Source organism: Xyrauchen texanus, chromosome 22, assembly GCF_025860055.1.
Source record: "Xyrauchen texanus isolate HMW12.3.18 chromosome 22, RBS_HiC_50CHRs, whole genome shotgun sequence".
Classification (NCBI taxonomy): Eukaryota; Metazoa; Chordata; class Actinopteri; order Cypriniformes; family Catostomidae; genus Xyrauchen; species Xyrauchen texanus.
This window is the reverse complement of record NC_068297.1, coordinates 13,028,078-13,090,791: the sequence shown is the minus strand read 5'-3', so window position 1 is coordinate 13,090,791 and position 62,714 is coordinate 13,028,078. Positions and strand designations below refer to the sequence as shown.

The 62,714-nt window shown below is 38.5% G+C and overlaps 1 protein-coding gene and 1 pseudogene across 1 annotated transcript; one reads left to right on the top strand and one right to left on the bottom strand.

The window, feature by feature from the left end:
* Nucleotides 1-23,222: 23,222 nt before the first annotated feature.
* On the bottom strand, nt 23,223-38,466 carry LOC127662854 (cytosolic phospholipase A2 zeta-like; annotated as a pseudogene).
* Nucleotides 38,467-48,017: 9,551 nt separating this feature from the next.
* Nucleotides 48,018-53,682, top strand: LOC127662881 (ventral anterior homeobox 1-like). Its single transcript, XM_052154269.1, has 3 exons — nt 48,018-48,313; nt 50,529-50,716; nt 53,135-53,682. Exons 1-3 carry the CDS (start codon nt 48,097-48,099, stop codon nt 53,675-53,677), a joined length of 948 nt encoding a protein of 315 aa, XP_052010229.1. The 5' UTR covers nt 48,018-48,096; the 3' UTR covers nt 53,678-53,682.
* Nucleotides 53,683-62,714: the final 9,032 nt, after the last annotated feature.

The following is a 62,714-nucleotide window of genomic DNA, read 5'->3' as shown; positions in this document are numbered from 1 at the left end:
CAGTGCAGGTGAAACTAATATTCCGGTGATTGGGAGCGAGTGTGAGAGCTAGAGGGGGCGGGGTGAACTTGGGGAATAGAGTTCGTTACACTATGATGCACTACAAAGATCATAATCTTACAAAAACAGTCTAGTAAATATTAACTTGGTGGTCTGTGTGATCGAAGTTATGCCATTGGAAAACAACCTTTGCAGAGAACATACTTAAAGCCATAGTTAGACGAAATGTTAAATTCTGTCAAAACAGCTGGTTAGACATTATGCTAAATTACTCATTTTGTGTTCCAAGCACAAAGCGACATGAGGCTACATATAAAATACAATTTACTTGTTAAATTAGGAAAATATAAAAATTAACATGGCAATAGCTGGGGTTCCAGCCACTTATTTTTATGCCCATTTTGGAATATTGCATACAAACTGCTAGATGGAAACACCAAGATATGAATAGAATCTCCAAAATGCACATAAAATAATTGAGGTGAATAAATGTTTTGTTCGATAAGAAGAAATGTACAGAAACTACGATAGAAACACAATTACCAAATAAACCTCTATTGAATTTATTAGGAATACAAGATGCGCATCCAAAAAAGTCATGTGCCTGAATAATTTGATCATAACTGGACTAACTATTGGACCAATCATCGAATCTGAAATGTTGTTCTGGTCATCGTGCAATAACGGTGTCTAAAAAAGCCTGCCGAGTTTGCAGGTCAAATAAGTTGTATGCAAACTTGAACTGGGCCAGCTTTTGAATCCTCTAGCCTAGAGCTTTTTGTAAAGGCTCAAAAATTAATTGACCTGTTAGGCTTTAATCTAATTCAGGTGATGACAAATAAAGAGCTTAGTAAATGCATTAACTCTCTGAGTCCCTGTGGATATTATATATACACTCATGAACCACAGACTCCTCCAAGGATCAAGCAGAGAATGAAACACTGCCTTTAAGCAAGGTAAGCCTAGAAACATATGTTTACTGCTTGCATGGTTTTTCAACGTAATTAAAGAAATGGACACTAAAAGGGAACTGTTGAAGACAAGACAAGATCCGGCAGAGCAGGAAATGGAACCACTCATGCACTTACCCGGAATGCAGAGCATTATCCCAACATCTCTGCAAAAGACCTGAAGGATGATTGAGCTGGCATGATAGTAATGGTGCATTGGTCAAATGTGCAGTATTATATGTGCATGTAATCTGTATTGGAGCCAGTAAAATGTTAAATGTTATTATATCAGAAATGTTTAAACGTGCAACAAAAAAAAAGCCAGAGGAGTCTTGGAATCATTGTCTGTGGTATGATGAAACTGAATTTGGACTAGAGGTTGGCTCTATGAAAAAGAGAAACAAAATGTGAAGAAAACTTGGTGTTAAAGGAATAGTTCACCCAAAAGTGAAAATTCTCTAATCAATTGCTTAGCCTTATGCCATCCCAGATGTGTATGACTTTCTTCATCTTCTGAACTCAAATGAAGATTTTTAGAAGAATTTCTCAGCTCTTTTTGTCCATACAATGCAAGTGAATGAGTGCCAAAATTTTGAAGTTCCAAAAATGACATAAATCAGCATTAAAGTAATCCAGTGGTTACATCAATGTCTTCCAAAGCAATATGATAGGTATGGGAGAGAAACAAATTACTATATAAATCCTGTATCTTCAATCTCCACTTTAACTTTCACTATCATATTCTTCTCGTGTTTTTGGTGATTCACTTTCTTCATGCATATCGCCCCCTATTGGGCAGAGAGAAGAATTTCAAGCAAAATAGGACTTGAATATTGATTTGTTTCTATTATATTTCTTCTGAAGACATGGATTAAAACACTGGAGTTTTAAGGATTATTTTTATGATGCCTTTATGTGCTTTTTATAGCGTCAACATTTTGAATTCTTCTAAAAATCATAATTTGTGTTCTGCATAAGAAAGAAAGTCAGACACAGCTGGTATGACATGAGGGTGGATGAACTATCACTTTAAGAATGGAGGATGACTGGTTATGCATTGAGTTGTATAGTAGCCTAAAGCAGAGGACATTGTTTTGGAGGAGGGAAGAATGGATGAATTCTCCATCAAGATATACTGGATCTACATGCTTTACAGTAAGTGAAAAATAAAACTGAAAATGGAATTTATAAAACTACAAAGAAATACAAACATACCTCAAAATTAACCTAATGAATACTCAAATGAAAGAGAATGAAAGTGTTGGTATGGCCCTCACAATCCCCAAAATTAGATATTCTTGAAATTTGGTGCGTAGCTCTTAAGTATGCAGTGGATGAAGGATGATAGTAATAAGATTTCTGATAGAGAAGCATTGAGCAATAAAAACAGTTCTGTAACAGAGTTTATGATTTCTGCTGTGCATCTGAGGCTTAAATTGTAACCCAGTCTCGTTTAAATATAAAATAATAATATTGCATGCATATATGCATGTACAAATATATCAGAGAAGGGGTGACAAAACTTAATTCAAATTCTGAAATGTGCTTTCCCCCTTTATTTAAAAATGTATGTGCATTAAATAAATAAATGTTACTTTGGTAAAACTATAAAGCCAGTGATTTTAAAGCTACAGTTCACTAATATGGCAAACCAAGACACAACATGCCCATTGTGATGTCAATGTCAGGAAATTACTGGTGAGAGGTTAAATGGTATGAGGACATGACGTAAGACAGATTTGAACCTGCAGCATCATATGAGCATGTGTGCTAATCAATATTCCATGGCTCCAATATGTGTGTATTTAATTGTGTGCAATTATTTTGGTATATGATTGCATGTCCTTTGTTTACTGTATCATTAGTTGTAGAGGCTGGATGTCTTCAAACAAATATAATTTATTATGTTAAGAAAGAAAATCTCCATTGCTATGTTCTTTAGTCCCAATGGGGAATTCAACAGCTAGATACACCAAAATGCAAAACCACCTAACGTTCACTATTCTTCACTACTGCTATTTGCTGCTATTTAAGTTTTGGGTTTACAGTCTCACATTTTTCTCACACAGTCTATTCCAGGATACATACCATCTGTTAGCTGTCAGATCTCACAGTGTTTTCTGCTAAACATCAAATGCCCATATTTGGGGGATATGATAAATAACAGTGACAGATGCAGTGAGGAGAGAAGCTGAAAAGTCACAGAAGTATGTATTCTAGAAAACAATGCTCCCTCTGACTTTGACTGTCAGTTCATGAGGTCCAGGGTAAGAATAAGACAACACACACACTCATTTGTCAAGGTTGTCCTCTTATACGCTCTCTGTGGTGGTGGGGGCATGGTTAAGTGCCGGTTTGTGAATGGAGAGCAAGCTCAGGAGATGAGAAAGGCAAGGATCATAACCTGGCAATGATTGCCTCTAATAGATGTTTGGCATTGCAGTAAGAGAGGAGACAGGCTTTTAAGAGTGAGCCAGATGCCAGTGAGGGAGAGAGAGCTGCACGGAGCACAGTGTTCAGAGTGTGATATGTGTGTTGTGCTGAAAAGCCTTATTTGAGGGTGTCCACTGAAAAGTGTGATTTATAGACTGTGAAAAGTGTGGGAAATTAAGCCCCTTTTGCATTGGATCTCGCCATCTCCTGCTTCCTCCTTGCCACAAAACTAAGAACTTTGTTACACTTGTGCTGAAATCTGGGAATTAAGGGAGGAAGAACACTGCCATGGATCCCTCACCTCTGGAGGACATGGTAAAGACACTAGCCAGCATCCACCAGACGCAACATCAGGCCCTCTTCGAGCTGTGCACTGCAAAGGAACTAGATGGTCCGGAGCTTGCTGCACCAGGAGGGAGCTGCTGCCGTGGTCTCGGACCCCGTGATCGCCCCGCCCCAGGTTCCAATAGTTAAGATGGGCCCCCTCGATGATCCGAAGGCCTTCTTGGAGCTCTTTGAGCGGATGGCAGGGCATGTGGATGACCGAGCACCCAGTGGGCAGGCTGATTGATTCCACTGCAGTCCTCAGAAGCCCAATTCGTCGTGCAGCAGTTACCAGCGGCATTGCTCCAAATGGACATTCAGCTGGCAGAGGACCACATGGCGGCATATTCAGGAGCCGACGAGTCCTGAGATCATTCTCTCTCTCTCTCTCTCTCGTTCCCTTGTCTCCCCTCGTCCTCCTGGTATCTGTCCTGTTCCTCCTCGCTGGAAATGGGGAGGAGCCCCTCCCATACTGGCTCCTTGACTGCGGGGATTGCACTACCTGCCGGTTTCCCCTGCCCCTCTCTGCTCTCACTCCCAGGGTGCACCTGTCAGTATTAAAGGGGGTACATACCAGGCCTTGGCGGATTCAGGATGCAGCCAAACCATTCATCAATGCCTGGTGCTAGTCACAAGGTGAAGATAAGGTGTGTGTATGGGGATATCCACGATTATCCTCTAGTAACCATGACAATTTAATTTCAGAGCAAAAGCATAGTGTCGAGGCTGCGGTTAGTTCGTGCCTCACAAATACGCACATTTTGGGCACAAATTGGTCAGCATTCTCCACTTTATTGAGGTAAATTTGTGAGGATGGGTCCTGTAACAGAGCTTCTTGGTATGGGGTTTGTGATGTACTGGCTTGTGATACGCGGAGCTGACGGACTTCTATGTAAGCTCCGTGTCAGGATGACTTAAGGGAGGGGGAATTCTCATCTTCCCCAGCCCTTAGAGGATTCCCTGCCTGAGATTTCCCTCTGGAGCTGACACGAGACGAGACTCTTAGGTACCCCTTCAACCAAATGAGAGTGATTGATGGTCACTGATTTCAGCCAGACATTGCATTTGCCTATCCATACTTTTCTATTATAAATGACCGGTGGTATCAAGTGACACAGGATGCTCAGACAAAGGAAGAGACAACCCATTTATTAGTTAGTGATACCGAAGAGCTGTCGGGAAATGTTATTCCGGACAGGTAATTATAAACCGATGGCAGGTTACTGAATAATCTGAATAAGCTTTCGTGGGGATTTCGTGGTGTTCGCAGATGGTGTGTGGCGTGCCGTGAATGTCAGCTAGTGAATCTGCCAGCCACACTAGAGCACCTTTGCACCCACTTCCTTTGATCGAGGTCCCTTTCAAAATAATTGGTAGGGACCTTGTCGGGCCATAAGAGCAGACATCATGCAAATCTTGCTTTGTGTTGGTTCTGGTGGACTACGCAATGCAATATCCGGAAGCAGTGCCTTTATGCAACATCTCAGCATGTAGTGTACTCTACGCGAGCTGTACAAATTATTGGGCATTAAATCGATTCGGACAAGCGTCTTCCACCTGCAAACGGATGGCTTGGTGATTTATAGACTGTGAAAAGTGTGGGAAATAAAGATCCTTTTGAATTGGATCTCGCCATCTCCCGCTTCCTCCTTGCCATGAAAACTAAAAACTTTGTTACACTCTTTTAGGATTATAATATATTTTAATTTTCAATTTTGTTTTTATTTATTAGTTATTTTCAATCTGTCCTTTCATTTTAGCTTATATTTACTAAGTTTGCTCTCTATGACGGTTTATGTTAGTTTAGTTTAAGTTTTTCACTATTTTGTCATTTCAGTATAGGTCTATTTAGTCTTAGTTTTAGAATTTTAGGGCTGCCAAACTTAATGTCTTACTGTAAGAACTCCAAGTTCGGAGATGGTAGGGAGGAGATAGAGTGCAATGATGCAGTCAAGTAAGGCTATTTATTTCTCTGCCTTCAACACTCTGCATACACTCTTCACAGAGCTTTTCTCAGTTCAATCAGATCAGAGTCACACAAACTTTGTCAACATAATCTTCTCTAAGACTTCAGCTTCACAGTATACTGTATATTAACTTCAATATAAACTCTTCAGCTTCACAATAGACATTTAATAAGACACGCCAGTCACTGGTCACTTGTGTCGCTCTCTCTCTCCCTCTATTTTCTGGGATAGTTCACCCAGAAATGTAAATTCTGGTAACACTTTACAATAGGTTCCATTTGTTAACATTAGTTAATAACATTAGTTAACATGAACTAAAAATAAACAAATAATGTATAGCCTTTATGAATCTGTGTTATGTTAATATTAACATATTGGCCTTCTAATATATTTTTAAAATCAGAAGTTGTGCTTGTTAACATTTAATTTATAAAATTAATTTTAATTAATCACTATGAATTAACATGAACTAACAATGAACAACTGTATTTTTATTAACTTCCATTAACTAAGATGAATAAGTAAAAAAAATATTGTTCTTTGTTTATTCATGATAACTAATGCATTATGTTACTAATTACTAATGTTATTACATGGCTCTATGGATCAATGTTGCTATCCAGCAGTCAGATATTGCTCTGTAACTATCACACATCCGGGGATTTAGACGTTTCAGACCGCTCATCCGAGTCTGCGAGCTGTCACTCCTGCTCCTCAGCTCTACAAGTAAACTAATAAAATAACTTAAACTAAAATCAGTGTTTCATATGCATTTATTTAGTTATTTGGCAAGTAGTCTTGTAATAATTTCAGTGCAAATCAATGTTTCATGTCCATTTATTTAGTTATTTGGCAAGTAGTCTTGTAATAGTCTGAATATTAAGGAGTTATGGTCATCTTCAAAAAATAAACACCAACAGAACTCTGACACAAACCAGAGGTTGATTCCAGCTGTTCAGTGATTTCTTTCTTCTGAAATTGCATAATTTCAACGCATATCAATATTTATGTCCATGTATTTATTTATTTGGTTAGTAGCCTTTTATAAGTTGGATAATGTACAGTTAGTTGGATATTATTGCAAAATAAACCCCTTCAGGGTGATACAAGACCCCTTCGCTTCATGTCAGGGCCCTGATCACCTTGTCAGGGTTTACTGCACAATAACAACTGGCTGACTGTACATTATCCCTTACTTGCAGACTGGGACCTTATTGTAACATCTCAGTCCATGGACCATGCATCCAGTAGCCAGAGGGCACCATCGCCTGAATACTACCCTGGTTCTGAACTACAACTCCCAGCATCCTTTGCTCCCGCCATCTTCCCCACACCTGTTTCCAGTTACCTCATCAGCTTCATGTGTATTTATACTCTGAGTCACCATTCACTTTCATTTTATGGAAAAAAAAGGAGCTGCATGAACCTTGCGGTCCTCAGAGGAAAGTTTGTAACAACATGAGGTTGAGTAAAAATGTCAAAATTGTCATTTTTGGGTAAACATTTCATTGTAAAATGCAGTATGTTGAATTCCTCAGGTGTGTTCAGTATTATCACTATCCAGTGGCATTTTCGTGTTTATTGAAGAGGGTTTGTAACAGTACTTCTGTTTCGGCTGCTTTTGAGTACTCTCCATGCTATCACTATAACAAGAAACAGCGGTTAGAGATCATGTCAACCAGCATGATTAGCCACACTACTCCCTCTCTCCCACAAACAGACACACGACCACGCTCCCATCACCACATACTTAGACTTAGGTCGGGGCAACATACAGTGCCTTGATCAGTGAGGATTTCTTTTGGAATCCCCACTTGGGAGATTATACTGAAGAGTGCCTACGCAACACTACATGCTGAAATGTTGCGCAAGGGCATTGCTTCCAGATGCCGCATTGCATAATCCACCAGAAATAATGCCAAGTGATGCTTTCGTGTGGTCCGTTCTAATGGCACGATGAGGTCCATACCAATTCTTTCGAAGGGGATCTCGATTAATGGTAGATGGCGCATTTGGGGTGGCTGGTGGATTCACCAACTGACATTCACGGCATGCTGCACACCACCTACGAATGTCCCTGTGAATGCTTGACCATGAAAACGGCCATTATTCATTTAAGTGTTCTTTCCTGTTCTAAATGGCCAGCCATTGGATTATGGTGAGCCACATGGAAAAGAGCTTCCTGACGACTCTTCGGGACTAAAAACTGCATTGTATTTTCTTTTGTTTGAGTATCCTGCGTCACTCGATACAACCTATCTTTGGGAATTGAAAAATACCGGTATGTGATCATGCGGTCAGGCTGGAGCTGTTGACCATCGATTACTCCCACTTGGTCAAATACATGTTTGAGCAAATCCCCTTCAGGGAACGCACTGAGGGTGGGGACTCCCTCTCTTGCATTATTTTGATGCGGAGCAGACATAGACAGCCCTGGCACCGCCTCCCCAGCCATAGTAATGCACATCACAAACCAAGGCATTGTTTCACAGGATCCATCCGCACATATTTCCCTTAACAAATTCTTTAAATCAGTCCAATTCGTTCCCAAAATTGGCGGGGGTGAGAATTAACCGCAGCCTCCACTCTATGTTTTTCCCGTGAATAATATCTCAGTGATAACCACTGTATATGTGTGGATATCCCCATGCACACAGCACCTTAACCCAACTATTTGTGCCCAATCCCCATCTTGTACCAAACGCTGGTCGATGGAGGTTTGAGAACATCCAGAATCCACCTAATCTTGATACTTATCCCCCTGGGTACTCCATGGAACCTGTGGAGCGTCGGGAATCCAGACCAGTGTACCCAACTCCATTACAGGGAAATGGTCCTGGAAATGACCTTGATCCCCGCATATTCAACAGACCATCCCAGGCCCCCCTCCTACACCTGTGGGAATGGACTCACCAAACTGGGAGGGATAGCGGAGAGAGGCAATTTTAGCAGGAGAGAGAGAGTGGTGAGAAGACACCCTAAGTAGGGAGGAACCCTGCTCAGGAATGCCCAGCCTCCTGGGGGCAGGAACGAGATGGGAAGAGGAGGGGGGAAGTGGGGTTTGGGGGTAGGATAGAGAGAGAGAAGAAGACAGAGAGAGAGAGAGATTCCAGATCACTGCATCCCAGAAACGCCATCAAGCACACCTCGGCTAGCCGGATCGCTTCTTCCAGCAATGCTGGATGGTGGCAATGGACCCACTCAGCCATCCCACAGGGCAGCTGTGTGATGAACTGTTTCAGTACCACATTTTCCATGATGTCCTAGGTGCCACAGAGTTCCCTCGCCAGCAACCATTTCCGGTAGATGTCCCAGAACTGCTGTACGAAGGTGAACAGGCGGCCGTATTTGTCCAGCTTAAGAAGTGCTGTCCGATCTGTTCAGGGGTCCGGCCAAACCGTTGCAGAAAGGCTCTCTTGAAGTCAGTGTAAACTAGGTTGGCTGCGGGGAGCTGTTGGGCCACAAGCTGCGCTTCCCTGTAGAGTAGTGGCAACAGACGGGCCATTCCCACACCTTGGCGGTCTTCTCGAAGAGATGTGCTTCAGGATCATTGGCTGGCCCCATTTTGACAAGGGTGACTGGTTGGACAGCTGGAGTGGGCTCTGGGGTAGCAGCAGCAATGCCCTTGGGTCTGATCAAGCTCCAGAACGCATGTCGATCCTCCGCTTGGGCCTGGAGCAGGAGTTGAAAATGCTGCTCCTGCTCCAGCTGCAGGATTTAATTTTTCTGCCTTTCACACTCTCTGTGTGTGTTCTTCACAGTGTGTTTCTTATTTTAAACAGCTCAGTGTAAAAAAGCACTCAGTCAGCATAAACTTCACAAAACTAAAAACATTAGAACACTCAAAATAAGACATGCCAGTCACTGCACACTCATGCCCCTTCCATTCTCAGCTATCTAGCATGCTTTGGCTGCTTTTGAGACCTCTCCCTGCTATCACTGTAACAAGAAACAGCTGTTAGAGATTATGTCAAACAGCTAGATGAGCCATACCACTCCCTCTCCCCCGCAAACAGACACATGACCACGTCCCATCACCACAGGTTTGTAAAGGTTTCCTATTTTATCATAGTTTCACTTTAGTTTTACTTTACATAGTTTGTAAATGTATCTTATTGTAATTTCAGTGTCCATTCCAATTATATCAGTTTTAATTAAGTTTTTGGTTAAAAATAACACCAATTCTCCCTACCGGAAAATCTTCACCCATTTCCATTCCCTTCCCAATCAGATTTGTTTTCCAACCCACTGCCTTTATTTTATTCAGCCCCCTAATCCTCCAACCCCACACTCAGAACCTCATTAGACTCTTCTTTTCCATTCTCTCCATCTCTGCTTCCTTCATTCTTGTGGTTCCAGCCTTAAAGCAGACATCATGTTATTCTCCCCGCAGACTCCAGTCATCATGAATGCTTCCCATCAGCTGCAGTTTTTCATTAAACCACAGGACCAGGAGGACAAATTCTCATCTCAAACCAAAATAACTTTTTCCTATCCACACAAACCTTGCGGAGAAGAGATGGGATGTGGAACAGACGATGACCCTGAGCAGGGTAAGGTATCCACATAACATCCCTATCATTTATTAATGGTCAAATTCGGTAATCATTCACTCGTGTTTTTCCAAACCCGTATGACATTCTTTCATCCGTAGAACACAAAAGGAGATGTTTCATAGAATTTTCAAATTAGTGCTAACATAGTTAACATAATGCTGATTGGGATTAATGTCTGCTTTGATCAGTTGGTTCTCAAGACAACGTGAGAGGGTGCCGGCCCAAACTCCAGGCATTCGCTGTTGACAGAGAGTGCCTGTAGGTCACCCACCCTCTTGATGGAAGTGAGCACCACCAGGAGGGCCATCTTCAGTGACAAAGTGCAGAGCTCTGCCTGCTCCAGGGGCTCAAAGGGGGCTCTCTGTAACAGAACTTGCTGCCCATCCACCCTGACTTTGCATAGTGTCTGTCCAATGAAGCTCACTGGAGGAAACACATACTTGCGGAGCCCCGCAGCCAGCTGTGCGCCAGGGCATCCCAGCTGAGGGGAGCCTCGGACAGGGAGTACCAAAGGGGGCAGTGAGAGAACTCTTGGGAGGCGAAGAGGTCTACCTGCACCTCCCCGAATCTCTCCCAAATCAGCTGGACTATGTTGGGGTGGAGTCTTCACTCCCTGCAGAGCGTTACCTGTCGTGAGAGCACATCCGCTGCATGGTTGAGGATGCCTGGAAAGTGAGTGGCTCGCAAATATATATATATATATATTATGTTATATATATATATATTATATTATATTATAATATATATAAGATATATAATATAATAAGATTAAATGATGTATGAATATTATCACTGAGTCATAAAGACAAGTACAGTTGAAGAAAAATATGTTTTTCTTTTTTTTAAATATGTATAAACCAACAAAACTGTAAGCACAAATAAAATAAAGGCGACAAATAATAATAAAAAAAAAAAAAAAAAAATATATATACATTTTTAAAAGATATATTTTTAACATATAAAGGATGTGGTTTGGGGCCATGATTCAAAGAAATCGCTCCCTGACTGACATGATTCTTCACGTCAAACTTAACTAGCTCATAACACATAAAACATTTTCTTTTGTTGCAACCTGTTGTCTAAAATCTTCAATGTCACAGGGATAAATGAAATGACACTCATCTAGCTGCTCTTATCTATGTTGCTCTTACACATAAGTTTAGAATGCCATGAGCACAAGCGTAGTGATACAAATAGTAAAGACATCAGCACTCACAGAATGTCTCACAAAACGTCTCTTGTCCAATCAGATTCAAGGACCAGAAATAAGTGTTGTATAAGTATAAAATATATAGAGCCATAATATGATTATTATAGGCTGGCCAAATTGAGAAAATGCTTTCCAGTTTTGTCTGCATATCTCAGCAAGTATTGACACTGACTTCTACCCCTGGAGTCGCAAGTTCAAATCCAGAGCATGCTAAGTGACTCCAGCCAAGTCTCCTAAACAACCAAATTGGCTCGGTTGCTAGGGAGGGTAGAGTCACATGGGGTAACCTCCTCGTGGTCACTATAATGTGTGGTTCTCTCTCTCAGTGGGCTGCGTGGTGAGTTTTTGTGTGCGGATTTACGGTCTCAGATGCAGAGGCAACTGAGATTTGTCCTCCGCCTCCTGGATTGAGGTGAGTCACTACACCACCACGAGAACTTAGTGCGCATTGGGAAATGGGCATTCCAAATTGGAGAGAAAAGGGGAGAAAATAAAAAAAGAAAGAAAGAAAGAAAGAACAGACGTGTGCTGTCTGATGCTGAGTCTTCCCATACCTTACACTGGTTCTGGTCCCAAGATAACTTTAGTGATGGCTTCAGCATGCCTCTGATAGTGTAGCACATGCTGACTTGAGGACCAAAGTGTGGTGTCTTCTGGTGTCAGGGAATTAGGTAAGGCATCTGGGTGTGTTTCTGCAAACAAAAAAGAAGTTCCACTTCATAATTCCCAGTTGAACTAAATTGACTTGATATGTTGTGTTATTAATTAGGCTAAACTTAAAATAGATAATAAAATACATTATTTGAAGTCAGAGTTCTCACTGTAGTTCCTGTGAAGATGGAAGCCTCTCAGAAAATTGTATATTGTACACTTGGTCAGAAAGTAGCTGAGCATTTTTGCCAAATCAGTCATGGGGCTGACTTGGAGCGTGTAAAATGTTGATGGTTTATCATCTGCGTCTACAGATAAGAAAGATTGAAAAATAGTGACAATAGTTTCATTAATTACACATTAATAGGACAAATTCTGAACCAAACTAAATATTTGTCATCACAAATTTATAATTGCTATTAATTTATTTATTTATGTATTGAGTCTGGTTTAGTTTTAACTGCATTGTCAGAGAGAGAGAAAAAAGTTTATCTATCCTGGTTAGGATGGACACCAGATGACCCATTACAAATAGGTTCGAGTTTGAGTTTTTCTTGTGGCAAATCATAGGACTGGCTTGTTCTGGATTATCTTTTCTTCTTTGGTTCGACTCTCTATTTTTCCTCCCAAAGCTAAAGGCAGAGATTGCTCAGGTGCTTTTACAATTACTTATAGTGATTGTATTCCTCTTACCTGTGTTGTTCACTTCTTCTCCAATCGTGTGGGCCCAGGATGGGATCACTCCAGTGACACAACTCCAAAGTTGAGTCAGACTCACAGAGAAGACACTGTTCCATTTTCCTCCAAAAAGAATACAAACTGTATATAATCCATAAAATTCATATTTAACTCTGTAGTAATATGTTAAAACATTTTTATTTTTTTATCACTATCCTTATATTTAGATTTATTAATTTGGAAGTTTATCAAAAATGGCTTACAGTTTTTTGAAGATCTACACCTATCAGGATGTGCATTCCCTTGGTGTCAGTGTTCAGCCACTAATGTTGATTGTGTTTTGTTGCCTTTGTGGCTGAGCTCTGACACTAATGTTTAGTGTCTTGTCTAGTATATGTGAGAGTGCATGGCTCGTTCTTTTGGCACTGTCATGCATTCACTTGTCTTGTTGGTTACTGGCACGAGTGCATTGCTCTTGTGTCATTCTTGCAGCATGCACTCCTGTCAATAGTTTTGTATTTGTCTCTCGCGACTTCGCGTTGCACTCACTTTGTGCTGCACGTTCGGGTCTCAATCTGTTGTAATGTTGTGCTGGGGTTCGGCCACAAATAAACAGGCACCAAGACCGAAGCGGCCCCCGAGGTCACGAGAGACAAACACAAATGTCCCATCTTGCTTGTTGTTTGGCATGGGCGCATGTTGCCTTTGTCTCATGTTGCCTTTGTCTCATGTTGCCTTTGTCTCATGTTGCCTTTGTCTCTGGTGATATGCATTTGTGTCATTCATGTGTTTTGTCTGTGAGAGCATGTGGCTTTTATTAGTTTCTGTATTGCCTTTGCCACGTGTCTCTCAGTCTTATGTCACACCCCGCCCCCTTGTCTACCCATTATTAGTTTAATGGTTTCACCTGTCCCTCATTATCCTATTTGATTTATCACCCTTTATTAGCGCCTCATGTTTGCTTTCCTGGGCTGGATTGTTTCATTCGTTGGTTGGTTTCCTTCCCTGTCGGTTCAGTTCTTCGTATATTATTTCAGTTGGTTTTGTTTGTGTTCTTTTCTCCCTCGAGAGAGTTTGGTTATGCTTGTTTTCTATTTTAAATAATAGCTCATTGATGCCATCTGAACTTGGGTCCTTCTTTCAAACACCCCATTCCATGTCAGAACTATCCAGCCACTACTGGACCCAGCAGAAGAACAATGTGTATCTCCCACCATGGTATTTTCCATCAATCAGAGCATGATCCAGCTCATCCAACTCCGTAACCTCTGTCAGAGAGGAACTAACGTGAGGGATTTTGCCTACGATTTTTTTTTTTTTTTTTTGTAATATTGTAGTGGGATTATGATGAGACTGATCTTAAGGAGGTATTTAACATCTGCCTCAATCAGTCTCTCAGTCAAAGAAAGACATTTTTGGGAATTTGTGTATCACCTTCTCAATTGTTAGGAGTCTGCACTCCCATCCCAGCAGGAGATTCCCAGGTGGGTAATACCATCTTCCCACCCACAACAAGCCCAATCCCCTGTCCTCCCCGTAAATGGAGATGGAGGAGGAGGAGGAGGAACGGGATAGCTGCAGGGTTAGAAACCAATGTAGTATTCACTCCCAACATTTTGTGCAGTTATGAAGGCACCATACTGGGTAAATCCAAACTCATACGGGGTAAACTCACACCATTCTAAATAAAAAAAGAAATCAAAGAAGTATATGTATTATGTTATACACTTTTTCTTAGTAGTAATGCTCTCAAAGAATTGATCTTTGCTGTTCTAACACCCTGGCTCCACCCTACATTACGTACATTTGTCAGACAGAAAGTGGCTGTAATTTTTGTAAACTTTATGTGAGGACCTTACATGTCCTTGACACTTTGCTTGTTTGCTGGCAGGTTTGCTACAAGGAAATGGGGATTATAACACAACTAAATGTAGTTTACACTAGGCTAAATGTATTATACACTGTCTCTGTTCTTGTAATTGTTGAGTCTATACTTTGGACTGCAAGAAGTCAGTATTTACCAGCCTATATGATACTTCATGTCTTGCTATTTTCATGATGAGAGCTGTGTAGATGGTAAGAGTGTTCTAGCCCTTTGATAGTGCCCTCTGCTGGTCAGATAATGAAACCATTTGGTAAACCATTTTTGTCTGAGGGAGGAATTCATTCATGAATTACTTCCAAATTAAGATGGAGATTATTGGTAACACTTTATTTTATGGATTAGAAATTAGTTAGTAATTAATTACTAATAACGACATGTAAGGGACTAGTTACAGACTTGTTTGCAATTATAAGGTATTTATTAGGCCTTTGTTAGTTGATGTCTTAGCCTTGCCTAACAGCCTCTTTACATATGTTTTTTTCCTAACAATTAAATTATTAGGTCAAACCAAAGATACCTATAGCTAGTAAGGCGCAAAATATATCCTTTATGTGTTCTCATTACAATGTGTGTCTCTATAGAAGGCAGAGACTTTTGATGCGTAGTGTAAATAGCAACAAAAAGCATCCTCTTTGCACTAAGGGCAAATAGTGTTAGATGCTGTTTTCACCCCTAATTAAATACTAGCATACAGTATAAGGGCATCACTGCAGCATGTTTATTGTGTTTATTTAGAGTCTCACAGACACCCTACACCAGGGGTCACCAAAGACCACATGAGTTGCCCCCGCAGGCCTGTTCTAAAAATAGCACAACTCAGCTGTGTATAAAATTTTATTTTATTCTGTTGCTATTCATTTTTTTTTTAATCACACTTGCATTTATATAGATTTAAAAAATGAAAATATCTTAAAAATTTGTTTCTTATACATGAAGTTTAGATAAGTTTAGGTGAACTCTGACGTACTCCAGTTCGGTCAGTATTGTGCGTGTGACAATACAGTGCTCGTGGAGAGTAGGCTAAGCTAGAGGGCGCAGCGAAGATTGGCGCTGAACGTAGTTTCTTACCCCAAAAACATGGCAGAAAAAAGAAAGAAAACGTATCACTTTCACAACGAATGGGAGTCGGGAGTTCTTTTTTACGACTGTGAAAGAAACCTGCGTGTCTTATATGCGGAGCGACTGTGGCAACGGCAAAGAGGCACAATGTGGAGAGACACTTTACTACGAATCACAAAAACTACTAACTACCCACCGGAAGCGCACTCACGGGCAGAAAAAGCCCTTGAGCTAAAGACAGCTTTGGGTAAGCAACAAGCTTTTTTCACAAGGCCGTGCAAAAAGTCACAAAAAGCAACCGAAGCCTCTTTTAGAGCTACGCATTTCCTGATCAAGAAGAAGAAGGCATTTTCAGATGGAGAAGTTGTCAAAGAAGCAATGATGATAATTGCTAACACTGTACTTAAAGACGAGAAATATGGAAGCGATATAATCGCCACTCTCTCCGACGTCCAACTGGGGGCATCTACGATGGCTAGACGAGTGTCTAGTGGTTCCCTTGTGCGCAGAGAAGAGCTGTCGTTCGTCAGTGTTTTGTGTGTGCGTATTGACCTTCTACCCAGGTTTTGAACCTAGGGAGGCACACCAGGCTGACTCGAAGACGCCCGCGATCATCTGCGAAGTCACTTCAGACGTAAATCTCGGGCCCCAGGACGACAATTGCGCTGATTAATGTTGATAGGGCATAGCAATCTATATGTTGTGACTTTATGTTCTTTTAGCCAATCAGGAGTGAAATAATAGAATGTACTCCTTGCAAATGGTATAATTGATGTAAGATTTTGTGTAATGTACGAGTTAGCTTTCGATCTCCTCGTGAGACTTTGCCTCTGGCTGTACCAATTTCACTGCAAACTATTCTTCAGTAAATTTTGATTCTTTAATTGAATTTCTCGACTCCTGGTTTTCTTTCTCCATATCTGGTCCGGGTCACAACTGTTATACCCCTAACAGTGTCAAACCAGTCTCTGAGTATTGAGGAGTCTGATGGCTTGGGGGAAGAAGCTGTTACACAGTCTGGCCGTGAGGGCCCGAATGCTTCGGTACCTCTTGCCAGACGGCAGGAGGGTAAAGAGTTTGTGTGAGGGGTGTGTGGGGTCGTCCACAATGCTGGTTGCTTTATGGATACAGTGTTTTTTGTAAATGTCTTTGATGGAGGGAAGAGAGACCCCAATGATCTTCTCAGCTGTCCTCACTATCCTCTGCAGGGCTTTGCGGTCCGAAACGGTGCAAGTCCCAAACCAGGCAGTGATGCAGCTGCTCAGGATGCTCTCAATAGTCCCTCTATAGAATGTAGTGAGGATGGTGGGTGGAAGATGTGCTTTCCTCAGCCTTTGAAGAAAGTAGAGATGCTGCTGGGCTTTCTTGGTGATAGAGCTGGTGTTGAGGGACCAGGTGAGGTTCTCCGCCAGGTGAACACCAAGGAATTTGGTGCTCTTGACGATCTCCACAGAGGAGCCGTCGATGTTCAGCGGAGTGTGTTCACCTTTGCTCTCCTAAAGTCAACAACCATCTCTTTTGTTTTGTCCACATTCAGAGACAGATTGTTGGCTCTACACCAGTTCGTCAGCCGCTGCACCTCCTCTCTGTATGCTGACTCGTCATTCTTGCTGATGAGACCCACCACGGTCGTGTCATCGGCGAACTTGATGATGTGGTTCGAGCTGTGCATTGCTGCACAGTCGTGAGTCAGCAGAGTGAACAGCAGTGGACTGAGCACACAGCCTTGGGGGGCCCCAGTGCTCAGTGTGGTGGTGGTGGAGATGCTGTTCCCGATCCGGACTGACTGAGGTCTCCCAGTCAGGAAGTCCAGGATCCAATTGCAGAGGGAGGTGTCCAGGCCCAGCAGGTTCAGCTTTCCAATCAGGTGCTGGGGAATGATTGTGTTGAATGCTGAGCTGAAATCTATGAACAGCATTCGAACGTATGAGTCCTTATTGTCTAGGTGGGTGAGGGCCAGATGGAGGGTTGTGGCGATGGCATCGTCCGTTGAACGGTTTGAACGATACGCAAACTGCAGTGGGTCTAGTGAGGGGGGCAGCTGGCTCTTTATGTGCCTCATGACGAGCCTCTCGAAGCACTTCATGATGATGGGTGTAAGTGCGACGGGACGGTAGTCGTTGAGGCAGGACACTGAAGACTTCTTTGGCATGGGGATGATGGTGGTGGCCTTGAAGCACGTTGGAACGACAACGCTGCTCAGAGAGATGTTGAAGATGTCGGTAAGAACATCTGCTAGCTGGTCAGCACATCCTCTGAGCACTCTGCCAGGAATGTTGTCTGGTCCAGCAGCCTTCCGTGGGTTGACTCTACATAGAGTTTTCCTCACATCTGCCGTGGTAAGACAGAGCACCTGGTCGTTGGAAGGAGGGGTGGTCTTCCTCGCCATCACGTCGTTCTGCACTCCAAACTCAGCGTAGAAGTCGTTCAGCGCATCTGGAAGGGAGGCATCTTTGTCACAGGCAACTGATGTTGTCCTGTAGTTGGTGATGGCCTGAATGCCCTGCCACATGCGCCGCGTGTCACCGCTGTCCTGGAAATGACTGTGGATTATCTGGGCGTGTGCGCGCTTTGCCTCTCTGATTGCCCGTGACAGTTGCTCTGAAGGCGGAGTCTCGGGACCTCAGCAGCGTGTGCACCTCCGCAGTCATCCACGGCTTCTGGTTGGAGCGTGTGGTGATGGTCTTGGAGAAAGTGACATCATCAATGCACTTGCTGGTGTAGCTGGTCACTGATGCTGTGTATTCCTCCAAGTTGGTAGAATCGCCATATGTTGCAGCCTCCCTGAACATGTGCCAGTCAGTACACTCAAAACAGTCCTGAAGAGCAGAGATGGCTCCTGCTGGCCAGGTTTTCACCTGCTTCTGAAGCGGTTTTGTGCGTCTGACGAGCGGTCTGTATGCTGGAATTAACATAACAGAGATGTGGTCTGAGTAGCCGAGGTGGGGGCGGGGCTCTGCCCGGTACGCGCTGAATATAAACCCAACAAATCACTCAGATCATTAGGATCACATCAGCTAGAAATACCAAGGGTTCACTCTAAGCAAGGAGAGTCTGCTTTTAGCTATTATGCCAGCCGCAGCTGGAACCAGCTTCCAGAAGATATCAGATGTGCTCCTACAGTAGTCACATTCAAATCCAGACTCAAAACACATCTGTTTAGCTGTGCATTTACTGAATGAGCACTGTGCCACTGTGTGTCTGACTGTTTGTACTGTATTTTATTTTATTTTATATTCTAAACTGTTTCAATTCTTCTTCTTTTTTTTATTATAATTTTTTTTATTTATTATTATTTTAATCTCTTCTTAAGCACTTTGAATTACCATTGTGTATGAAATGTTCTATATAAATAAACTTGCCTTGCCTTGCCTTGCCTTGCCTTGGTGTGCTTTGTCCACCACTGGATGAGTGTAAAACGCATTGATAAAGTTGGGACCAGGGCCGGCGCTACCTATAGGCGAACTAGGCAGTTGCCTAGGGCCTTGGCCTTGGAGGCGGGGCCTCCAAAACATACACATGCTTATCCACCAATCAAGAGCAGCAAAATACTATGCTGTTTGTCCATTGGATATAACAATTGTCATTCACCTGTAGTTAAACCAATTATTATCACCGTTTACATGCGAGTCACTCCCAACCTCTGAATTTATGAATGAAGAGATTGTAGATTAATAAAATCCAACTTTTCTGCAAATTTATCTGATGGCGCCGAAACGAACTCATCCTTCAGGGGCTGCTAAGCGTAAGGCTAAGCAGGCACGCAAAGAAAGTGCAGCTCGTGATTCAGGTATCATCTATTTGAGTGATTGTAATGTATTGTAAAAAATAAACTGATTCTAACGATCAGCGTCATTTTGAGATAGATCATTTGATGGTTATTTCCAGTTCAAAAGAGCGCGAGCACCGTTGATGGACTGAATTCGCTTCTGACACTTTGAATCCAAGCGTATGTAGCTACAATGCAGACTTTTGTTAGAAAAAAGAAATACGTTCTAAATGAACCGTCCGAAAGAGTCTGATTCGCGGAAATGAATCGGACTTCATTAGTATTTTGCGAGTCGTACAGAGTCTGACTCGCAAAATACTACAGAAAAAGTAAGTTTGTCAGTCAAAGAGCAAACGCACTATACTAAAGCATTGTTTATTATGTTTTAAAACAGTCTGTATATCTTCTAAAACGCAGATGTTTAGCCTACATTAACTGCTCTAGTCTATCATATTAGACTATAGACCATAATAGACTTCATTTTTTTTGTTTTCCAATCATAAATACTGTTGCAATATTTATTGAAAATAAGTATGCAATCTTAAGCATATGAATAATCACACAATTACAGTTGACGGAATTAACTTGTCTTTTCACTTCCACTAGCAGCTGATTTGTGTTTCATAAGGTATTTCTCTACAATACATACCTAATATGACTATATTTAGTCTATCAAAAACAAAACTGTTCATTATCCCAAATAGTGGGTTAGTGTGTTACCATAAATAAATTACTGAACAAATTACTGCAAAAAACTTCCTGACTGCTAAAAAAAAAAAAGATGACTTTTCAGATGATTTTTTTTGTTGTTTACCTTAATTAAAGTTACATTAATATGCACATTTAAGTAAAAATATAAAAATACTGATAACAGGTTTTGTATAAATAAAATGTTTAGGAATCATATTTGTTTTCAAGTCTTTTTTATTAAATGAAGTTTTATTAACAAAGTTCGGGAGGAGTACATTCAGATAATCAACGAGATAAGACGTATATATACTGCAGACTTACCTCTGTTCATTGACAGTTTATCAGCATCCCTCCACCACCCCCATCTCCTCACTTTGATTTGTAATAATCTCTTATTGGATGTAAACAACACAATCCAAAATACAATGCAATCCAATGTAATACTGTGTAAATCTGGCCAAAATTCAGAGCCTGGAGCCCTCCCCTGGACAGCATGCCAAATACGCATAATCTTTACTCTATTTAATTTGATGTAAGTGTGAACTCGTGAATTCTGAAAGGTGGAGGGGAGGAGGGCATGGCGGGGGGCCTCCAACATACATTTTGCCTAGGGCCTCCAAATGTCTAGAACCGGCCCTGGTTGGGACAGTAGAGTTTTTACAACTGTGTATGCCATATTAGGTGAATAGAGTTCCTGAGCATTTCATGGTGCATAAATTAGTGGAAAATGAACATGAAAAATAATTATTTATGAAGTAAACATATGAATCCATCACTATTTCTCTAAATGTCCTTTGATATTTTGACATGTGGACATAAATGAAGAAATTAATATTGCAGCAATTTCTAGCATGAAACAGTGGCTAAACATCGAAGCTGGAGTATAGTTTGTCACAAAATTAAGAATTGTATGGCTGATTACATGCAATAAACGTAAACAAAAAAATGTGGGTTTTTATGGGGACCGGAATGATGGTGGAGCATTTGAAGCAGCAGGGAACTTCACACTGCTCCACTGAACTATTGAAGTTCTGTGTGAAGATGGGGGCCAGTTGGTCAGTGCAGGCTTTCAGACAGGTGAAACACCATCTGGGGCGGGTCACCAGAGGGTGGAGGAGCTGCTACCATCTACCAGGGGGCGGGGAGCTCTCTGTCATCTGCCAGGAGGTGGAACAGCTGCTGACATCTGCTGGGAGGTGGATGAGCTCATTAACGTCCGCCAGGTGGTGAGGTCCAATGCCATTGTCTGGAAGACATCAAGCCGGAGGTTTCCTCCAGCCTGAATCGGGCAGTGGAGGAGTGTGACAAGGAGGAGGGCCTGGCCGGGCCTTGAAGGTTCATACCGGCTTCAGAATCAACTTAATCAGCCAGGAGAGGGACAAAGAGGAGCCAGGGATGCCAGTGGGAGAGAGAGAGAGAGACACACATGCCTGTGTGTGTGTCATTATGTTTCAGTTCAGCTTTGTATGCCAAATTAAAATTCTGTTGATTGTTCATTACAGTTCTTGATTCCTCCTTGGTAGGGAAGGCAGAATCTGCCACACAGACATAGCACAATCATGCCTAAAACATCTCTGTACTCTAAATTGGGTACACAAACCACTATTGATTTTGAGTACACTCTAAATTTCACAATACATAACTCTGATCATAGCTATAAAACCAGGGCTGTAACCGAAAGCTTCTAAAGTACTCCACAAATACAGGTGTTCAAGTCAGTCAAAAACCTTTTCCTGGTCTAATGAAAAAAGTATTAATACCCAATAGTTTAGAAACTTCCCAAAAAATCCCTAATTAGAGTTATACTATCAAAGAATGTACCTGTTTGCTATACAATGTCTGATCATAATGTATCACCTGTCCTATTTACTTAATCATGAATCTAGAGCATTGGACAGGACTTTGTGCTCAGGGCACAAAAGGGAAACAGGCCTCCAAATGGCAATGTTCTGAAGATCACCATTTTAAGGCAATAGACTGATGACTGCTCTTCTGCAGCTAAGTGGCAGAAATACTTTTTCGGGGCTATCTTTAAGCACTATGAGATCTTTTCATATAATGGGCCAGAATATTTTGTAAAATGATATGGGTAAACTATCAATCCTAGGGGATTTCCCATTATCTATACTCATCAAAGTTTTATGGAGTTCCTGTAACGACAGAGAGAGTTGCAGTTTAGCATTGATCTCTTCATCCACCTTTGGCAGACCATCATATAAACTATTAGCAGCCATTTTCTCTTCATCTGCTAGATCAGTTGTACATGGCTTTGAATAAAACTGTGCAGTGTGTTGCCTTATCTCAGCAGGATTAGTGAACTCCTACCCAGCATCCAAATGCAAGGAATGACCAATTCTGCTCTTAAAATTTTTTTCCCTCCAAGATAAAGAACAACTTGGATGGGGCATCCATTTTTGTAGCTTTCTGAAAACATGAGCAGACTGAAGCTCCCTGTGCCTTGACACCCAACAGGTCTGCCAATAGGGCCTTTTTGGATGCAAGAGTTTCAATATGCTCTTTTTCCTGTGGATGCTGACAAACTAGGCAAATTCACAATCTCAATCTCCAAGTCTTTTAATTAAAGTCAGTAGGATCAATAGTTCAATAGGCAATGGTGGCAGTGGTGGCTCAGCGGTTAAGGTTGCTCTGGGTTACTGATCAGGAGGTCAGGGGTTCAAGCCCCAACACCACCAAGACACCACTGTTGGGCCCTTGAGCAAGGCCCTTGAACCTATCTGCTCCAGGGGCACTGTATCATGGCTGACCCTGCACTCTGACCCCAGCTTAGCTTAGCTTAGCTGGGATATGTGAAAAATAAATAATTTCACCATATATATGCAGAAATGTATGTATAATGTGTGACAATTGATCAATTAAATTAAATTAAATTAATAGACAATTGACTAATAGTCAATAATCTTTTGACTAATAGTCAATTGTCAATAGGAACTTCTCGACCTTATAGCAATAACTTTTATATTGCAGAGGACAATGCTGTGATCTGAAAAACCTACAGGAGTAATTTTGCAATAATAAAAAAAAATATTAGATTCAATTTCAAATCTTTATTTACAGGTTCACTTTATTTACAGGTAAACTAAGCTGTGTTCTTATTAATACATAGTACACTTAGTACATGTTTTTAACTCAAACAATTTTCAGGGTTTTGCACATAAAATGCTTTTGTGTGTAGAAAAACATTTTCCACCACTGTTCCATTATACCAACTTCCATTACAAAAAAGTTTGTGTGTGTGTGTGTGTGTGTGTGTGTGTGTGTGTGTGTGTGTGTGTGTGTGTGTGTGTGTGTGTGTGTGTGTGTGTGTGTGTGTGTGTGTGTGCATATTATGGCCACGTGTAAGGTTCAATGACGTAACGGTAATTTTTTTTGTCCAGGTCTAATATATAAAAAGTACATAAATACAAAAAAAGCAAAACATTTACTTGAATACACCTCTTCTATGGTGAGCATATTTTTAGTGTCCGAGTTTGAAGTCATATTGATATTTTTTCTGGGGCTAAAAGTAAAAAATGTGGTGTCCAGAAACATTGTCTCATTAAAAGCTGAATTCTTGAAAAAAGAAATACTGGCCTGACTGCTGCAGAATAATAAAGCAGTGAAACAAACGTGTTTTAAAATATGATGAATTGTTTTTAACAGTTTTGTCCACCAAATCAAAGTCATGTGGTGTAACCAGCATGTAGGTAGTCATTTTGTTGCTTATGTTGACCATAAAAACCATAAAACAGAGAGGACACCTTGAGAAGTTTAAAAAAAAAAAAAACATCTGATATTAATTTTGACTTTTTATGAAAAGGGCACATTTTGTTCAGGTCATGAATGTATAATATATATATATATATTTTTTTAAATGTACCTAGAAAAATGTGTTTGAAAACTTTTTTGAAATTATTATTATTACTATATAGACGTTATTTATACACTCTAGTATTCAAGGTGCAACTGAATTATTGATGGTAAAAAAAATGGCAAAACAAACGATGTAACTAGATAACTCAAATAACAGACACAAGAAAACACATACACTAAGACAACCAACAAAATGAACACAGAAATGCAGAATAAAAATTGTAAATATTAGAGCACTCCTACCAGCCACAAATGGCACTCGCCAAGCTCCACCCGCTGCCAGCACTCAGAGAGAGAGAGAGAGTGAGCTTGTTGTGTCACACATGTGTGGTCAGCCTTATCTACAAGCTTCATGACCAGATGGTCTTTGGTGAGGTGTATGTTTGAAGAAGTAAAACTGTTAACTCGTGCTTGGTGAGATAGAGTTGTTAGACTTCTGCATCTTATTTCTGCTTGTGAAGACACCAAAGCTTGACCCTGGAGAGTTAGCTAATTATAGATGGGTCTCAAATCTCTTATTTATGTCTAAAATACTAAAAAGGTAGAATCCTCTCAACTGTGTTTACACTTTTACAGAAAAAACGAATTGTATCAGTGAAGAATTTCAGTCAGGATTTAGTCTTCATCATAGTAGAGAGAATGCACTTATCATCTGACCACTGCTACATTTCTCTTCTAGTGCTTCTAGATCTTAGTGCTGCCTTTGAGATACCATAGGACTTTGTTCTGAGTAATCCAGAGCAGCATTTGCCAAAGTCTTCTTGCTTCTATCTTTTGTCTTTTTTGTGATCCTAATTTTGGTGAACGCTCTGAGCTTGTCTTTTTCCAGCCTTCATCTCCTTTCTGTTGACTATCATTACCTTTAGCTTAGCCTTTCTCTGTTTCTGTTCAGCACTTTGTTCAGCATTTTTAAAATGATGTCTTTGTTGTTTTCGATGTTGTAGGAGGTGAGGTTGATCAGCTTCTGGAAGTCCTCTGGTGTGTAAGTGAGTTTATGAGTGATATATGGAGAGGTGTTACTGTTAAAGTCAACATCAACTGCTCCCTCCTTCAGCTCTTTCTCACCCTCTCTCCTCACTCCTATTGGACACACAAAAATACTTATTATTATTAAAGTAATGGTGTACATTTTAGTTTATTTAGGCTCAAGATACTGAAATTAAACTAATCACTAATTATTAAACAGAAATTCTAAGTAAAATGACATTACCCTAAAGGAAATATCAGTGCTTCCAAGGCCACACAAGAATAGTGTTACAATCTTAGGCTTAGGTTTAAGGCTTTAAGGCAATGAAATGCTGCATCAGAGTGCGTCTTGTTTTCTGTCGGCTGGGCACAATCAACGCATAGTTAGATGTGCAGTGTAAACGTGACTGTAATAGTTTGATGTGTGCTGGGAAGTCAAGACCAATCACAATTCAGTGTGATGTAGATAGCGGACCAGAGACAATTCATTATGCAAAAACAATGAATATATATATATATATATATATATACTGTATATTACCAGTGTTGGTTGTAATCTGATTCCAAAGAAATTAGTAACTGGAATCGTATTACCTTTAATTCAATAAAAGTGTAACATATAACATTTTTAAATTCTTGTAATCAGATTACAGTAACTGATTTTCAATTAAGCTAATTTTAAGGACATTACTTGGGATTGCATATTTCTATATGTATAATACATTTAAAATATGAATTATGATCAAATGTATGTCTGTTGGCATTTCTGTGACATCTGAAGGGCATGTGACAATGGGCAAAGAGGAAAAATAGACATAATTTTGAACTCATTGAGCACAAAAAAAAAAAAAAACGTTTTAGGAAATACCTTAAAAGTAAATAGTAATAAAGTAATTAGCTGATTACAATTTTAGAGAGTAATTTGTTATATATATATATATATATATATATATATATATATATATATATATATATATATATATATATATATATATAACAAATATATATATTGAGTCCTTTTTTTTTTAACTGTATATTACGATGATGTCATCATTGTCATAGCCAAAGTTACATTTTGAATTCTGAACATTTATCTTAATTTACACTTTTACTCTTAACCTTCTTCAAATTTAAAAAGTTAACACTAGCGGGAAAAAAGGTATAGCACACTTACTGTAAGACATAAATTATTAATTATCTATTTTAATAATTATTTAAATCTTTTATCTATAGTCTATGCATTAAGCGGTTCAGACTGAATTAACAACACAAGTTTAATACTTCAGGGGTTCAGAATAGAAATGCAGTTTTTTTTATTACAAACACCAATCAGGAATGTGGCAGATGAGTGTTTACAGCACTTACCAGGAGCTTTGAACTGTTTGAATGAAACATTCACCAAGGGAAAGTGAATAACTATGGGAGCCTCTGGATTATCTTTATCCTCAAACACATAAACTTCCTTTAGTGGCTCTGACTCCACCATTTTGAAGTCGATCTTCGGAAATGGAATCTTGCGATCAGTGCAGTATTCATGAGATTGCTTCAAGACCTATTGTATACATACACAAACATTGCAAAAATTTGAATTACGCACAGAAATCAATGTTCCATACTCATGCAATGTATTCACTCAACTAATATTTCAGGTATCCCTCACCTTAAACTGTTCATCCCAGGAAAAGTTTAGAGACAGAATAATGTCCACATGTCTTTGAGAGCGTACCACGGGAGGGAATCCTGAATTTGAAGCAAATCCAGAATCTACCAGGCTTAGCACAGGATCAGCTGGTGTCATGTTGTTAGGAAAGGTATCTGGGTGTTTTTCTGTAGACATAGAAGTCATTTTATTATGACAGACTGTGCAAACGCCGTCAGCATTTACAAGTGTTTTATTTCATGAATAACAGACATTGCCAAATAATATTTTCATTATTAAAGCGGACTAAGAAAATTGCTGCAACATCAGTTAATTGTACTTTCAAATGATTTGGGTTTATCACTTAGTTGAAATGATCTATAATGACTGATATTAGATGACTGCTATTTTATAACTCATTACTCATTAGTATGCATTGAAGCAAAGCATTGTCATTGTACAGCAAAATATGCCTCTTCAGGAAGATTACATATTTCAGATCCTCTGGGATGTAAACAATAAAGGTGTTTGGTAACACTTTACAATAAGGTTCCATTTGTTAACATTAGTTAACCACATAAGTTAACATGAACTAACAATAAACAATACTTTGAAAGCATTTGTAAATCTTAGTTAATGTTAATTTCGTCATATATTAATACATTTTTCAAAAGTTGTATTTGTTAACATTAGTTAATCCAATATTAACTAATATGAATTAACAATGAACAATTTTATTTGTATTAGATTTATAAATGCTGTAATATATATATATATAGCTGTACCAAGCTTGTTGGAGAAGTTCACTCTATCCACTGTTCTTCTATCTATTTAGTCTGTCTCAATTGCTTCTGTCTCTTCATGTAATCCCAGACTGACTCGATGTTCAGTGGGGGGCTTTGTGGGGGCCATGACATCTGTTGCAGGGCTCACTGTTCTTCTGTTTTAATCTTTTGTATTTGCAAACGTAATGTTTGGGAGTCTAACAATTATATTTCCTATTGACACACTAAAGCTGAAGATATAAATAACCATCTTAAGACAAATGCTTTTGTGAAACGTCTTATGTATCTAAGACTTTTGCACAATACTGTATATATATATATATATATATATATATATATATATATATTGTTCATTATTTGTTCATAATACCAAAAATGCATTAACTAGAGTTAACAAATGGAACTAATTAAAAAAAAATAATAAAAAAATAACTTGCAGTATAAAAATAAAGAAACAAATATGTTATCCAGTCAATGGGCCTACATAAATATGTTGATGAAAAGTAAAATTACTTATTACACGGTGCTCTCCAATATTTTATTCTGATTAGACAGTTGCATTCTGTGATAAAATATTTTTGTATTATGATCAGTTGTATGCACTGTGCTAGTTCCATGTCTCTCATAGCACTCTTCGGCCTTCTTCTCACATAATAATTCAAAAATAAATTACAATTCAGTATATGATATAATGCACAGTCAGTGGTACTTATCGCAAAATAAACCCCTTCAGGATGATATACCGTACTGTAATGTAACTGTTAAGGAAACATAGAATGCACACTTGAAGTACTACTGTATACAAGTGCTGTAGACCTTTCCATGTGATGAAGCCAGTATTCTCACTGTAGTCCCTGTGCAGATTCAAGCCTCTCAGGAAGTTGTATATCTGGCTGATAATGGGGCGGCTGTTCAGAAAGCCACTCACCATTTTCGCCAAGTCAGTCACAGGGCTGATCATGTACGTGCAAAGTGCTGTTGGTTTATTGACAGTTTCTTTACAAAGGATGACAAAGAGACAGAAAATTTCAATCATCACATTGTGTATAATCATGAAAGACTCAAAAGTAATTGTTATTACAATTAATTAAAAATTATAAATAATTAGTTGGGTGTAATGCTTAGGCAGACATAGTGTTTGAATGCATCACATACTCTCACCTGTGTTACTCACTCCTTCTGCAGTCCATGAGGGGGCAACTCCAGTGGCATAACTCCAGATCTGTGTCAGATTTATGGAGAACACACTGCTCCACAAGCCTACATATATAAATAAACACAAACATAGACAGTGAAATGTATTCTTAATAGAATGGAACTTGGAGACCACTGGATAGCTAGGGAATATTTCTGTAAAGTCACTGTTTGTATTATGTTTTATTATTATAATGTGCTTTAATTTTGCCTCTGCACTATTTGCACGTCTTTATTAGGAAAGCACGTTGTGCTGCACTGTCCTCTATTGTAGAGTTTTTATAATTTATCATATAGGTTTGCATTAACCTTTAATCCACTAGCCAACTATCCTTGCGTACTTGTAAGACCTCCTAGTACATGACCTCTTCTACAGTTGACTGACCTCTTTGCATGTGAAATGATTTGCTTACTTATAGGTTGTAGGTTTTCTGTTGGGTCCAATAGAGTTGATACTGCCCCATAATGATATGACCACATAAATATGTATTATTTGTTTTTCAAGAAAGTAATGGTTCACAAATGTTCAGCACAACATTCTACCTTTTCCCTTCTCTTCCTTGTGGTCTTTACTTTTTCTTTGGTTTTATGCCTTAATCATGTGCTAAAACTCACAAACGCAAACTCACCCAGCAGCATGGACAACCTAGTTTCAGGAAGTTTTTTGACCATGTGACCAAGGTAATATTCACTCCCAAAGTTCTGTGCAGGAACAAAGGCACCATACTTGGGAAATCCAACCTCATATGGGGTGAATTCACACCATTCTAAATGTGAAAAAGCCACAAAAAAAAAAAAGATTTGAGAAACAAACAAGTAGTACCACTTCCAAGAATTAGTCCTATATTAAAATCTGGTTCATTATAGTCTTATCCCTTCTTAACCCATACAGTGCAACTATTCTAAATTGATGTTATGTAACTCTCTTTGTATCAGTTTAGAGCCAATATCTGAATAATTAAAAAAGCCACACTTTTGATTAGTCATAAAATAGGTCCTCTTTGTATTTTATTCTGGTCAAGAATGACCCAATTCGACAGGAAACGCCCATTTGACCAATACAGTATATAAAGTGTTCAACCACAATTTGAAAAAATATTATATGAATTGGTGGAATGTGAAAATTCAGCTAATCAGGTTGGAGCTTGCAATTTTGGAAAACTCTTTCCATTTTTGCATGAAATATCATCAGATGGTCTGTGAACGGTCCATGGGCATGCCATATTAGGATGAGACTACAGTTGTAGCTGAATGGCTATCATCTACTGTTAGTACCTACCAGCATCCACTATACTTTCTGTCTTGCCATTCTTCAAGTTGACAGCATTGAAGATGGGTAGAGGGTTCTGGCCTTCTGACAGTGTCTTCTGTAGTTCAGAAAGTGTACCCATTTGTTTCTATAAAAACAAAGTAGCATACAATTTTTCAGATCAGGGCCGTTTCTAGCGATCTCACCAAGGGTGCCAAAATGCTCAGAAACAGCCCAGTTTCAGATTTTAATATAGATCCATTACTGACTTTTTTTTATATCTTCAGTACCTTCCCTTTGATGAGATACTCTATAGCCAGACCCCACATGTCAACGAGGGAGACAAGGTGACCTTCTTTCTCTCTCTCTTCCAGTTTTTGTTTGTAGTGCTGTAGCTGCTCACGGGAAAACATGGTGAGCATACCTTTGGAGAGCTCCTTTTTAAGAGACTCTATAAACTTATCATAGTCACTCTTTGACCAGTTAGGATCTTCATAAAGAGAGGCTATAGCCCTGTAAGACAAAGATTACAAATGTAACATTGAAACTTAACAACAGATCTTCAGTTTTTAATACAAATAGTGGTCTAATTATTCATTCAGATTATGGTGGTGACCCATGCCCCAACTTTTGTTGTTCTTACAGGAATATTCAATGCAAGTTTAAAACAAGTTCAGCTCAGTCGACCGCATTTGTGGTAAAATGTCGATTGCCATAAAAATTATTTTCACTTGTTCGATTGAGGGGGGGGTAATATCAGGATCCAACCACTTCTATTGGTTTAGTTTTTAGTTTTTGTGGCTTGATTCTGACATCAATATTTTGTTCTGTCTTTGCTTTAGATTAGTTTTCATAGACATGTGTTCTTGTGTCTTGTCTATAGTGTCAGGATCATGTCTCTTGGTTCGTATCATTTTGTGACTGGATCCTGACCCGTGTGTGCGTGTGTGTGTGTGTGTGTGTGTGTGTGTGTGTGTGTGTGTGTGTGTGTGTGTGTGTGTGTATGCATGGATTAGTTCGGGTTTTTCACTGCCACATGCTCTTCTGTTTTGAGTGATAACCCCACCCCCTCGTTTGCCTTGTTATCAGTAAATTAGTTGCACCTGCCTTCCTCATTACCCTCCTTGTTTTCTCCCCTATTTAAGCTACCCTTGTGTTAGGTCCAGTGCAAGATTGTTTTGTTTATCTTGTTTGTGTTAATTTCTTCCTCATGAGAGTGTTTGTTTCTGTTTTTGATAAAAAAAAAAGAATAGAAAGTCCTTTTTATTTGCCTCCTGCATGTGGGTCCTCACTTCCCTCAGAGAGTCCTTGACAGAGGTTACAGTGAGGCACTTACAATGGAAGTGAATGGGGCCTTATATTAGTTTTTCTCTTAAAAATGTGGGTATTATTTGAACTGTAATGTTGTTTAAGCCAATGTTGCAGGGTTTATGGTGTTACGTCTTAGTAGTAATGAAGTTGTAAAATGATATATAACTTTAAACAGAAAAGGTTGCTATTTTATCACACTAAAATCATGTTGACATGCAAATTGTTTCCATCTTGTGGCTATCATTTTAAAACAGTGAGAATTAAAAAAGGTATGGATTGGCCCCATTCACTTCCAATGTAAGTGCTTCACTGTAACCCAGGTTTTTAATTTTTTTAAGAAAAGGTCGGACAAGCTGAATTTTCTAATTTTTCTTTCTTGAGATAATCAACATAATGCAACAAATGCTGTCGATTATATGCTACCTTTTGGCATTTTTACATGTAAGATATTACAGGTATTTAGACATTAGTCCCTTTCTGAAGCAGCTTTTCTTTGTGGAGACCACAAAGTAGGACAAGATTTTACCATCATTGTGAGTGTATCATTTTGGCGATCCCAACAAAATAAAAAACATCTAACTTGGGCATGTAGTGCTCCTTATTCTCACCACGTGGAACCAGAAACCCCTGTGATGTAGCTGACTGCATCAAGGAGTTGGAGCTTCTGCAGGCCTTTTAGGCTTCCGCATGTGCCAGTCATCGCTCTAGACCCACCCCCAGAACACACCACAGCCACCACTGGGACCTGATCAGTCATATCAAACACAAAACTGACATGATCAGCAAACTTTCTTTCGTTTGTTGCAGGGTATTTGTTGACATTGTAATCATATCAATTGGACAACATTCACTTGAGTATAATGGGAGTGGGCCATTGGGGTTGAGTTTACATCAAAATGCTGCACTACATTAGTTTGTAATGTCTATATCATGAGCGTCACCAAACAAATAACTGTCTCTGATTGGTTGGCTAAACATAATTGTCCTACATAATTTCACACAAGACCTTTAATTTTTTTTATTAGAATAAGCAGCTCATGTTTGTGTAATAGTAAAAAGTAATGTTATATTATTAATTAAAGGGTAACTAAACACCTGCTCAGAGTCTGACTCCACCCACTAGAAATATTTGAAAATGCTGGAAAAGTGGGCAGAACCCGGCGGGGATAGAGGGAACAAACCGAGTGCGGTGCTGAGCGGGGGGACCTGAGACTCGTAGTGACGGATTAGTTGACAGCTGCTGTCAGACTCTATGTTCTTATTATTCCTCACACGGTCGCAAGACGACATGTACATGAATCTGGCATGGTGAGCTGGAACCTGCTTACGTCAGCTGTCACCGCTTACGTCACGAAGTACCGCAAACAGCCAATAGGAAAATGCAACTGCAGTAGCCACCGTTCAACCTGAAGAGGGCAGCACTCAGATGTTTTTACACCATATATTGTAGAATTAAAACACTTTATACCCAAATGTCAAAAAAATTACTTGAATCAATGACCAGTACTAATAAAGCCCCATGCTTACAGATCATTAACTAAAAAAAGTTGGTTTAGGGTTTAGTTACCCTTTAAGTGAAACAATCCTTTCTGTTCTTTGTGGAGTGTATAGGTTTTAGACTGTCTTTATATGGATATACAGTACATTATTTGTGTTTGCATTTGTATTACCTTGCTGGGTTCTGGTGGAAAGTTGAGATTCAAAGCTTTCTGAAGAGCTTGTGACACAACTTTTCTCCTTTTCTCCAAAAAATTATTTTCTTCAATAGGGATATCAAAATCCAGACGTACATTCAGATCTTCATTAGAGCTTCAAAACACACAGCACCATTTGCAGTTTCAATGTTTTGCAAGCTTAAAATTATTATTACTTTTATTTTCTGCACAAAGGCCTACTTAAAAAATATTCTATTGAATCTATTACTGAGGATACACATAAATGTATTTGAGTTATTTTACCGAACGTCTGTTTGGAACTGCAGATCAACTTTATCCTTTGAATAAAAATAAAAAATAAAAAATTTATTATTAAGTCTGAGTTCACATATTTCAAATATACTAATTAAAACAGGATATATGTATAGACTGAGAAACTCATTATGAACCACACAGAATAATCTCAGTATACCATTTTTGGAGTTCCATAGACATGTTTAATCAATTAATAATCTACAACACAGTGTTGAAAAAAGTAGATTTTGCCAATACTCACCTCTCCCACAGGCAAAGAGAATGTAAGATGGTGTTTGTATGGCAGTGGTTTTAAAGGGATTGAGGATTCAGTGTTTACAACTTTTGCCATTGCACAATCCACTACGCATGTTGCAGCCTGGACATACAATAAATATTTAATCAAATAAACATACATTTAAAGCGTTTTTTAATGTCTTCTTGTTTGTTCAAATCTATAACTCCACATGTGGGACATACAAACTGTTTTAACACAACTTTTAGAAGCAAAACAATTATATGAACATTTATTTATTAAATTTTTTGGCTTCTTCAGGAGGTCACATGGATGACATGGCGCGTTCTAAAACTGTTTTCAATGAAGGTATGCACACCGCTGCCACTTGGCCTCTGTCAGCGGCACCCAGCTACTCCAGAGGCTGCTCAAATTTCTGCCACACCACGCAGCACAACTTGCATATTTTTCAATAAATTAATTATCAAATGACATAGATTATTTACTTTAGCATTCTTCATTCTTGAAGAAAGAAAAACCTTGGTAACTTTTGTGTGTATTGTCTGCGACCTGAACCGCTTCGATATGCCTCGTGTTTGATACCTGTGCAGTATCCTAGCCGCAACACAGCATAGCACTTCTCGTCTGGTTTGCGACCACATTAAAAGTTTATTTTATTTTGCTTCTAAAAGTATAAGAATGGTGTATTTAAAGGAATACCGGTGTTAAGGAGATAAGAGACTCAGAATTGAGATTGAGTTCAGTTTCCAGGTCTCGGTTGATGTAGAATTGTAATGTCTTTAGGAAGCTAGAGTTCTCAGAGTCTGAGATCAGGATATCCTCTTTGTATGCCCCTTTCAGCTTTAACACCATGTTCCGTGTTGCTAAAACACACAGAGTCCACTTAAACCTGATTCCTGTCCTTAGTGTCAACTGCAGCAGAGTTTGTTTATATTTGTGGTGACACTTTACAGTAAGGTTCCATTTGTTAACATTAGTTAACAGCATAAGTTAACATGAACTAAAAATGAGCATTACTTTTACAGCATTTCTTAATCTTGGTTAATGTGAATTCCAACATATACTAATTGTAACACTTGGGACATTCTCCCTAGCGGCCATTAGTGGTCGCTAGAAGGATAAAGACTTTTAGTTTAAGATTGATTTTGGTTTTTGTTGTCTTTGTTCTCTGTGTTCCCCTTGATTGATCCCAGCTTGTTAGATCCTGTGCATATATTTTCCTTGTGTTCTCTCTGTCTTTGTCAGTTGTTAACCTTTCATGGATATAATGGTTTGTTCTGTTGTCATGTTTTGAGTTCTTTTTGAGTTTTAATTAAAAAGCCTGCACATAGATCCTCCTTCTCGCCTCTTTCCTGCAAACGTTACACTAATACAAATAAATCAATAGTTGTATTTGTTATTAAATGGTCTGCACTTATATATTGTTTTTTTAACCTTAGCGGTTTTCAAAGTGCTTTAAACTGTGATTCATTCATCCATTCACACTCACACACCAATGACTTCAGAGTTGCCATGCAAGGCACTAGCCTGCCATTGGGAGGAACATGGGGTTCAGTGTCTTTCCCAAGGACACTTCGGCATGTGGAGTCATGTGGGCAAGGAATCGAACCACCAACCCTATGATTAATGGCCAACCCACTCTACCACCTGAGCCACAATTAATGATTAATTATTATAAACTAACATAAACTAACAGTGTATTTTATTAAATAAATGCTGTAAATAAAATATTGTTCATGATGCCTAATTCATTAACTAATGTAATTAATGGAACCTTTTGTAAAGTGTTACAATATCTGCTTATTTTATGAATAATGTGTCAACAAAATTTATTTATATGTAGAACACAGATAATTCACTTTCATATTTTCTATTATGTTTTATTGACGTACTTATTTTAAATAATTAAAGCTGCACTATGTAAGATTCTTTGGATAAAAATGAACAAATTTCCATTATTGATTGAGTGCGTAAACAATCAGTGTTAAAAAAACATTTTTTTTAAAGCACCTTGGACAGCTCCTGCTTTCTACCAGCAAGGTGTCATGCTGGGGCAGGTTTTTAGGCTGAAAGTGGTGAATATGGATGCTTCCAACACAGGTTGGGGTGCATTGTGTAATGGACACCTAGCCTTCGGTACCTGGACAAGTGCGAGGAGGACGTGGCACATCAACAACCTGGAGCTATCGGCTGTTTTCCTAGCCTTGAAGGCTTTTCAGTCCGAAATAGCAAATGATCATGTTCCAATTCCCTCGGACAACACGTCAGTTGTGGCCGACATAAACCACCTTTATTTTAGTATTACGGTTCACTTGCAATATCAACTGAGGCTGTACCATATTATATAAAAATAAAAAAGTCTTCCATTGAACTCGTATCAGCCATATCATGAGTATCACCTCTTAAATTGATAAGTGTAGGTCAAACCAAACATTAATAGTAGATGAAATACTTGAAAAAATAAAATAAAATATACTGGTAGCGATTGAGGTGATTGAATCCCTGGTTCTTTATGTAAAAGCACTTTGAGTGTATAGTGTCAGTAAAGCATTATAAGTGTATATTCATTCATTCAAAATATATGAATACGAGTGTTGTTTAACTTCATCAAAGCAAGTAACATTTCATTTTTAAATGTTTCATCATATAACATTATATCAACATGAAAATATCACGTTATGACTACGGCTCTGAATATCTCCAGTCATGATCACATATGCAGGCGATTTAAAGTTAAGCTCAAATCGTGAGATTCATCCACCAGAAGAGCAGTTTCGAAACACAAATGAAGTCTAGTGTTCTTCTGCAAATTGCTTGCAAATTTAAGTTACAACCACAAATTACGCTAGAGCTCAAAGTTACGTAGTGCAGCTTTAATAAAAGGTTTTTTTTCTGTACATCGGAAATTTAACCATTTGCATAAAACAATGCATCCTCATGTGGATGGAAATTTTGTATGTACCTTCAGAGTTCTTGAGCAGCTTGTCTACTTCAATATTCAGCTCACAAAAAGGACCTGCCTGATTTCATGAGAAAACATAATCAGCTTATCTGATAAGGTTTGTCTAGAACATCTTTATTATTATTATTTGACATATAAAGGGTTTAGTTGTGATGAGTGTGTTTAGCACCTAAAGTAAAACTGGAAAGCTTTATTTTTAATTTTACCTAAAGGATGCCTTTATACCCTCTTAGAGGTGTAACATTGCATCAGTAAACACAAGTAGTGTTTCTTATACCCCTGCAAAAAAAAATTGTGTATCTGCTAAAAGTTAATTTAAGTATTTTTAGAAGTACACTATATAAAGATAATATGAAAAGAAGCCACAAAACACCTCATTTGATTTCAATGGGCCTTCAAGCAGTATGTAGCAAATTTTAGTAAAGGTTCTTACCACCAACACTCCATTAGAGATGCAGGGCACTTGTGTCTCAGAGCTGCAGTGAATGAACAAAGGCAAGAAAGGTACTTAGCTTAGATTTATGCATATAGAAACATCAGGATGTCTCTCATGAAAGTGCACTATGTAAAATATTGTAAGTAGCACTTATTTCTGCAAATGTTCCAAAACCTACTAATGGCAATTTACTCACCTCTTTGTGATCTCTAACTCCACCCACAGTTCATCATTTGTCTGAGAAAGAAGGTAAATCACAGTGACAGATATCAGATAAGTTTCCTTTCTCTGCTGAAAGGTCTACATTTTGCTGAATTCTTTTAATACTGACGGTTTATATCTCTACATAACACTGACTGTATCATTTATAATTAAGCATTTGGTCTGCTTTTTCCCAGGTGTGAGGTTATTGATGTCAAACAGAATGGTGGCGATGTGGTCGTCTCTCATGAATGGGTCCTCGTCATAGATCAAGATCTCCAGAATATTCTTAGGAAAGTGAAAACAGTCAAAGTGTTGATAACCTTTTTTAGTTTTAACAACCAGTAACTACTACTAACTCAATGATATCAATTTCAAGTAGAGAGTAATGACCACAAGAAGGTAATAATGACGTAAAACTGATAGCAACAGTTTTTGGTAATCAAACGTCAATACACCATACCTTTATTAAATAGTTTGACACATACTCTTGGAAAGCAGAATAGCGAAAGTTTAGTGAAAAAAGAACACTGTAAGATTAGGTTTACCTTTACACTGCTGTGAAGTCTAAAATAGAAGGTTTCATTCCATTCAGGTGTGTCACAATTTGGGATGGTTTTGGTGCGATTTGTACGGGCAGATGCAGTGGGTAAATTCAGGATTATATACAAATCAGACGCAGACACTTGGGGAGGTGGTTGGAAAAAGTATGGAGTTAGCATTTAGAAATCAACCTTTACCAAATTATACACATAATGTACCTAAATCCTCACATAGAGAGATTTCAGTTAGTGTTAGTTGTGGGATTATAAAAATAGTGGGGAGTGCACAGGTACAACACTGTATAAATAGGCACCCTCAGTAGTCAACAGTGCAAATCTGAAGACTTTTCTCATCAAAACTGCAAGCAAAGGTTTGGACTTGTCTGCAGTCTGACTTGTCTGACTTGTCTGACTTGTCAAAACACCCCATAATTCTTATAATAAGATTACATTAAAAGTTGTCAATGAATATAGCATTTTTTTATGCTGATAAAAGGAACTTATTGTCTTACAATTGTCAGATGACTGACTGATCTTTGCACGTAAAACTTTGACGGACAGATTCCAGTACGGCTTGACTTCTCTCTGTTGAAAAAAAAAATACATAGCCAGAAAATGGAGACGATGAGAAATAAACTGAAAAATCACCTTCAGTTCTTTTGTTTGATTTCAAAAGTCGTTTTCATTATACATTATGCATTATTTGCAAGATTTACATTGTTTATAGACCTAAACAAGCCAAACATTACAATTCCCACACTTAATAAAGACAGCATATGTTGCAAAACAGTGCCACTTTGCAAAGATTTTTTAGATTGTATAAAGTTCTTTTAAGAATTCCTCAGAGGAAAGGAAAGTAGCCTACCTTAAGCATATTTGAAGGTTTGTGCCTGTAGCAAAGCCAACCTTCTGCTCTGAACGCTTGTGCCATTTGTTTCATAACAACATACACATTTTGACAGGATCTGTCAGAACAAGTTAGAACATGACATAATCTTTGTATAATCTTCTACAGGTGAGACTGGGGCTAGTTTCATAAGGGCTCTATTTCAGTAACTATAAGGTTTTGAGTCACATGTCAATTTACACAAAGGTATGACTAGCATGTTGGGGTTAAACACCTAGTTTAAAACATTTGTAATATGAATCATTTTTGAGAATTATATCCTAACTAAAACTACTGTAATCTTAATTTCTATCTCATACCAGTTCAATATCAAAATCATATTTTTGTAATAGCAGTGGGGCAAACAACACAAACCACACTAGCAAACATTCATGTAAGAGTCAACTATGTAGATTTTAATTAAACTTTTGAACTATTTGTATTTTTGTTAGAGAATGATGAATACATGTAAAGTGGAACACTTTCAGATAATTTGATTTTAAATATTATTCTAATGGCTACATTATTGCAATGCCACCCTAGTTTATGATGAACTTAATGCATGAATTTACATAGTCATTATTTACCAATCCACCATGTTTAACTTTATTTCATGGAGCACAAGAAATTGAAAAATAATGACACAGAGGCTACCAGTACACTAACTGTAATGAATCAGACACTGAGGAAAGATCCATGTGCAGAGTTCAATGGCAATCGTACTTAAACAGGCAGAGATCAAAACCAGTTAAGCAATACAAAGTAACAAATCAAAGATGGTAAACAAAGGGGTAATCTAAGGGACAGGCAGTACGCTCAGACATGCAAGACAACAGGTGAATTGTCAAGACTTTGCAGTGAAGTGAAGTTTAAGCAGTGATTATATACACTGTGAGTTTGATGAACGAATGGCAATCAGGTGTGAGAGTTAATGGCGGGAAGAAGGGGATTCTGGTAAATGTAGTCCGGTATGGGTTAATACTCAGGGGAAGGAGATCTTGTGTGAACAGATCGGGAGAATGTGACACTAACTAACATTTTCCTTACATGAGAGTAAGTAAATGATGACAGAATTTTATTTTTGAGTGAACTTTCCTACTTTACCACCTATATTCACCCTAGATATCATGTTGAGAAGTTGCATTAATTCAGTACAAAAGAATTTTCAACGTTTTCCAATTAATTTTAAGTGGACTACAAGTAAATTTGTCCAGTGGTTCAGAATATACTCACTCTTGTTACAAAGAGGCTATGCCAGTCTAGTTTCACACGAATCTACTTATGAATATGTTCAGTGGCTCTGCCTAACCACGTCTGAATGAGTCTCAAATGATTTCTGACTCTTTCACTTGTGTAATAACGAATTCCTGGCTTCATAATGTCTAGAAAAGACCATGCAGCACCCTGCAACTCCTCCACCTGCATGCTGAACATATGACTCAGGGTTCTCACTCAGTGAGTTTCCATGACTTTTTCATGACCTTTCCTGTCATAATAATCTAGTAGATTTGTGATCTGATTCACCTGGTTCATTTAAAAGAATGGAATGATATGCTCACAAATTGGACATCACAATGGATTGCAAGCAAGTTCACTTCACACAAGTGCAATATCTAGGCAAATAATTAATTTAGAACAGAAATTAAATTAAGAAAAATAAAAAAAATGTGATTCACAATAAGACTTTCCATAACATTTTCATGACTTTGGGAACCCTGAAGACCACATTCTGTATTGTAGGCTACACATACTTCCACACTCCACACAAAGGAAAATCACTTTGAAAATGAATGCACAAAGAATAAAAAACTATTCACAGTGGATACATCATGTATGCCTTTCTGGGTAGTTGAATTGAGTGTTCTGCTGTAACTGTGAGATATGCTATACTTCATCTAAACATAGAACATTTTGTTTTTTGGGTTTTCATTACTATTATTATACGTATATGCACTTTTATGGCTTCACATTAATTGAAGTACTATATTGAATAAAAAAAAGAATTTAATAATGAAGGAAAACGTATACATTGTATAAATCATATACATTCTAGCCTAAAATCATGTGAATTATCATCCACCCCTGTGCCTTTTTTAAACTCATAATATGATCCTTTATGTTAAGTTGATTACTCTGCAATGCCCTTTCAAGGCCATGCAAATACACAGAATCTCCCTCATTCATTATCCAAAAAGATTCCTTGGTGAGTAAGAGCAAAAAATGCATCACTTTGTTTTGATCTACAAAGGTCTTCCTCTACACTACTTATATCAATTAGTTGCACGCTGATAGCAAGACAGTTACCATTTTAAAGTGACAGTGACACGCAAACTTACACGCTTTTACATGCGATGCTGCCACACAACCACAAGGTGGAGCCAGTCGATAAACTGTAGGAGAATGATGGCAGCTCACCTCAAACACTTTAGAGATCACATTTGGCTTAATATAATCAAGGTCAATGTTTCAAACCTCATCATATTTATATACCTCTCAACCAACGTTGACTTCTCTTTTATTTCATTTTACTCTTCAGTATTGACTACAGATAGTTTCAAATAACCAACCTGGTCTGCAATCCCTGCCTTTATTAATGCAGTTCAGTCAAAATAATAATACAAAACACTTTTGACAGTGTGGTAATTTCAGAATAGATGATGTAAAGGTGGCCTGGCCACAGACTTTGTATTTTACTATAGCTGTGATTTTGAATGCATCACTCCCAGTAATTCACACAGACAACATGTTATAAATGACAGACAGAAGCAGCCTCCTCCTCCCCAACTGCCACCCACACCTGCAAAATGGTCTCTCCATTATAATCCACAGCATGTCACATTAATTTATCCTCAAACTCATACCAGTGGTGGAGCAGACTGAGGTCTTTAGGATGCTCCTATAAGTAGAGCTTTGTGGATGAAATGCTGAAACCAAGCTAAAGTGGGACAGTGGAAGGGGGAAGGGAGGTCTTTAGAGAGGGTTTACAGCCTAAAATGCGGACTGATATTTAAGAACTGAAAAAGGTCCCGCTGTGAGCATAACATTTCTAAAATTGTCAGGAAATGCGTCTTAAAACTGCACCACTTAGTTAAATTATTTTCTTATAGGAAAAAAGAATAGAAAATTGTTAAATCTTCATGAAAAACAATATTTTCAGCTTTGTTGTTTTTGTGATTGCGTCTAATTTTCTTAAAAAATTAAAATAAACAAAAAGACAGTAAAGCTATGTACATTTTCGAATCTTTAAAGAAGTTTTAATTGTTGTATTTTAATGATAGCTTTAACCATACAATGCATATTTTACGTTTATCCCTATAAAACACACATGTGGATTGAAAAAGGCCAAGGTGCAATCTAGATGCTTATTCTTTATCGATAAAATTATTTATTTATTTAATTATTATGTATTTATATAAATTAACTGTAATGATAATTGTATTACTAATGTACATTTTTAAATGATTGATATACCTTTTATTCAATTCTGAACAGCTTCACACACATTGAAAATGTAGTAGTAGTATTAGAAGTAGTAGTAGTAGTAGAAGTAGTAGTATTAGAAGTAGTAATAGTAGTAGTTGTAGTAGTAGTATTAGAAGTAGTAGTAGTATAATTAATAGTAGTAGTAGTAGTAGTAGTAATAGAAGTAGTAGTAGTAGTAGTAGTAGTAGTAGTAGTAGTAATAGAAGTAGTAGTAGTAGTAGTAGTAGTAGAAGTAGTAGTAGTAATATTAGAAGTAGTAGTAGTAGTAGAATTAGTAGTAGTATTAATAGTAGTAGTAGTAGTAGTAGTAGTAATATTAGAAGTAGCAGTAGTAATAGAAGTAGTAGTAGCAGCAGACGTAGTAGTAGTAGTATTAGAAGTAGTAGTAGTAGTAGTAGTAGTAGTAGTAATAGAGTAGTAGTAGTAGTAGTAGTAGTAGTAGTAATATAAGTAGTAGTAGTAGTAGTAGTAGTAGTAGTAGAAGTAGTAATAGTAATATTAGAAGTAGTAGTAGTAGTAGAATTAGTAGGAGTATTAATAGTAGTAGTAGTAGTATTAGAAGTAGTAATATTAGAAGTAGCAGTAGTAATAGAAGTAGTAGTAGCAGCAGCAGTAGTAGTAGTAGTATTAGAAGTAGTAGTAGCAGTAGTAATAGAAGTAGTAGTAGCAGTAGTAGTAGTATTAGAAGTAGTAGTAATAGTAGTAGTAGTAGTAGAAGTAGCAGTAGCAGTAGTAATAGAAGTAGTAGTAGCAGCAGTAGTAGTAGTAGTAGTAGTATTAGAAGTAGTAGTAGAAGTAGTAGTAGTAGTAGTAGTAGTAGTAGTAGTAGCAGTAGCAGTAGCAGTAGTAATAGAAGTAGTAGTAGCAGCAGTAGTAGTAGTAGTAGTAGTATTAGAAGTAGTAGTAGAAGTAGTAGTAGTAGTAGTAGTAGTAGTAGTATTATAAGTAATAGTAATAGTAGTAGTAGTAGTAGTAGTATTAGCACAAGAAATGCTGACGTGTTTGAAGAAACACACTTTATGATATATTTTAGAACAGACAAAAGAAAAGGCGTCAATGCTCGTGTCTGATTCATTGTTCAGAGGCGTGTAACGGGACACTGTCTCGTGAAACAAGTGCATGTAAAGAGTTATCACTCCTTTTTCTCTATTTCATTGAACTGAAAACTGTTTGCAAGTCTATGAGAATGCTGCACATGATCTCCGAACAGCTCGTGAGGTACTGCGAGTTTAGTTCGCTCTTACACATTGTGAATGCAACTCTGCAGGTTCAGTAATATATACAGGTATATCTGTATTAAATAAACAAAGACGAAAGTGATTAAATCATAAGGTAATACAAGACACGTTCACCTTGAACCTAAAATTGAGTTCTATTTTTTTCTTTAGGCAGCATAAATATGACCAAAATGGAATACAAACACATACAATAAGAATGTTTGGCAGCATTTTTGGGGAATACAATAATTTTTTAGGCTTATTTATTATGATGATTATTATAATTATCTTTACATTTATAATTGTCTTTAGTTCTTAAGTTGTATGCTAGTAATTTACACCTGTTGCTGCATACTGATACTTGTATGATGGCAAATTGGAGACGGTAAATGTTTGGATTTGGGGAGGTGGATATATATCCAATTTTTTTATCACTTCATAATTAGTATTGCTTTATCGTTCCGTTTAAAGCGCAATTTGAATTTAGAAATATCCTTTGTTCAAGTTTTTTGTGTTTCAATAAATTAATTACATTTTTAAAGCAAAATCAATAAAGCAAAAATATTCACTGACCTTGTGGGTTGACCATATAATCAGATATTGATATTTTAAATGCGATTATAATTGAAAAGTTTGTTTACATATCGCCCAGTCCAAAGGGGAAGTAAAATTTGTTATGAAGTAAAATTAAGTAATTTTATGGAGACCCGCACAAACACCTGTACTCATTTCCATATTGCAACATGTTAACTATTCATATTTGTATATATGTTTGTTTTTGAGTAGTCTATGGTCATAAGATGAATCAGTTGGTCGAAGACATTGCATATTTGCCCTGCAGGATTATTTTTATTTAAAAAATCACAGTGTAGTGTTTAGTCTTAGTTCTGCAAACTTGACAGAGCTGCCTCACTGCTGATCAACTGTGGCAATATGACGACAGTAGTGTTTGGTATGTACTGTATATTTTTACTTTTGCTGCCTACTGTTCTGTATCTGAACAGTCCCTGCTGGAAAATCCAGCTTAAATTGGTAGCTGTTTTGGAACATGTTAGTCATGAGCTGGTTCATGCTGGCCCTTTGCTGGTCGACCAGCTAAAGACCAGCTTGGACCAGTTAGAAACCAGCTCCCATGTCCAAATCACAGCTACCTTAAGCTGGATTTTCCAGCAGGGATGAGATTTAATAATTCAAAAATGAAAAGGTGCACTCAAAAATATTTGTTTTTATTTTGAGCTGACACCTAGCAGCATAGATACAGCATCAAACAACAACTGAAGTTCTCAGTTACCAAAGTCTTGCACTATTTGCAGTCAGTCATGATTAATTTATTCCATGAGTGAAAACATCCAATTACAGGTCATTATCTAAAACAAGTAATATCCGTCTGGTCAAATGATCTCAACATGGTGACACTCATGAATGTGCATCTGCACCATAGAGTAAGTAGAATGAACCAGCTTTTCTCTAAGATTGATGTGACAAATCTTTATCTCATGTGAGTGTATTCCATTTTAAACATATATTATTTTATTCTACAAACGCTATTTCTTTCTACCTAAAAGTTTAACAGTGAGCAAAAAAAAAAAAGAAATCACTAAGTGCACCTTTACTGAATATTCAGCGAAGTCTTAAAGACATTTCTGAAGCAGTTCTATCATATCTAAAATTTGATTTATTTTGGTTAAGCAAATTTCTTTTTTCCATTATGTTTATACACACCATATTATCATTACTCAAAACCACATGGGGTGTGTAAAACCTTTACGTTCCAAAAGCTGTGCAATTTAAACTGTGGGGAATGCACCAACAATGGCCAAACTGAAAGGAACTACACAAATCTGAAAGGAACTACACAAAATGTGCCTTTCACTACATTAGGTATTGTCATGTCACCCCTTTATTTCTTATTTATCTATTGATATGTCTCACCATCTGTCTTTTTGTGTCAGTCTATGTGTTTCCAGCCATCTTCCCTTTGTCCCCTCTCTTATTTTGGCACTGAAGTGTTTTGTTGTCTCTAAATAAATGAGATGTGTGAGTTTTGCCATTCTGACACAGTGGGCTTTACTTACTATCCAATGGGAAGCTTTACCCGCAATGACACAATAGAGACCAAACAGAGGAAGAGGAAACAGCTCTGATATTGTTCTGGGATCCACGATGTCTGGCAACAGCTTCATTAGGGAATCTTATAGAGATCTCATGGGGAACAAGGTTAATTACAAAGAAGAAAAAAACTACACAACAGTTTGTTTGAAATATAATATGATATATAATGTAAAAAGATTTCAAAATGTTATGACAGAAATTACTTAGCTTATAATCAAGCTATATCAGTTTTTAATTTGGAGCTTTTTAGCTTACAAGACAGTAGAGACAAACAGTGGTGGAGAGATAGGGAATGTTTTCGGACATGACCCAGACTGGATTTAAACCTGGGTCCCAGTGAGCCTAAAGCTCTTAAAGTATACTGTATACTGTTGCGTATGCATGCATACCTTCTGCATACCTTCTCCAAAATATACATTTCATGCAAATGTGAGCCAGCACAGATCGCTATATGGGTGTCCACTGAGGTTTAGACTCTGTCATTTCAGTCTGAATATAGAAAATGCCCCCTTATACCACTCACATGATTATAATGAAACTACAGTGGAAGAAAGACTTGCCATTTTTGTAAGTACCGAAAGGTTGGCGAGTGTTTTACGTACCTGCAAGTTGAAACATTTACTGAAATATGTACCTATAGAATGCCTAAAACAGTAGTTACCCTTTAGCATACTTCCTTTTTGCAAACATCATGTAACCGTATCATTGAGATTAGAGAAATCTCATTTTAAATATTGAATATTTTTATATAAATTCTTTAAGTATACAGTAGTTGTAAGTCCTGTATTTACATTTATCCAAAGTGGCTTGCGGTATATTCAAGGTATACATTTATCAATAAACTGTACGGGTTCCCTGGGAATCAAATCATAGGCTGTTTTGAAACAACTAGCTTTTATCAGATGCTTCAGATCATTGGCCTAAAAATTGGTGCATCTCTATTTGCTCTACTAGTTGAGCTATATACAATGTAGGACTAACAGTCACAAAAGCAACAAATATTTGAAGATGTTTCTGTCACGCAATCGCAAGGCCTACAGTATAGTGTTCCACAGCTGCATCTGTGTCTGAGTGCAGGACAGCTTCATCTGTACTCTTTTGTTGACCTGGAATCAGCTCGGACCACAGCTGGTGCATGTCCCACTAAAACTCTTTTCCCAAGCTCAGCGCAGAATTGCCCTCCTGCCCCAGCAGCCCCTTTCCGTATGCTCCTCTTACCTTTTCTTTAAACAATCCCACCCCTCTCATCTTTTCTTTAAACAACCTTTCCCTCTCTCCAACAAGCTGCCCCACACACTCACTAAATGAAGTTAGTCCAGCCCCCCAGCCTCTTCTGCTCCCTACCAGACACACTCACGGAATTGTTTGTTAATAGTCCAATTAGATAATTGCCATCTTTCACTCCTTTTGCTCTCGGTTTCCCATAAAGGAGTGAATGGCTTCAGGGGTTAGCATGAAGAGGGCCTCTGGCCCTGCAAGGTGACAAGAAGGGTCCAAGCTTGTTCCTTGCTCACAACTATTGGCTTGAATTGAATCATTGTAGCCTAATCAATGGTCTTATTGGATTACAGACCACTGCTGTTCCCCCAGATATTGTTGCGTTGACAATGAAAATAGGCGAGAGACTGAGTGGGTGGGTGTGTAGTGGTGTGGAAGGAGTGGGAGAGAGGAGGAGGAGGGGGTCATTTGGGTGTTAGTGTTGGGATCGCAGGCAGGTTGTGTGTGTTGAATATTTTGTGTTTTAACAAATGTATTTTAAGGTAAGGGTAGATCCTGAATGCGTTCCGCTAGACTCTAGGGCTGTGTAGGGGTTGGAATGATTGGAGCTTGCTCGTAGCGGTAGGGTTTTTAATAAGGAATACCAGGTGACTTGTGGTGGTTGTGCCACACACTGTCTCTGCGTGAGAGAGTTGTACTGTGTTCATCTCCTTTCTTTGCAAATCTGTGTTAATTAACACTACAGATTCCAATCGAAGAGGATTCTGTTATTTTCGTATTCTAGGTCTCTCCGCCTCCCTCGCTGTGTCTCATTCTCTGCTTCTCTCTCTCTCTCTCTCTCTCTCTCTCTCTCTCTCTCTCTCTCTTTCTCTCGCTTGCTCTCTTGTCTGTACCGATCTTTCTCTCTCTCTTTTCGCTCTGTGCTTGTATTAGCTCCGATGTGTAGAGGGTGCAGTCTGTGGTTTTGGGCCGTTCATTATCTGGGGGGAGATTCATCAAAGTGTGCGTAAAGTTAGCTGGTCAAACCTGCAGGGCCTGAGAACAGTGGAATGCTTCGGAGAACCAAGGCATCAAGGAATAAAGTGGAACTTTTCTAGCGGTTCTTCGGCTCTGTGATTGTGCGGCTGGTGTGTGTTGTTTCGTGATCCAAGACAAATCGTCTGCCTTGATTCAGTGTGAACGAGGGTGGAGAGGGGGCTCGGAGTGAGTGGACCCCTCTATCAGGACAACGTGTTTTTCCCAACAGTTTAGAGTATTCATGAGGTTACGCAAATGTGGAGGCAGCCAAATTACCGTAATCAATTGAAGCGGTGAGCGTGCGTCCGTCCACAGCTCTGATTACCCAGAGATCAGCCTGATGTGAATGTTACAAGGAGAGGAGCTGTTAAATTGCTGTTGAATTTGGGTGAGAAGTCTATGATCATTGGGCAAGTGAGACAGCACAGAGATAATAGGGCATATCAGTGGACCGGGCAAGTGCTGGAGGCACATTAGCTATCTGACTCAGACACCAAGCTGCTGTTTTACAAAAAGACCAAACAATATATTACCCAGAATAAGTGGTGTACAAAACCCAAACAGTTATTCCCCCTATTTCTGCCCAAGAAGGAGAAAAAGAAGGAGAAATTTTGTGAGAGGATAAGAGACTATGGAAGTCCGCTATAGCCAAGACACAGAGTCCGGAATGATCCTGAAGAATGGACTTAAAGAGGGGAAAGAGGGAAAGGATTCCCTGGGAAACATTTCAAAAACCTTCCTGAAGGACCAGCAGGAGTCCTTCTCTCCAACGGGACCGGTGGAAAACTGTGAAAAGAGCCGGACAACCTCAGGAGATCCTGATTACTGCCGGAGGATTCTAGTTCGAGGTAAGTTTAAAAACATTCCAGAGGAGAATTAAGTTCATACTGAGATAAAGATAAAAAAAACAATCACCTTACCAGGAACTGCATTTATTTGTTAGATTTTTTTGTTTGTTTGTTTGTTTTGCTCAATTTATGAGGGTGTGTATAGATTTGACTGCGTGCAAGTGTATATAATGCAAACTGATTGACACTGAATAGACAGCAGACGAGAATGAGATCTCCACTGATGAAAGAATCTCCGACTCTTACGGTGCCTTGTAGCTTTATGACACAATTCCTCCAAAGCCTCTTTTCAAATATTTGAAAAAGTTATTTCACATAATTATTAGTATTTATTGCGATTAGGGAAAAAGACATCACATATATATATATATATATATATATATATATATATATATATATATATATATATATATATATAAAATAAATACTGATTTAGAAAATGCTTGAGCAATGTACAGTATGATGTAAATTATTATTTTTTTTTTTTTAAGTTTTGTGTTTTTACGATAGTTAGACTTGAGTTATAATTATTATTGCTCATAACTTAAGGGTTAATTTAACTTTGTTTACATAACTGATCATGGTTCCAATGTTTTAGATGGTCAAATATAATCTCTGCGTTTCCTGCTATGTGAGATTCACTGCTGTTTTTGTTCATCCTTTCAAAAATATTGCAAACTGAAAAAGTATTATTGAGTCTGTAACAGCAATTTAATTTCTATTATATCATTTTTCATATTACATTTTCAGAGATGCTATAATAATGTTTTTGCAATCAGCTGGCTAGAAACTAGTTGGCTAGTGTTTGTCTATATTTGTATTAAATTACTAACATAGTTATGAAGCCCCTCCTGTATATGTCAGCTGATTGTGTAATTAAGGAGAGCAATCAGCTCCATTAATTTATTTAGGTTGTGAAGCTAAATCTAGGTCAAACTCAGAAGCCTGCTGAAATATGAGAAAATTAACCTTATGAAATTATTGTGTAGTTTCTTCAGTCATGATTCAACAGCCAACACTGTAGTCCAGTATCCAGATTTAAAATAGTTATGTGCACTGATATTTAGTGAAAAAAAATTTTTTCGAATGGAATTGTCACAAAGCTTTTAATTTAGAATGTATTTATTGATTTATATGAATAATTTATGCCGATATTATCACACGTAAGAAAATATTAATAAAAAAAGAAAACATTAAAAATGTGACTGTTTATATTAAATCTAACTCACCAGTGTTAACTCGCTCACTATTATGTGTATGTTTTTAAATGTTATTTCTTTAGTTTTTATTTGACACGTTTTCTCTGTACGCTTACTTCATTGCCAGTTAAATGATTTTAGTAATCTTAAAATCTGTTTTGAAAATGTAAACACATTAGAAATATTTGTAACTAATAGACAGAAATGTCCATATTATTTTGAATTGTTTCTTAAATTTTACACTCTATCTTACAACACATTTTATTTTCCTCCATGATCAATACATAAAAAAAACCTTTATTTTAATTTAAAAATACATTTTCATAATTAATACAATGACTAATAGATAGAAATTGCAATATTATTCTGAATTGTTTCTTAAATTTTACATTCTATATTACAACACATTTGATTTTCCTCCATGATCAATAAATAATCTTTTTTTTTTTAATTTTAAAATAATTTTTCATAATTAATACAATAATAAAGAACCAGTCTGCATTTGTTTGACATTTATATGCTGCTACATGCCTACAAACTGTTGCAATTTTAACAGTCACATTTAACAGAGAAATGCCTTTAGTATTTTATTAGCATTTAAAAGTATTTCCTTATTTTAAATAAAGACATATGAATGTTTTATTAGATATATCCACAAATTCTGTCTGATTCTTATACTTATACACACACACACACACACACACACACACACACATATATATATATATATATATATATATATATATATATATATATATATATATATATACACACACATATAGTATAAGAATCAGACAGATTTATAGATATACATTTTATTTTGTTATGAAAGCATACATGTATCCTATATATTTCACAAACAAAAGATAGCACTTTTACCATATTTCTACCTTCATCTTTGCATTATATGCAGATGAGTTCTGCTTATTGAAGGTGAGGATATTTAGATAATATACATATAGCAAATGTGAAGTTTGGACTATTTTCTGAAAGCATTTTTTCCCCTTCATAAACAGATGCCAAAGGTTCAATTAGAGAGATTATTCTGCCAAAGGGTTTGGATCTAGACAGACCAAAGCGCACTAGAACCTCGTTCACAGCTGAGCAGCTGTACAGACTGGAGATGGAGTTTCAACGGTGCCAGTATGTTGTGGGACGAGAAAGAACTGAGCTTGCACGACAACTAAACCTGTCTGAAACACAGGTACACTCACATGCACGTATCGATACACACAACTATCACAAATGCACAGAAACAAGGGGAGAACCATTTAAAATCAGTGTATTTTCTGAAACAAAGAAATACACATACGCAAATGAAAACCAGCCTATATGTACAACGATAAATCCAGACAAACACATAAAGAAACATACGCATCCTTGTGACACACATCGTGTTATCAACTGATGTATAAAAAATGCATTGGTGATGTTCTGTACCCATTTATTAAATATAGAGGTACCATCTAGAGTTAGTCTTACTATATAAAGGAAAGATTTTCATCTTTATTTCATTTGCGTTTTGATCATATTTTGGCATACCTTCAGGCCACCAACAGAACATCAGTGATCTAACTGCAAAATATCACGCTGACATTTTTCCAGATAATTCACTTTTTGTGTCCTTGCTAGCAGTGCTATAGGTTGACAGTTTGTTAAGGCCTGCTTTTAAAAGAAATAAGCCAAGCGATGCATTTGTGGCACATGCTTTGCACGGGGGTCAGCAAGAGGTCACAAGCTTGAGATTACATGACTGAACTGTACATGCACACTCTCTCTCTTCCTCTCTCACACTCTTTTATCTCTCTCTTTCACTGCGTGTCTCCCTGGATAATCTGCTGTGTGGTTAAATTCTGCCCTATGCCTGTCTGCAGTAGTAAGGCTAATTTTGAAGCCATAGTGTTTATTTGTTTATTCATTTGTAACAAACAGGATAATCAGTTAGTCTGCATGTTCAGTGGCACACACACTTGTGACTAAGTACTGGGTTTAATAGGAAAAACATTATAAAATAAAATGATACATTTACAGTTTACAGTTATGTACAGTTATATTAGTTTTACAGTATATATATATATATATATATATATATATATATATATATATATATATAGTCCTCACATTTTCAAATCATCACTTAAATCTATTATCTTTATTGATTTGAGGGCTTCCCTAATTGAAGACCCCGAACACCTGTAAACTGAAAACGCTCTCAACGTGTCTAATTCGGTTGGCCATTTGAACCCTGTCACTTTCTATCACATCATCACTCCACTAATGACTTTAAAATACTTCTGCTCTCCTGTGGGGTGAAATTACAACATTTAAAACCCTGAGACAGATCGGTGCTGCTAACACAGGAAGGACAATAGAGTTAGCTTCACTAATGCCCTCTCTAATGCCCCGTGCAGCAGTGCAGTTCAAATCCATGCCTTGATTGCATTAAAGCTTCCCGTGTCTCTTCTTGGCCGCCTGATGAGGAGGGTGAATTGCCCCTTAATAAAGCCTTCATGAAATTAACATGTAGTTCAAAGACACAAAATGTTCTGTGGCAAGATCAAACAAGGAAAGTCATCCATTTATTTATTTTGTAGTGTTGAGAATGTGCAATGTGTGAATGAAAATTGGTTATAACAGGGAAAGTATTGCATTTTTAGAAGATGCGTAGGACTAGCTGGTAATTCAATGTTTCCTTTCTGGTACAGATTATACACAAAACATTGTGATAAGGGGATTTATCAAGAGAGGTCACTTGAATAACTAAATAAAAATGACAAAACGTGCAGTTTAGGTGTGATTTAGACACAATGCCTGGTTTAATCTCAATTTAGGAACTAGTATTCCATTACAACACCGCTGAAACTACAAAGCGCCGAGGTAACAAACAGCACTCTGTTAAATAGAGCTGGACATTCTTTATGAATAGTGTAATACAAGTACAGAACTGTTGATAATGTTGCAAAAGCACAATCATAAACTTTAAATAGGATTACAGGCATTGCTGTACTTTCAAAATCAATGCACTTAAGCTCTTTATTTTATAGGTTCTTTATTAATATGACTGTAAATCTATGAAACATTTCTGAGATGTCAGTCATTCTTGTTCATATTCCTTCATAGTTATTATTGATCATTTTAAGTACAGTGAATACAAATTGGGTCTCGTTTTCTATATACAAATTATTATAAATAATATTATTTTGTATTATTCTATTGGAACTTTGTCCAAACTTGTATTATCTGGACAGTGCATTTCCACTTTCTTTGTGAACCTAAATGTTAAAGATACAGAACAATTATGTTATTCCAAACATATTGTTTTGATCAACAATCTTTTCAAGAGGAGCTCATGTAAAATCTGTTGTGGTGTTTTTGTACATAATATACACACATTTGTCAACTTAAACAGGTTTACATGCACTTCCACATGCACTAGGGCTCTCCTATGTTATTGCCTAAAAAATGTTATATCATGATATGCAAAATTTAACTAAAGTTTTACTAGACATTTGTCCAAATTACCAAGTAGCATTGTGAAAATTCACAGTCTTTACTTCATGTTTGCTTTGGTCTATTTTAACCTCCCCCCTGTTTCCCTTTCTTTTTGCTTCTTCTTCTTCAGGTGAAGGTGTGGTTCCAGAATCGACGCACAAAGCAGAAAAAGGATCAGGGCAAGGACTCTGAGTTACGCTCTGTGGTCTCTGAGACAGCTGCCACCTGTAGTGTCCTGCGGCTTTTGGAACAGGGCCGGCTCCTCACTCCTCCAGGTCTGCCTGGGTTGCTGCCCCACTGCGGGAGCTCGTCGCTGGGCTCTGCACTGCGTGGGCCCTCCCTGGGCATTACTGCCAATGGAGGTTCCTCCAGCAGCAGCAGCGCCACCAGCTCGGGCACAGCCGGAGGAAGCCCCCCACTGCCATCAGTGACAAGCTCGGGGACAGTCACAGGGCTGCAGGGGTCCCCGCCTACCCATGGGCTGTTCAGTTTCCCTATGCCATCTTTGCTAGGGTCTGTGGCCTCACGTATCTCCTCCAACCCGCTCGGCATGGCTGGATCACTCGCCGGAAACTTGCAGGAACTTTCTGCCCGATATCTGAGTTCCTCAGCCTTTGAACCCTACTCGCGGACCACTGGTAAAGAAGTGCTAGACAAGAACGTTTTGGAATGATCACTTTAAGGTCTTTTTTTCTTTTCTTGTTGTTTTGAAATTAGCTCTGATTATCTCTCCTTTTTTTAAATCTCTTACTCTCCTTTCATCTTGTCCATGCTGTTGCGTTTTTTCATATTGTCACACTGCACACTGTTGCCTCTCAGAACTGTAAAAAATGTACTTGTACTTTTCCAAAACAAGGATTGTCAGAGCTTTTTGCACTAAATTAAAGTTTCTCCTCCCCGTTTTGAATTTGAACACAAAACCTTGAAGAAGGAATGTAGCAAGTTATTTTGGAAGAGAAGAGAGAGAAAATGTTTGCTGTGGCAATATTTTCGGGGCACTGTTTTCCCGTGCTCTTGTTTAGAGCTGGACATTTTATCACAGATAGAAAAAAAATCGGAGAAAATGTAACTAGTTTCTACTCAGATTGCACACAAATCTTATTAAGCTGCCGGGTAAAAATGATACAGAATAGGGTACAAAACAAAAAACACCTGAAAAAAAAAATGTAACGTGTCATAACACAGCATCCTCCTTCATGTTATCTGTTTGTAGTTGGAGGGTAATCTAAATGTGATTTTTACAAGAACGATACAGTATACATTATTAATGGATTTATTTCCAAAAAATGGAATACACAGATTGCTTACAAAAGTCATGAATTTGTCATATGAAGCTATAAAATCAGATGTCTATACCATTTTGTATTTGTTTGGTTAAATATTTTCTGACTAAATCAAAGGAAAACACTGTCACACCGTTAAATAGTCCAATAGTCCTGTGTTCATTGTTCTCTAAATGGTTTCTGTGAGGGTGCTCCCCAAAACAAGTTTTGAAGGCAGTCTCAGTTTGTAAGTTTGTATGTCTTAAATATGCAGTTTTTCTCCTGTGTGTGTGCTGGTACTGAAGTTGTAGTCTTGGTTTCTATATTTTGGTATGTGTTTAAGCTAAAAACCTTTTGAGAAAACTCTGAGACCCAAATGAGGAGAGATGTCATTGTCTGGGATTAAGCTCTGGAGCATCAGTTAGACCCTCGCATTATTGGACTAGATGTTTTGCTGAGAGCAGCAGCCTCAACCAACAAGGAGTATTTCATCAAAGCTTTCCAGAAGAATTCGACACCCTTTCTATCATCTGAGCTGAGATGAGGCATATCTCTGGGAGGGAGGCGTGGGGTACAATTATTGTAGTATAAAAGGAAGAAGATTGAAAATTGTAACTAAAATTGTTATTTTATTGTAAATTATTCACGTCTGTAATAAATAGATCTGCAAATATGAAAGAATGAATGTATGGGGATGGGACAGGGTTTTTGGTTGAAGAACCAATCAAAGCACTAATGGTGTTGTTGTTAAATATCTTGAAGTTTGTGAACTGTGGTATGAGTGTGGGTATATATTATATATAACTAAAAAAAATCAAACCAAAACAAATCTCTTATTTTTCATTCCCCATGTTGTTACACAGAGAAGCTTCTTTGACAAGACAAAATATTTCTCAGCTGTGTAAATTCGACATGTCTTTTGTGATGATGGTTCCTACTTGAGAATTTCTGCATCAATGTATGTCACACTGAACATTGCCTTCTCTGACATTGCACTGTTTGACCTTGTCTCTTGTGTGATGTTTACAGGCATATAGCCTCATATAAATGTATGCCCCTGAACATACTGAAATGGCAAAAAGTCTTACTTTGATATATTCCGTCTATATGAGGTACCTCATTTTATATGAACAGAAAGGACTGTGTTGGTTTTCAGACAGTACATTGTAAATTACAGGATGTGTTTTTCTCTAATGTTGCTCTTGTTCTGGTCTAATGTTTTAACAACTGAAAAATGGTCAGTTTGATCACACTCTCTGTACATTATTACAAACGAAGCGAACACAATAGCAGTGAGTCCATGAGAACATTACTGGCACTGGTGTCAGATTGTGATATAATAGGAAGTAAACAAGAAAAGTGGTCACTGATCCAAAAGATAGATATCTGTCAATTGGAACAATTTGGTTTTTGTTATTTTTACTTATTTATTTAATTAAAAAGTTTAAAGGTTAAAAATGTAAAATAACTGGTTTATTTATATCAAAGGCTAATAAATGAGATCCAACTATTCTATTCTGAGATCAATTAAATTAAATGTAATTGTCACATAAGGTAAAGTAAGGTTAATCAAACAATTACATTCTTCTCACAGAAAGTGGGGAAGAAAGACAGAAGGAGAATATAATACACTGTCAATGTATTTGGACGAACATCATGATTTCACTGCAGAATTGCATTTTATGGAAAAAAAACAGAGACTAATTGAAAACAAGTTGAGATCAGACAAGAAGGTGGGAAGAAAGTGGGAAGAAAGTGTATGGGATTGTAGTTAGAACAGAGTTTGAAGGTTACCGAATAGCAATTACCAGCCAAAAGAAAGCAGAATTTCAACACATTGAGGTTCTTTTCCATCTGCATGACTGCTTTAAAACACTAGCTTGATCACCACAACCTGCCCTGGTATTTGAAATAATAAACAAATATAGAGTGCATCTCAATCAGCTCCCCAGTTAAGTAGTCAAGGCACTGATCAGGGAGTCAGACATTTCTAGGGCTGTCAAAATGCAAAATCGCTTCCTAAAAGCTCCCATAATGCACTTTAAATAGGAAGCATCGTTACTAATGTTCTAGTACCAGAAACGTTGTGATGTCTTCTGAAGTCTTTCAAGTCATTAGAAGATGAGAACAAGCATAACTATGAAGTCAGAGTCTTATTTTCTCTTTAAAGGAGATGTTGTTTGTAATGTATTTCATCCATAATGATCACAAAAAGGAAACAATCTTTTAAATGATTAAGTTGTTAGAAGGTTGACAATACACTATTAAATATTGTATTTCTTTATTTATGTAGTTTATCTTTCATAATAGCACTATAGATTTGAATATCTACTATGAAAATGCACGAAAGTGTCATTTATCTAGAAATGTTGTTGATTAATAACAGCTGCCTACAAATGTGCATGCTTGTTATCCTGTCACAGGTAATTGAGTCATAACTGTCCCTATGTTCAGAGAATGATCACCCTTGCCATTGCCCGAATTCGTGTTCATGATATACTGATTCATGACGTAGGGAGCTTGGGAGCTGGCTGAGATGCATCCATCATGATTTTGCAAAGAATCACAGTAACAGAACTGAATTTAAAAACCAGGTTAAAATTTTTACAAATGTACGGTGAGGTTCAAAATTCCATGTCGGAATTCTAAATCTAATTTAAACCTGGAAATAAAGGTATAGGAATTTGACAAAAACGTTATGATGTCAAATGGATACATATATTTTTAATTTTGCCATTGCTTTTGAATTCGAACTATTTCGACACAGAATAGAATCACTCTTTGTACTAAAGGTCCTATTTGCTTTCTTCCATTGGAACATGATCAGATCATGCTGGCGTAAAATGGATCATCTGGTTTATGGATTGAAATAAAAGTGGGACATTCTAAATCAAAAAAATTATTCTATTGATTTTTCATATTTTCAGTTCAATTTCTCACTTAAACTATTATGCTGCTAATATAATTTGTAGAAAAATACAATACAGAAGCATTTACGAAAGTTTTGAACACCACTGTAACTTAAAATATGACTATTTCTGGCAGACATATTCAGAGAAACCACATCATGTTAAAATTATTAACTATTTAAAACTATTTGGACACTTGAAGTTTGTCTGCATTACAAACTGATGTTATGCCACTTGGAAAAGCCAGTGGTAGTTTTTAGAACTGAACAAAAACAAGTGTATGTGTCTGTTTACAGTACATGTCTGCACTGATTGGAAGACCTTTGTCACTTATGTTCTCTGAGAGTTCGAGCAGTCTTTACCATTCAGAATCTTGGGAATCTCCATAAATTTCTTTTTTTTTAAACAATGTTTTTGGCCTCCTCTCTCCCTACCCCCTTCGCTCCATCTCTACTACCTCGTAGTCCAATTAAGCTGAAGGTCGAGCTGCATTGTGGTTGGGGGTGAGGGAATGGGTGGAGACGATGGGGGAGAGTGTGAAAAAGCAAGGAGGGATTGTGTGAGACCACCAACACATTCCCTGCATCACATGACCAGCCCTTAAACCCGGGTCTACAGTGGGAGGAAAGGCAGCATCCTGTGAGCGTTTTGTGCTCTTTGTGAGTCCTTTACTTCCTCTTTTATTTGTGCTTACATATGGTGATCAGAACGTAAACGTGCACTGTGAAAGACCATTGTGCAAATGGACTCGTAACCCTGATGCTCCTGGGGAGCTTTAAATCCTGTCACGGCTCTCCTGGGCCTTCCTTAAAGTGTCATACAGGCTAACAGGCTTTTCTAAATAACTGATCCAATAAACCAATCAGAGGATTTTGTAAAGCAGCTACATGTAGATACCTTCAGCACATAGAGTGCATTCACCTGAGTTTAGCCATTCTGCTGTTTATGTGGCCTTAAAGTAGAGGTGCACCAGGTAATTGTTTTTTTTTTTATATTTGCTGGCCGATACAATAGTGATCATGGAATTTGTTTTTAGTTACTGATACCATTGTAGAAATACTTTAATCACATATATTTTGGAACCTATTATTCATTTAATTGAAGGAGTCTGATGATAGGGGGATTCGGCTAGTCATGTGATCCCACCATTGCGACCACCTTGACAATGGCCCTGCTGAGAAGGCCAGCTTAAAATGTTAGTTTACCCAAAAAATGAAAATTCTCTCATCATTTACTCACGCTCATGTCATCCCAGATGTGTATGACTTTCTTTCTTCTGCAAACCGCAATCAAAGATTTTTAGAAGTATTTCTCATCTCTTTAGGTCCATACAATGCAATATAAATACAAGTGAATGGGTGCCAGAATTTTGAAGCACCAGAATCCACATATGGGCAAAATTAAAAAAGTACTCCAGATGACTGTGGTGGTTAAATCCATATGTACTGAAGCGATATGATAGGTGCTGGTGAGAAACAGATAAATATTTAAGTCCTTTTTTACTATAAATTATTTTCCCAGCTCAGTCAATTTCCACTTTACTTTCACTTTCTCCTTCTTCTGTTTTTGGTGATTAACATTATTTGTGCAAATCACCCCCTACTTAAATTACTTAAATATTGATCTGTTTCACATCGTGTCTGAACACATGTATTTAACCACTGGAGTCATATGGATAACTCTTATGCTCAAAAGTTTCAAAATCTTGGCACCCATTCACTTGTATTTTATGGACCTAAAGAGCTTAAATATACTCCTAAATATCTTAATTTGTGTTTTGAAGAAGAAAGAAAGTCATACACATCTGGGATGGCATGAGGGTGAGTAAATCATGACAGATTTTTCATTTTTGAGTGAACTATCACTTTTGCAATTCCCATGCTGGTTTATGCTGGCTGGTGCTGGCCTTACTGGTGTAGCTTGTGCTTGTGTAATTGTTAAAGGAATAGCTCACCCAAAAATGAACTTGTGCTGATAATTTACTCGCCATCCACGATGTATCAGAATTTCTTTCTTCATCAAAACAGAATTTCAGGCCTCCTCCTTTGAACAATGAAAGTGAATGTACTCTATTTTTTGATGGAGAAAGAAATTCTGATAGGGTGCATAAAAATAATCAACATGACTCCAGTCGACAAATAAATTTCTTCTGAACCCAAACGATTGATTATTTTAAGAAACAAAACAATACTTATATAATTATTAACTACAAATGTTCGCTTCCATGCATCTCTGTGATGCGCGCTCATGAGAGGGAGGACGTAAGCTCGTCGGTAAGGTCACGTGTCATGTAGAGGAGGAGGCAGGAAGCGCGTCATTGTTTACTAGAGTAGGAGCGTTCTACAAAAGTTGAATTGTCTTTGCTGTAGATTTGTATTTGTATAAGTGTATTGTTCAAAATGGTCGCTTGACATATGTATCCTGGATGCTTCAACCTTCAAAAACCCCAAAGAAAATGCACGATTGAATTGAGCAATTGAAGCTCTACATTCTCTCAAATATTGGAGGGTGTACAGTAGGCATTTTACCCCTGAGGATTTCAGACCATCAAAAGAAACAAAAGGTCGATTTCTGAATTCATCGGCTGGGCTCGTACTGTTTTTCCAGCGAACTCAGGTATGTGTGAAATCGATCATGTGTCATGTTCATTGTTGTCCTTTTTTCTTTTGTGTACTTTTATTTTGAAAATTCCTGTTCAGTTCCTAGTTTTGTCACATCCTGTTTTCCCTCCATGTTTTGTATCTGGGTTTTATTGGTTCATTGTTTGATTACCTTGATTCAGTTCTTGTTTGTCATTGGTTTTAGTTAATTATCTTGTTATCCTGTTTCAGAGTTCTGTTTGTTGATTGGCCTTGTTACCCTTGTCCTTGTGTATTTAAACCCTGTTTGTTCCTTCATTCCCTTGTCGGTCGTTGAATGTTGTTGTACGTGAATGTTATGGTTGTTTCTCCTGCCTGTGGATGTTTTTCATGTTCATGTTGTTTTCCCCTCGTGGATATTTCTTTGTTCCTGTTTGTTTGCCCTCACTTTGATTTATAATAAAGAACCTGCTTTTGGATCCGCACCTCCTCGTCTGCCTTCACTCCTACATTCGTTACAGAACGACCGACCACACTATGGATCCAGCGGTTCAGCAAGCGAACTACCAGCTGCTTTGCCTAAAGCAAGAGGACCGACCGATGGAGGACCACATCCGTGACTTCCTTGAGCTGGCAAACATCTCCGACTTCCCGGACTCTGCCTTGGTGGTTTTCTTCTGGGGTAACCTGAACCCCTCACTGAAGGAGCGGTTGCCACCGGCGACACGCGGCTGGACGCTCTGTGATTTTGTGGCGGAGACGCTGCTGGTATGCGGCTCGCCACTTACTGTGGATGTTGTGGATGAGGATCCTGCCTCCCCTCCCACGGCGGTGACTCTCCAGTCGTCCCTAGCTCTCCCTGTCACGCCAGCCCCTACGGTCAGTGTGCAAACCCCCACGCCTGTTGCCGTCATCGAGCCTGCACGGTCCACTTCGTCTGCCCGGAGGAGGGTGAGAAGACGGGCTTCTGCCTCCCGGTTCGCGCCTGCCCCGGTCTGCGAGCCAGAGCCCACGCATGTCACGGTGAGCGAGCCAGAGCCCACGCATGTCACGGTGAGCGAGCCAGAGCCCACGCATGTCACAGTGAGCGAGCCAGAGCCCACGCATGTCACTGTGAGTGATCCTGAGTCCTCGTCAGCCACGGTCAGCGAACCCAAGCCAGCGCATGCCTCGGTCACCCAGCCAGTACCTGTCGCCTCAGAAGTCAGTGAGCCAGTGCCGCTAGCCTCGACCGTCCCTGAGCCAGCGCCTGTAGCCTCGACCGTCCCTGAGCCAGCGCCTGTAGCCTCGACCGTCCCTGAGCCAGCGCCTGTAGCCTCGACCGTCCCTGAGCCAGCGCCTGTAGCCTCGACCGTCCCTGAGCCAGCGCCTGTAGCCTCGACCGTCCCTGAGCCAGCGCCAGCAGCCATGACCGTCCAAGAGCCAGCGCCTCCCAAGTCTCTCGAGTCTTCCAGGGCTCCGCCACTCGAGCCTCCCAGGGCTCCCCCTCTCAAGTCTCTAGAGTCTTCTAGGGCTCCTCCTCCCGAGCTTTCCAGAGCTCCGCCTTCCGAGTTTCCCGAGCTTTCCAGAGCTCCGCCTTCCGAGTTTCCCGAGCTTTCCAGAGCTCCGCCTTCCGAGTTACCCGAGCTTAACAGAGCTCTGCCTTCCGAGCTTTCCAGAGCCCTGCCTACCGAGCATCCTGAGCTTTCCAGAGCTCCGCCTCCCGAGCTTCCCAGAGCTCCACCTCTCAAGCCTCTCGAGCCTTCCAGGGCTCCTCCCCCCGAGCCTCCCAGGGCTCCGCCTCTCAAGTCTCTTGAGCCTCTCGAGCCTTCCAGGGCTCTGCCTCTCAAGCCTTCCAGGGCTCCTCCTCCCAAGCCTCCCAGGGCTCCGCCTCTCAAGTCTCTTGAGCCTCTCGAGCCTTCCAGGGCTCCGCCTCTCAAGCCTTCCAGGGCTCCTCCTAGGGCTCCGCCTCAAGTCTCTCGAGTCTTCCAGGGCTCCTCCTCCCGAGCCTTCCAGTGCTCCGCCTCTCATTGTTGTCCTTTGTTCTTTTGTGTACTTTTATTTTGAAAATTCCTGTTCAGTTCCTAGTTTTGTCACATCCTGTTTTCCCTCCATGTTTTGTATCTGGGTTTTATTGGTTCATTGTTTGATTACCTTGATTCAGTTCTTGTTTGTCATTGGTTTTAGTTAATTATCTTGTTATCCTGTTTCAGAGTTCTGTTTGTTGATTGGCCTTGTTACCCTTGTCCTTGTGTATTTAAACCCTGTTTGTTCTTTCATTCCCTTGTCGGTCGTTGAATGTTGTTGTACGTGAATGTTATGGTTGTTTCTCCTGCCTGTGGATGTTTTTCATGTTCATGTTGTTTTCCCCTCGTGGATATTTCTTTGTTCCTGTTTGTTTGCCCTCACTTTGATTTATAATAAAGAACCTGCTTTTGGATCCGCACCTCCTCGTCTGCCTTCACTCCTACATTTGTTACATCATGTCTCACTCGAGCTCTGCACCTCCCTCAGCCCTCTGCTCCTCATCACCCGATTTTTATTCACTACACCTGTACTCAATTCACTAGCTCATCACTGCTGCATAAATAAGTCACATTCACGCCACTTCACTGTCAAGTCTCACACAAAGGACTCTAGTTTTCACGCAGTGTTTATCTCACACAAAGGACTCTAGCTTTCACGCAGTGTTTATTTACCTGTCTGTATTTGCTATTGATCTTCGTCGATATCTGTTTAATGTTTACCCTGTTGTTTCGCCAGATACCTCTTCTTCAGTTTCTCATCTGTGTGATATCACCTGTACCATTGATCTCACTGTGTAAACCCTGTAAATTATGTGTATTGAAGCAAACGCTCTCACTTGGTTTCACTACAGTTTGAATGGCTTGAATTCCTGACAGTCATATATATATTTATGATAAAGAAAAAGCACAATAGATAATGCAACGGCATTGCTCCGAAATAAAGGATGATTATTT

What these genes read in the sequence shown, in the direction of transcription:
- LOC127662881 (XM_052154269.1), top strand. Translation starts at nt 48,097, where the DNA reads ATGGAAGTCCGCTATAGCCAAGACACAGAGTCCGGAATGATCCTGAAG. An exon ending in CCGGAGGATTCTAGTTCGAG is followed by an intron (nt 48,314 to 50,528) that starts GTAAGTTTAAAA and finishes CTTCATAAACAG; the next exon opens with ATGCCAAAGGTTCAATTAGA. An exon ending in TAAACCTGTCTGAAACACAG is followed by an intron (nt 50,717 to 53,134) that starts GTACACTCACAT and finishes CTTCTTCTTCAG; the next exon opens with GTGAAGGTGTGGTTCCAGAA.